General features: G+C 42.2%; 2 protein-coding genes across 4 annotated transcripts; both read right to left on the bottom strand.

The window, feature by feature from the left end:
* Positions 1–1,062: 1,062 nt before the first annotated feature.
* Positions 1,063–21,282, bottom strand: LOC137149601 (protein FAM98A-like). 3 transcript variants are annotated; one of them, XM_067543120.1, is made up of 9 exons: positions 21,175–21,282; positions 20,666–20,771; positions 17,792–17,940; positions 15,661–15,795; positions 14,712–14,896; positions 11,388–11,468; positions 10,017–10,133; positions 5,857–6,024; positions 1,063–2,999 (listed from the first exon to the last, which is right to left on the bottom strand). In XM_067543120.1, the coding sequence occupies exons 2-9, from the start codon at positions 20,716–20,718 to the stop codon at positions 2,238–2,240; spliced, it is 1,650 nt and encodes a 549-aa protein (XP_067399221.1). In that variant the 5' UTR covers positions 20,719–20,771; positions 21,175–21,282; the 3' UTR covers positions 1,063–2,237. The 3 variants fall into 3 exon arrangements, 2 of the variants coding, with proteins under 2 accessions (XP_067399221.1, XP_067399222.1); XM_067543121.1 differs by lacking the exon at positions 21,175–21,282 and adding an exon at positions 21,051–21,110; XR_010918813.1 differs by lacking the exon at positions 1,063–2,999 and adding an exon at positions 7,355–7,440 and having other exon boundaries at positions 5,929–6,024.
* A 13,613-nt stretch (positions 21,283–34,895) lies between these two features.
* On the bottom strand, positions 34,896–68,940 carry ZNF318 (zinc finger protein 318). Its single transcript, XM_067543119.1, has 10 exons — positions 68,524–68,940; positions 61,527–61,678; positions 51,466–52,093; positions 48,173–49,591; positions 45,785–45,884; positions 44,336–44,622; positions 41,700–41,903; positions 41,126–41,225; positions 39,859–39,977; positions 34,896–39,406 (listed from the first exon to the last, which is right to left on the bottom strand). Exons 1-10 carry the CDS (start codon positions 68,842–68,844, stop codon positions 35,879–35,881), a joined length of 6,858 nt encoding a protein of 2,285 aa, XP_067399220.1. The 5' UTR covers positions 68,845–68,940; the 3' UTR covers positions 34,896–35,878.
* Between the last annotated feature and the right edge of the window lie 795 nt (positions 68,941–69,735).

Below are 69,735 nucleotides of genomic sequence, written 5' to 3'. Positions count from 1 at the left end.
ACTCGACTCAAAATTGACTGTGTTGTGACCTCATATGACCCTTTGACTTCTCATTGACCCCGTGTGACTCTCATGACAACTCAAATTTGACTGTTTTGACCTTATATGATCCCTTGACTCTTCATTGACCCCATAACTTCATTTTGATGCCTTTTGTGACTTTGCATGACCCTTTGATGCCCCATTGACCCACCGTTGTGACCTCGTATGACCCCTTGACTCAAAAATTGTCAGTAGATAACAATATGATGTAAAATAAAATGAGCACATTTATTGATAGGTTAATCTAATGTGAGCTCCCATCTAACACAGGCTACAGAATTTCATGCAATTGCCCCTGAATTGAGTCCAATAACTTGTGTCTGACTAAAGCAGAGTGTCCTGAAAGGCATCCTATCAGTCTTGGTTTGAAAACTTCAAAAGATGCAGAATTCATCCCATCCCATGGTATGGCTAATTTACTTAAAATACATGGCCAGGAACCTCTACACATTTCCAGCTACTGCACAATTCTTTTAGACCAGGGGTGTCAAACTCATTTGCAATGGTGGGCCAGATTTGAATTAAAATGTACTTCAAGTGGGCCATACATACCATAAATCGAAATACTAGGCACAACCATTTTTATGTAGTAGATTTTATTTGCTCGATATCAGCAATATAAAAACTGCAGTAAATTCACTTCTACAACTACTATTATTTTACGATTAAAAGAATCGATCAATGATTAAGAATTATAGTACTGAGCGATGCCCCAAGACCACATGTCCCTCTCCAGCCTTTTGGAGCGCTGCGTCTCGTGCACACAGGGCTCCATGCGTTCCCGCCAGAGTATACAGATCTCGTGGCAGAGTGTTACACTGCAGTGTCGCACGGCGCTGCTGCGACATCTCACGGCGTTGCGCAATGCAGCCAGCGAGTACAATGCAGAGAGATGTTGCGGCAGCATGCACTGCCACCAGGGACTGGACCAAAAAGGTTGGCAGACCATATCTGGCCCACGGCCCAGATGTTTGACACCCGTTTTAGACCTTACCTTGAATTAAAGAAAACCAAACAAACTGAAGAACATACAGATACTTTTATTGCTCACCTTTTATACAACAGCACACCTTCAGCCATTTTCTTTCACAGCTTGACAATGTTTATGTACACACAATCCCAGCAAGAAGCATTATGTGGCTTTCAGTAAAGGAAAAAAAAATGTCAAAACATCAATCTCAGCCAGGCTTCATTTTCTGCAGCAATAGTAAAAGGGCTTCCTCCAGGCAGGAATTAGTCTTTCCAGGCCGTAGTGCATTTCTTCAAAAAAATAAAATAAAAAAAAGACAACCCCCAAAACAAATTGCCCTGGATTTGCTGAGCCAGTGGTATTAACTCGTGCATAAAATACATTTCAGTTTGCTGTTCCTTCTAACTGATTTCAAGTAAAAATTAGGTTTGTAAGAGGAGCAACTTGTTTTGGATGGATGCAGGTCAGTTTGAATTGCTATACTTAACTACAGGCCTACATACACTATTGGTTCACAACTTAGCTTGGTTTTAAAATGATCTTTGCAGATTCTGGCAGCAGTCGAGAACTCCGGAGTTGAGCAGGAGATACAATTTTCAATTAGTGGAAGATAAGGCTACTGAATGTGGCATCTGCAGTAGAGCTCATATAATAGACACAACAGACCTATGAGTTAAAAAGCAGTTCAGAAGCAGGTGTGAGTGAGAGACCTTTTCTTGACTAAGATGACAGGACGGCAAATCAAAAGTAATACTATAAACTGTGTTTGGAACATATGCACCTGAAGGATATTTAGAACGAGAAATGCAGAACATGTAAAAGATAATTTAACTAGTTTTCAGTGTTGTGTGTGTATTACAAGTCTGAACAGACAAACATTGCTAATATCAGTATATATAACGCCAGAATGGAAGGCAAACACAGCAGGCTAATAATTTCTGAACAAAATGATTTGATCAAAGGGATTCTGTCCAATGTCTAAAAAGCTACGCTACTGGTTTAAGGTTTGGTTAATCCCAGTGAAGAGTGACAATTTATTTCAGTCAAACAAAAATAAAATCAGAATTGTATGGAAACCTACAGCTTACCTGAAGCAAGATTTCTCACCCAGACAGGACCTTGCCTGCTACATATGGTCTTGTAGTAATTCAAGAAGCATTAGATCAGGCCTCTGAAACTAAGTTTCTATTACTTGAGCTCTGCTGAAGTGTAAGCTTTAGTAGCCTCAGCTAGTAAAGTGTCTTCCTTGTCCAAATCCAGACTGATTATACTGATAGCCTCCATGCTGGAAGTGCTGCTCAAACTGCCCACCTTGATTAAAGTTCTGTCCGCCTCTGCCTCCCCAGCCTCCTCCTGGGCCTCCGCGGCCACCGCGGCCTCCACGGCCACCTCTCCCTCCTCCACGCCCACCACCTCGATCACCATGGTGCCCACCATCTTGGTATCTGTTGTCTTGCTGGTAACTGCTGCTGCCACCACCACCCTGGTATCCACTTCCTGTATATGAAGAAGATTGATATCCTCCATAGCCGCCTCCTTGGTAGCTGCTGCCGCCACCACCATGGTAGCTACCTGTTTGAAAACCTGCATCTCTGTAGTTGCTATCTCTGTAATTGCTGTCCTGATAACCGCCTCCTCCGCCATCTGTCCAGCTTCCTTGGTGCTTGTTTCCTCTTCCTCCCCCTCTGCTTCCATGGTCATAACCACCCCGTCCTCCTCCTCGACCTCCTCGTTCATGACCCCCTTGTTCATGACCTCCTCGTCCTCCATAGGATGAATCATAACCTCCTCGCCCTCCTCTGTCATGACCCCCTTGTTCATAACCACCTCTTCCTCCATATGATGATTCATAGCCACCTCTTCCTCCTCTGCCTCCACTTTGCTGTGGAGGACCATCTTGTCTTTTCTGCCATGGAGGCATCTCAGGAGGGGGAGGCTCGATTTCATTGGGTCTGCCCCCTCTGTCAGGCACTCTGCCCATTAATACCTGTAACGGTAAGGAAAAAGACTGCTTAACAAGGTCCAATATCATATAATCATACTTAATTGTATGACAATATGGGCTCCAGTTTAAGAGTTCTATACAGTCTGGAGTTTGAGTCAAGGCAGAGAAGTCTGTATGTTAAGGGCCTTCACACTGGTTTTATGCTGATGTAATTCCATTAACTTCAAATAGGAGTTCCTCTTAAGTTTACATCAGTGCAAGATCAGAATCAGGTCCTAAGTAGTCTGATATAGTATTTTATAACTGCCTCAAAGAATGGAAAAATTGTACTGGCTGTCAGTTTGTGAAGTATGTAAAAGGATCACTATTTGGTTTCATGTGTGTGTCTAATATACTTTTTTTTAAATTTAAAAAATACCATTTCCAAAGAAATTTAGTACTCATAAGGAGGAGTTGGTTTGACAGCCCGCAAGACGTAAGTTCTGCATCCAAATATCAGGCACAACACAAAATATCAAGCAGCAGAAGTGCAAGCTTTCATTCAGCATGCACCAACAATCTCAAAGAAGCACCTGGAGTGCAGAGACGATGTCCCCATGCCAATCAATCCTTGTAGAATTTGTCAACTAAGACACAAGTGAGATGGTGTTTCTGGTAATGTGGACATATTTTTGCTAGAACGGAACCAAAAACCCCTTCTAACTACTGGGATGAGACCTTCTTGGAGGGTAGATTATCCCACATCTGCCTACCAGGGAGGTTTTCTTGTACTTTCCTCTGAAGCCACTAGTATTGGCAATTGTTGGAAAAACAGGGTTGGCTGGTGCATCTCTGTCCTCGACCCTGCCCATACCCACGGCGCAGGGGAGTGTCAGCGCTCCATGCGCTGTCCTCGCCATCCCGGGACCCCGGCCCCTTCTCCCTCGGTGGAGGAGGGGGGGGTGCGGAGGAGGTGCATAGGCCGGCCAACAAGGCTCTTGCCGCCAGACCTCTGCATTGGCAGGGGCACTCTCTCACTCCGAGGAGTCGGGGGTGGACCCCTGCTCAGAGATGCAGACCCGGAGTGGACTTGGCGGGTCGTGGCTGGTGCATCTCTGTCCTCGACCCTGCCCGTACCCTCGGCGCAGGGGAGTGTCAGCGCTCCATGCGCTCTCCTCGTCGTCGGCACCGGGGATGCTGCTCCGTGCCGAGTGGAATCCAGTACCGACGGTGCCGACGATGCGCTCCGCACCGAGGGGGAGCAGACGACCCGGACAGAGCGGAGCGCTGCGATAGGAGCAAGGCTTTAAACCTGATCTCTGCCTCTGGCTCACTGTTTAAAGCCATGCATATCTTACTCTTGCCTGCTGTCCCCCCAGGCACTTAAGGTACCAAGTGGGGGGGGGAAGGGGGTTTTAAACCTAGGCGGCCGGGACATAGCCCGGCCACCTTAAGTCCGTCGGGGACTTCTTCCTAAACTACAGCACTTAACTACTTAAATTAACTAGGTACTTTGATTAACAAAGAGTTCAAAGAAGGGGAATGGCTCTTGCAAAGACTAGTTCCATCCGACCGTCATGGGCAGAAAGAAGAGATTGAGGGCCCGCGGGGTCGGCGGATCCCTATGTACCATGGCATGAGCGCGGTACTCCAGGGGGTGCCTGAGCCGACCCTACAGGGCTTGCTAAGGGGAAAAATGTTCCGGGAACCAGTGCACGGGGCGCGCACTCACCTATATTGGAATGGATATGAGCAATCACTCGAAGTAGAACAAGATATTGGAACTAGATGGATCACCAGTCTGATCCAGTATGGCCAATCTTATGTTCCTAGCGAATAGTATATGCAACCTTGTGCTCCTATTACGGTTATTCTTCTCTGCCCATTTCCTTCCTTTTGTTTCTATACCTCCTTGCTTGACGTCTAAATAGACACAAGATGCAAGTTCTTTGGCATAGGCACTCTTTTCATGTTTGTACAGAGTTCAGAGTACAATTAAGCCCAATCCTGAGTGCAGCCATAGAGTGCTACTGAAATACAGCAGCTTTCTTTAGTTCTTTGTGGGTGACATTTCATGTTACTTTTTGAAGAACAGCTCTACTATAATGTAATGTTAATGAGATTCAAGTTCAGAGTACAAGTCAGTCATCTTAGCCTGAATTCTCAGGAAAAAAGATTTTGGAGGAGCATGTAGGTAATTCCCTAATTTAGGCAATATTCTTTCCACAGCAACACTTGCTCTTAAAAATATGCCCCTTGACTATATAAATTTAATCTAATCAGAATTCATAAGAGAATCTAAATAGCAAAACACTGATTTTGCAAACAGACTTCTACCCCATCTAATTCAAATCCATGCAATGAAATGATTGCATGCACTTTATTCTAGATATGACGACAGTATTTGTTAATGACATGAAAGCAATATCAGCATCTGCAACCCTGATAGTGAAACAACAGTACAAGTATACTGTTTTACAGAGCAATAAATCTAGCACCCTCATGGCTTTCTCACTCCATAGTCAATGCCCATAGGAAGTGCAACTGTAACATTGAGCTTAAGGGAGATACTAGTCCCACTGAAAGCAATGTTTGTGGAGTAATATATTATTCAGTGCAAGTGAGGGTATCAGAATTTGATCCTAAATATTAGAAGTTACAGTTCCCAAAATTACACACTAGTTCAAATTACATTAAGCACTTGGCTTTGGTGTGAAAGGATTAGCAGCAAGAAGTTAAAGGTAAGTTTCTCATCACTTATTTTCCAGTTTACATTTACTGTGATGAAAAATACAGAATGCTATTGTGTTTAAAACGCTCCTCTCATTGGGACGAAAATCTTTTTAAAAGAGATTACATAACATTAACTGCCTGTTAGGAAGTTACATTTTCCATCTCATAATAGTCACTGAAGACATACCTTATTAATTGCACATACAGTCTTTTCTCTGATAGACCCACTGCTTGTCCTCATAATCTTTGACAAATCTTGACGAGCTGCTAAGAGGTGAGCAATGGAAATAGTGCACTTAGTAGATAAGAGGGCACGTTTGGGTTGGTAGACTTTAGCCAGTTTCTCTGTTTGACTCTGTTGGAGGAACAAAAAATAAATGACTCAATTGGCTAAAGGAATTAGTATGTGACACTGTCAAAGCAAAAGATCCAGATCAATAAATGAACTAGATAAAAATATATTTGCATTATTAAAATACAAGAGGAAAATCAAAATGGCTAAGAATCCCTTTATTTGAATTTAAGGATTACTGTAACAAGCACTGTATGACCAAGTTATTTTTTCACCATAGTCACAAGGATATTAATTCTAACTTGATTGCCAAAATGTTATTTTGCACAAATTTTCTTGTTACATCTGAAAATGGTTACAAGTAAAAGATATTCTAACTCTTATTTTGTATTTCTCTTGAGTAGGCAGTCACAAATAAATAGTATTATAAGTTATCTATGTAAGAAAAAGAATTCCAGCCAATCAATGTCCCCATTATGCCAATGAAAGTTATGGATATGGACTGAATCCAGTCTCACTTTTCCTTTTGCACACACACAATTCCTAACCAATCAATGTTTAAAAAAATCCTCCCTCAAGTCAGTTTTATGCTAGCCATTTCTCTTGGCATGTCTTTCCTATACTGTAAGATCTCTGATGCAGACATTATGTCTAATTGGTCTGTAAAGCACCTAATTATAAAATACCAACATGTACCTGGTCATAAACGGGGAAAAGAAATCATTTATTTTAGGGATGGTCTGTTATGGTTTGATGAACCATAATCAGATATCCACTATACTGGAGTAACATGTGGCTATTGTGTTTAAAATCTCAATTTTAAACTACTATTTAATTAACCAAAGCTATTTACTGCTCTGCAGATACCAACTTCTTAAACCTACCACCTGTCATACTAAATAATAGGAGCCGACTTAACTCTTCCCAACTGCTACTATAATTCTACTTCCTGTTCTCTGCTAGATATGATTCCAATGAGGGAGGGAACGAAAGAGCCCATAGATTAATGAGTTGATATGTCCTTTAAATGGTCAAAAAACCTGTTCTGGGCACCTGCCTCAAGTCATCTACTGAAATTCATAACTGTCCAGTTTCCTTATAACATTCTAATTAAACAGTTTATCAGTGTGCCACTTGAATGGGTGGGTGGTTACTACATCATTTCTCCTGGCCTGGTGTGAGTAAGTTATTTATTTGATTGGTAAAAACATGAATATTTTACTAGCCTGTTATGAAGGTGCACAGGTGTGTGGGGGCTGGTAAGTTTACACGGACATTTTGCAGAATTGCATGAATCTGTTTGAAAAATGCTTTCCCTGTAACTTGCAATGCCAATTTTCAAGGCTGCAACTTTCTTTTTTTTAAATGTTTAGTTAAAAGAGGAATATTTTACCTCATTTTTTCCCCTAAGAAGCCACTCTGGTTCACATGCTGCTTCCGCTGCCATCAGCGGTTCCTGTTTCCTGTGTTTGAGGGGAGCTACAATTGACCAAGGTAATGAAAGTTAAAAAACTACCCAAGGAAGAGAGATTACAGGCAAATAAAAGTAAGTCACTCTGAAGATGAGCAGACAAAAATTCAGCTGGGCACAAATAACAGTTTACTACTTTCCCATTTGCATCCTCAACCTCCTTTATTGCCTTCTGTCATTAATTGCTTGCTCTCTTGACCTCCTCCCCCAAATGTATCTATGGTAAGTTCCCCCCACCAGGTAACACACACAGTGCAACAGAGACTTTAATGCTATGCACCACAAGTTAGTCAAAGCTAGATGCAGCTAGCATAACATCATCAGGAGTGAGCCCAAACTGGATAGGGTCAGAGATACAACTGGGGATAAAGGAGAGTGAGGCCATAAAAATGGTGAGAAGCAAAAGAATGAAATTGATGCAACTGAATAGTGATTTGACTGGGGAGGACAAAACCCTGTGAGGGCAAGTGGATGGGAGAATCTGGTCTCCCAGCTGAACTCCTGATATTTTAGCATTTTCAAAGTGACTTTACAAATTTTATTTTTCCCATCTATAGCTCCCCTTCAAGGCAGGAAACAGGAATGATAAAAGCTGTAGTGGGTAGATCAAAGTGGTTACTCAGGGACAAACAAAAGCACTGTAAAATACTCTTTTTTTAGACCCAAACAACATTACAATTTTTCATTAGAAACTAAAGGGAAAATGTTTACCACAAAGATTGTAAAATTGAATGACACCCTTACTTTACTACCTGACACTAAGCAAAGGCAGAAAGAACAGAATAGCTTGGAAAAAAGAAGAATACAATGTTTTTCCATTTTTGACCTACTATCTAAACACTTGTGAGCTTATGTGAAGTCAACCTGAGGGTGAATACACATACAATATACAGAGAAGCCATAATATTTTAGTACTCTTGCACCAATTAATTATTTCTTTAACCTTCAAAATCTCCAATACATAATGTAAGTCAGCTAAGAAAACATTTATTATCAAGTATGAAATCTTATTACAGTTTTTACTAACTGTATAATTAAGCAATTAGTTACCACTACTGGATTCTTTGCTTCTTAATGAAATTATAAAATGGAGTCTTTAAAAGTTCAAATTTTAAAATGAATACCACATCTTTGAAAGTTGCTAGGAAAATAAATTTTAAACACAACATATTGCCAGTGCTTAAACATTGTGCACACGTAGTTTTCCACACAAAGTTTAATTCCAATCTCACACACAGCTCAAGCTATTTCCTCAGACCAGATATTGTCCTTAGTCTTCCCTTGTTATGTTCATAACAGCTCTTTGCTGTATTTTAGCAGAAATTTATCTGAAGAACACTGTGCTTTTCCTGAACTGAATTTGAACAGCTGATCAAACTTTGGAGCCCCTGCGAGACATTCTTTTTTTAAAAAAGGCAGGTTTTGCATGCCAAAGCCATGACACAGCCACAAGTCCCCAGGTGTTTCTAATATAGTCCAAAACTCACTGCTCGCTTTCAGTTTCTGTTGAAACAGTCGAAGTATTAAAGAGCTCTTCCAAGTTTTTCAATGAAACCTGATGTATCCCTTCTCCCTTCCGCCACTTGTGTAACACCTGTAGCCCTGTCTGTGTGATGGTAGAGGATCCCAAGCCAAAGAGAAGATAAATACAGAACAATTTATTTTTTAAGCCGTATTTAAGTAACTCATTTATTCAAAAGACATTGGACATGTGACTCTATACCATCTGACTGAAATTCACCTACCTTGAAGGCCACCATATTTATGTGGTAGTGCTAATTAACTGCACTGTTACGCACCTTGTTTAGCCAATAGAGATAATTTTAGAAGCCAGCTTTATAATGCTTGTCATGCTATGTTTAAAATGATCGTTCCCAATTTTTGCTATCAATATATTTGGAATTTTGAAATTGGGAAGATCACATAGTTAGTTTGGAAACCAGAATGATCATACCCAATTAATTTCAGAAGGGGCTGAGGTCACGTCACAGTCCATGGTACAGTTCAAAAACAAAAATATATACCAAAATATTACCTAACAGCCAGAATGACAGAGCAAATTACAGTGCATGGAAACTTTCAGGACAGCTTTACATAACAATGTATTTGAGGAACTGGGCTTGCATATGCATTTTGATTTTGGGGAAAAGTTGGAGCTCCAGCAGACAGCACAGACTTTGGTACTAAGTAAAGAGGTGGTCAGAAAGAGAATTAACTGACACTATTCTTCAGAAACAATGCAAAGCAAAGATTCCCATCATGGTGTCCTTAGTTCTAATGGCAGATTGCCAGATTTTCACTCTCTGTCATATTAGTAATCTCCTCTTACCCCTGGTATTTTCTCTTCTATTTGTCCATTTAACTTTATTTTTTGCTCTCTATACATAGTTATATGCACACGTGTAGTTACTAAATCATAACAATCATCAGTTTTAAACAACATTTTGTAGTCAATTTACTCTGTAGTAAATGGTTATGAATTTCAGAAAAAGTTAAGTACAAGGAAAATCAGTTTTCAAAAGATATTTTATATAAAGCATAAGTGATCTGCCTGTTCAGCATGTTTATAGAAAGCAGTTTGTACCTTAGCTTTATCTGACCAGCCAAACGACTGCACAGTTACATCCAAACGTTTCACTAACAGTTTTCTCCGAACTTCATACTCATTCTCTATGGCTTGATTAATTGCTTCGATTTTTTCCTGAAATGAAGATTCATGAGTGTGACACACACTTTAGATTACTTTCTAATTGCAACAACAAACAACAGACAAGGGTATAAACAGATTCAGATATTAAACATAGATTTGACTTTAGCACACAATTATCTACCGACTAAACATTCTCAAGGCCAAGTTTTGCGGTCATTCTCCAGTCATGGAATTGGGCCCCAAATGCAAGCCCTAGCCACCCACTGTTTCCCTCAAGACCATGAAAGCTCTGCCTTCTTCATGGCAGCTCAAATACAGCCTCCCATCAGCACAGTGTCCAATGTTGTTCGTAAGGTACGAAACACACTTCTATACTCCACACTTTTTTCAACCTGCTGGTTTACTTCCTCCAGTATTTCCCAGAGCAAACAAGGAAGGAGGAGGAAAAATATGAACAAGGTATAAGCTCAAAAAAATGCAAGGATTTAGACTCTAAAGTCCTAGGGAGTCTTAAGTTCCCAGCTCCTCAAATCCAAAACAACAGTGTCTTTAAGACAGCAAGAGTTGTGGCACTAAGAATAAAAGCCCATATTGGATGATTGTTTGAAAATACTGTATGAGGACAAGGCCCCCACATGCGGGGGAAAAAGGGTACACTTTACCGGCGTCTGGAGGCCCTGGAGGGCCCGGCCCAGGCTGCAACCCCATTACCATGAGGAAAAATTTTTTCATGGCTCATGAGATTGTATGTATGGGATGAGGGATTGTGGTATGTGTGCGGGAGGGGGCCTGTGTTACAAGTTTGTACTGGGCCCCAAAAAATTATGCTTGGGCCCTGTATGAGGACCTTGATTAGAGCCTATGATGCAGCACAGACAAGGCAGCCTTGTGCAGCAACAAGATATTCCTTTATGATTCATAATCAGGGGAAAAAAAAAAAAAAAAAAGACAAGATACCACTGGAAGCCCTAAGGGACACTATGGCTTCTCAGGGTGGCAAGCAATGGTCCCTGCTAGGAGTTATTCTCTCTTTTCCCAAGAGTCTGTATTCACATATGGATTTATTGTAGTGTGCTTCCTTGGATAAGAGAAGTTACCTAAAACTCATTAAAATTCTTATTTAAACAAGAAGTTTCACCAAATTAATCGATATAAATGAACCCTAAACATGTTAGTGAGAAACTGTCCTTATCTGTACTCAATATATACAAGATAACTGATTTAAAAAGTCTGAAACACAGAAAGTGTTTGGTAATACTACCACACAAAGAAGACAAAAAGTCTCTTACACACTTGGTTCCTTACCCAGTGAGCTGGTCCCAATGGTTTCTTCAGTAAAGGTTTTCCAACATGTCCAGGTGGAACCTTTGCTAAGGTTTCCTTTAGCTGTAATAAAATATATTGTGAACATGCTACAGTGGCCATAAACACTGTTTTTCAAAGATTAGATTTAGGTAAGGACAGACTGGGTGTTAGATAGGAAATACAAGAGGGCCTTTTATTTTGACACAAGGCTGTCCAAACTACCATATAAAGAGACAATCACCACTCAATCACGTTTGTGTCTGAAAATGTGTAACACTTATTGTTACAAATAATATAATAATCTTATCTAAAAGGTAGAAAAAATACATACAAAGATCAACAGACTCCATTATGACCTCAGAGATGGGAAAGATCTGTGATTAGGAAAACCATACATTTGATGAGATCCATCGCTCTTTAAACACAGAGTCTATCCTACATATAATTAGTTTCATAGCTTTTATTTATTTAAAGTTTTCTATTCCAGAATATGTTTCATATGAAGTCTTCATAGGAGGAGGATCTATAAAGGGCCTCTTGTAATAAGGAGTTCTTCAATGAAATTCAGTGAAAGAAATTCTTCAATATGATCATTTAAATTATATGCTGATCAATTAATTTGTGTGCAGCTATTATACCATCTTTCCCATCTGAAAACTACGAAGGACTGCAGGTATAGAAATGGGACAAAAAACACTTGGATGGGAGGAAAAGTGGATCGATGAGTCACAAAGCTGCCTCTTTCCATTATTGCAAGTCATGTTTCTGAATTTATGCAGCTACTCTCTTCAGTGGCCTACAAAATGTAATGTCCTGGTTTCCCAGTGGGGTTGACTACCTGCAGCTCCCTCTGAAATCAATGGGAACTGCAGATGAACAGCACCTCTGCAAGTAAGGCCCCAAATAATGCCACTGTCATCACAGAAGTGATGCTTTTTCCAAACTAGCACTTTGTTTTTTTTGCTGGTAAGTGCATCCCTGATCCTCTCTCAAACTTTGGAAAAACATTTCTGCCCATCTCTGTCCTTTCCAAATATGCCATTTACAATTGCCAGAATTGCATGTAAATGTCTTTCTGATTTACAAAATGTTATTTGTTGTTCCAAAGAAATTTCTGGAAAATTGGATTGTCACCTGAAAGATTTTTAAGTTTATAATTCTAGGTATCTGTCTGTTACAGTCAAAAGAGAATGATTATGAAAGTGCTACTTATTACTACACACATCTCCAACTCATATCTGCTTTGCTTAGTGGTTCAAAAAACCCAATACATCCTGAACTGCAGAACAAACAGTTGATTTAAACAAGCTGCATATTTGTCATATGCATCATTAACAAAATTGCCATTTACAGTAAACTTCAATTTCCAAAAGTAAAGACTTTGGATTGCACGTGGCAGAAAATACAACTTGATATCAGATGCTACATTGTCAGATTAAATTTCATATATTAAAAACAAGAAAACCCCTAGGTTCCTTTTCTGTGTGTTTCTATCATCACTGTACATTCAAGTTTGAACTTTTCACTACTTATGCTATTTTACTTTTTTGCCTTTCATTCAGCTTTTGTCAATGAAAACTGACCACTACACTACACTGTTGTTTATAGTCAAGTGTTTAATCAGCTTCACTTTTTGGTTTCTAACTACTACCAAGATGTTGCAATGTTTGGAGTGCAAACACTGCAAATTCACTGAAAAATAAGTTTACACTTAACATTTTTTAAAAATTCACTTCAAGATCTTTTGTTAGGCTTTCAGTCTGTTTTTACTAGAAGATAACTTTGGGGCCTAAAGTGACTTAACAGCATCCCTTTAAGCTTAATAGACTTAGGGCTTGTCTTCACTTACCTTGGAGATTCGGCGGCAGTTGACCGGAGTTACGCAAACTACGCAAAAAACTTGCGTAACTCCTGTCAACTTCTGTGCTTCTGTTCTGCGCACTGTCTTCACTGCACTGCGCCAACGGGAACCGCGTTCCCGTCGATGCAGTGCTATGCCACTTGAGAAGGTGGTCTTAATACATCGATTTCTGAATCGACTGAGTGGGTCTTCATTGACCACTCAGTCGATCCAGATAAGTCGATCTGACGGAGGCGAATTCGCCACCATCAGTGAAGATATAGCCTTAGCGTTGTCCATTATCAAAAAACTTTGTGTCGTAAACTAAGCAAAGAAATTAATTATGAAATTTAAAAAAAAGTATGAATTCTAGCATGTCATTTTTACATAATATCTAATCATACAGCTATAAATACAAAGAATTTTCTATAGATCACCTTCTTTCAGAGAAGCTTTGCCAATGTTAATGAGTTGATCCTTGTGAGATAAAGCATTTTCTCCATTTTACAGATGGGAAAATGGAGGTACAAGAGATCTTAAATTGACTTGCCTGAAGTCGCAAATCCATGACAAAGCCAGGAATAGAACCATGATCTCCTGAGTCCTCACCATCTTTCCCCTCCTAAATGAGGGTAATTGCCAGAAAACAACTTTGGAAAGCCAAATTCTCTTTAAAGACTTCCAAATGAGTCATTTCTAGCCACTTTGACTCAGTAGTGGAAATAGAAACTCTTAAAAGATTAACAAAAGGCTTCTGAAAAGAGGTTTTTGCAACCTTAGTAATTAGTTACATTTTTGCTAAAATATAATGAGACCTACAGTTACTATAACAAAAAAGTATTTTCCTTTATTTTTTCCTAGTTTAATTAGTGCGTTGGACCACACATTCAGTTTCACTGTTTCCCCTGGATAGTCAGCTTCCCCTTTGCATTTGGGTCTTTAAAAGAACAATAGGGAGAGAACACACTTAAGAAAAAGAAAAAAAGAAAAAAAAAAGGAAAATGTAATTTAAGTCACAAGAACTGACTCTGGGGTAAGTGTTCACTTGACACTAATTTTAATTGACTAGATTCCAAGATGACAGGACCCTTTAAAAAGTTGTTTATATATCTAAATAGCAGTTAGAAACAAGTTTCTCCTTAATTTACCTGCCAAGACCTAAGTTCAGTGGTTCTGAGTGTCCCTAGCAGCAGGTAATGACACGAAGACCTAGAGCAGCATAAGGAACACAGAACTTTTCACAGTAATGAGAGGCAATGATAGCTACAGCTTTTGCATAAGATACACAGAACCCTGACCTCGGTTCTTGGCAAGGAAGAAGCCCTTCAGTACACCTTTAATATCTGCAATTTCTTTGTGACTCAGTGCATTCTGTAAGCAATATTAAACCCCAATGCTAGAAAAGTTTCACAAGAGACAATGGAGCTAATTAAAATGAAAGCAATAATATTCTAATATTGTACTTTTGTTCCTTTGGATCTTACCTTTTTTTCGATTCCACTGAAGAACTGGAACATAGTTATGTTGGCTGGAGGCTTGGACATGCCTAAAGCAATACATATGCCTTTTAGCTCCTGAAAGACCTCGCTACCCGCTCCTTCTTTTGCCTTTTTTGGAGGGGCATTCACACACAGCATTCTGGCAGCTTCTAGTTCCGAGATGAGGTATGCTGGGGCAAGAAAATTAGATTTCAGAGCAAGATACATCCAATTTTAAAATTACTCAGAATTAAAGTACTTAAAAATGACATGCACAAACTGAGCATTTTAGAAAGATTTATTAGTGAAATTTTTGAATCCAATGAAATTTCATAAGAATCACTGGATAAATGCATGGGGTCCCAAGGGGACCATCGAGAAGGAGAAGCTCTAAGGTGCAGACCTGCTGAAGTCTGGAGAGTAGCCCCACTCCAGCAAACTTTATTATACAATCTAACAGAGCATGGCTCTTCCCCTGCAAGGCCTTTGCAGAGTGAGAAGCAAGAAGAGGCTAGTAAATGGATTTAGAGCCAGGATGATAGGTCTCTCTAAGGTCTCAGTCAAAAAGTGGGGAGGTTGGAGGCTAAAAGTATAAATGAAAGGCCGGCACCAAGTTATATTGGTTAAACTATTAATCTTTTGTAATCGATATTTACATTCCTATGTCCCACGCCCAAATCTTTTCTACTGAATACTAGCAAGTGGCTGGTAAATTTTTTTGAAGTGTAATGTGACTCATTCAATTTCTTTACTTGGATTGTGGCCTCCCTTTGAAATATAACAGAAAACATGTAGGTGAAATTCTTAAGAATTACTGAAAAAAAAACTTATTCACTCCTTGTGGAAACAAACACCACAATATCACCACTATTATATATCCCAGAAGCATAAAAAGGAATAGGAGCGGGAATCCTTGAATTAGCAGGCTTTCATGAAAATGTTTCCTTTAACTTACTGAGCAGCAAGAGGCAGTTCTTCTGGTTGAGAAGGCGTTTTGTCACCTCTCCTGATGTTAGTGATGCATACGGACAGTTCATTTCCCCCAGCAGCCCACTCACTTCAAGTTGGAACTCTTCTGCTTCATTTGGACCTTAAAAAAGCAACTTATTTAATCAGTTCAAATATTTAGCTTCCTGATTTTGTGATAATAAAGTAGGAACTATAGGAATTTGGAGACAGGGTGGTTTGGTTAAAAAATTGTGGCTTCATGCTCAGAGAGTATCAAAATGAAAATATTGCCATGGGTTCAAGCCACAGAAGTCCTCAGGGTTTTTAAAGCTTGGGACTCAGCATGACTGATTTGAGGACAGGTAATTCCTCAGTGATTTCACAATTATGCTTCCACTTGCTTTCTCTCCCAGTCTAGGGATTTTTCACTTAGTGTCCATATAAAGTACAGAAGTTGAAACTAACGATATCACAGATACCAATCTGGAATATGTGTGGAATTTTAGTATCACTTAAATATAAGAGCGATAGGCATTTTAGATTTAGATGATTTTGACTGAAGTACTTGTAGTCAATAATAAAGAATTGCTGGATAGGAAAGGTCAAGAGTACCACAAGCTTACCCCTTTAAGTTTACATTTATGGACCTCATCTACTTGCTTTATCTTAGTAGGAGGAACATTCAAGCAGCTTAGGCTCAACATTTAGATTGCCAAGAATGTTTCCTTGTGCTAGAGCCCAAGAACTACAGTGAAATTAAGATAGCTTTTCATCATCCAACCTGAGTGAAGTACAAAATGTGAACAGAAACAAAAGTTAAAACTTAGAGCATTTTAAAAAGGACATCAACTTGAAAATATTATTTGTAAGCTCAAACCAGACAAAATTTGGATATCACTCACTAGCACTACAAATATATAAATCCTTAATATATGTCTATTGCCCAAGTTCCACAGAATTTAGGAATGGGCATGAAAATCCAGGTTAGTTCTATTTTTACTCAGCCCCTAAAGTGGGAACCCTATAACATGGAGCATCTCACTGCCTCTACTAGTAATGTAGTCTCATTAAAATGAATAAAATATAAGGAGAAGAGAATTATTGGGAAGAACATGCTAAAGAAAGGAAGTAGTGATGGAAAATGTTGAGAAAAGGAACAATGGGAAAAAACAGAAAGAGACAGGACATTGAGAAAAAGAGAGATGTAGGGACACTGAGTACATTACAAGTTAAAACTCTCTTTTTACATTAAGAGTCCACTTTCCCTTTTAAAAAAGTCTCTTGTGTTGAAGTGTCAAATGCTCCATTAACAAAAGGGGAAACTAATTATACCAGGGAAAATTACAGCTCAGGTAAACAAATGGAAAATACAGAAAAGTCTATAACTGAAAAACTAAAGAAAAATATTAGGTTAGGAGTTACTTGTAACAACAGTAGGTACAAAAGTGTATACAAATTCCAAAAATACTCAGAGTTCTGTTGGATACCTGTTCAAGATACATTTTACCAGAATCCATATTTTAAGTCAAAAGAATGCCAGAACTAGAGTTCACTGAAAACTCAACAAAATTGTTTTAAATGTATTCCTGAAAGTTTTATTTAGCTTTTTCCCCATCAAAGTTAAAAAAACAATGAAAAATTTTAGATTTCCATGTCCTCCTCCATAGAGCATTTCATAATTCACTGTTTGTCTTCCCTTTAAGATAATCAAGAGTAAACAGGAAAGTGAGGAAAATCTCTAGTTATTAGAGCATTCCCTCTGGAATTTTAAATATCATCTAATACATCAGATCCTCAAAGAGTTGTAAAAAAGTTATTTTGAAATTTTTATCAATAAAACTTTGTTTCCTCCAAAAATAAGAAGCTATTCAACAACTGAACAATAACTGATCTTTCACACAGATGAAAGGAAAAACTAACTTCAGTAAAATGTTTCATCCACACAATGAATTCAGCTTCTGTTGGATGCACACTGGGTCAGTTTGAAAAATGAGGTGGAAAACATCCAAAAACCGATAGGATGCGGACAGTACTCTGTGGTACAATTGATTTAGGAAGGTCAGATCAAATCTATAGAACACCCATCTATAAAAATGTATTAACTGCACAATGTTGTTCTCAGGGCTGCGGTTACTTACTGTTAGTTGCTTGCACGTTTTCTTCTAGTTTACAGAACAGCCTTAACTCAGATACTAGCCAAGCACAGAGTTTGGTAAATTCAGGGGAACTGGCTCCACCAGAGGCTGCTTGAGTCAGCGCCCCATCTTCTAATAATGGACCTTTGTAACTGGCAAGCAAAATTAATAGCACAACTTATTAAGCATGTACATTATGAATGAACTCTGCTATAGATTTTTTTTAACCTCTATGTGCACGTGTAAGGAGTATCACCACTATATCTGACATGTTGAAGAAACAGGGAAATGTCGCACAAATTCATAAGTTTAACTATGGGGAAACAGCACATTAAAAATGTTTGAGTAAAACAAGCGTGACAGGAGTCAAAATGTTTTCATCCTGAGCAATGCTACCAAAATATGAAGTGCAACTTCTATCATAGATACTAGTTTATTGATCTATTCCTCCTGCTATTCTAAAGTACCTCTCTGGAATTATTGCTTCATAATACCTTGAGTAACTAACTGTTATATTGCCCTTTTTGTTTTGTTTTTTAATATTGCTCACATCTCATTTGCTTTCAGACAATGCAAAACCGAAACACTGGACACAGATGTTATATAAGTAGAGAAGCAGAAATAATTTTATGTTGAAAAATGACTTTAAAATGGAAATGAAAGAGGTGAGTAAAAGTTTGTTTCCGTGTGGAGAACTATGGGCCAAATTCAGTCCTGGCATAAATAGGCACAATTCTACAAGGGGAGGTGCACACACTATGTCAAAGCTGAATCTTACTCAACTTTAAATGCAACACTTTCTAGTTATTTACTGGTTTTAGAAAATATGGAAAATTGTTGGGGGTTTTTGTGTGTGTCCAGAAAACCTAACCATATAAAGGCACAGATTGCAGCTTCTACTCTGGTAAATATAAAATGCACTAGGCTGTTTTGATGTAATATACCCAACCTGAAAAGGGCTCAAAGAAACCTCAAAAGCAATTGAAGTTACCCTGAAACCTTGAAGAAGTAAAACCTCAACTAACTGAGTCCACTTTGACATAACTGGTGCAGGTAATTCTTGATAGCTGTCAAAGATGACAGATGTCTCAACCAGCATAGTAAAGCTCTGATCCTGCAAAGATTTGGGTTGTTACTCTGAGTGTGTAAAATTACAGACATGAGTAAGTCTTTGCAGGATCAGGGCCTAAGTAGTTTGTCAAGTGAAAGGCCACTCTGGCAATTCTCTCTTTCCTAGAAATGTGGTCCCAGCTATCATATCTCTGATAACTTGGCTCCACTTTTGCAACTCTTTAGCTACCAATCCAACCTGTGGATTACTGACTGAGACTTCAGTTTCTGCCTCCCCATGCACCACAACACACATACTTCTGCTCCTCTTCCCTCCAGTAATGTCCCTGCTCTGGTTGCTGTACTTCTACTGCAGCTTCTTATAATCCAGTTTCACAGCGTTTCTATTCCGTCCAAATGGATAGACAACGCCACACTGGGCCCAATTCTGCCCTCCATTACGTCTGTGTAACCTATTGACACTGAAAGTTGAACCAATGTACTCCCTGACTAAAGAATTTGGGGCAGAGTGCTATAAAGACCTGAAAAAGAAAAATACATTGGCTTGTGTCCTTTTATTCTTCTTCATAATGTATAAAGCCTACACATTTTCCTCCCTTTCCTGAAGGGAAGTTTTCTCTCCTGCTTACCTACTCCCCCCACCCCCCCACTCACTCACACACACACGCTCCTGCCTCTGTTAGCCTGAAAGCCTTTGTTGATCAAAGACATCACAAGAATCAAGGGAATGAAAGCCAAGTAACTTAAAGCAGAAGGGAATTTTAATCAGAGACTTAACATTAAAGACGTTAAAGATGTTTGGTTTATTTAACATCTGTTTGACTTCAGTGCCTAATGAACACTTTGTAGTAAGGCATCCTCTGTTAAAGAGTCAATTAGAAAGGAAGGACTGTCTATTGGTCAGGGTGCTAGCCTGGGACTTGGGAAACCAATGTTTAATTCTGTGCTCTGCCACAGACTACTCGTGTGACCATAGGCCTCAGTCTCTCTATGCCTCAGTTCCCCATCTGTAAAATGGGTGTAACAGTACTCCCTTACTCAGGGATGTTGTAAAGATAAGCATAAAAGGATTGTGAGGCCCTGAGTGTATGTCCACACTCAAAACACAGCAGCTGCACCCCCGTAGTGTTTCAGCATAGACTCTACTATGCCGACAGGAGGGTTTCTACCATCAGCATAGGCAATCGACCTGGCCAAGAGATGATAGCTAGATCAATGGAAGAAGTTTACACTGGGGATTAGGTTGGTATAGCTCTCTCTCTCAGGAGTGTGGATTTTTCACACTCCTGAGAAACACAGCTATGAAAGAAAGTGTAAGTTCCCACTATAGACCATCCCTTAGATGCTACACTAATGGAGTCCAAATAAATACCATCAATCAACAGAACACCATAGCCCTGACAACTAAGAGAACACAACAGACATGCTGTACTACAGCAGAAAAACCTTCACGCAGAAAGAAAGGCAGGCAGATAGAAAGGTCTTTTGGCCTGCTTCTCGGGCATTTCAAATCCTGTAGAGTCAGGTTTCTTCTAGAACAAAGATTTTCAATTGAAAAAAACTGAATCCTTAAATCCCACCTCTCCCTTTGCCACTAGAGGAGCCCCTCACCTGCGGGAGGAGGAAACAATAGAAGAGTGTGACGCATGGGCCGCCACCAGCACGTGGAAACACGAGCACAAGGAGTTTTCAAGCTCGATCCCCCTCATGAAAACTGTCAAGTCACCTAGCAGAGGCAGATCCCCTTCCCTGCCGTGCAGAGAGGATGCAGCCAGCCCCACGTGTAGCCAGAGGAAGGGCACCTACCCGAGATCCTCCAAGGACTCCAGGATGTCGCTCTCCATCAGCTCGAACTCCATCCTCTGCCCTGGCACCCTCCGGCCTGTTTCCTGGCGAGGGACAAAGCTGGAACCTGCACAACAAAGCAGAGTCGGTCACCAGCGCAACCGCCCCTCCCCCCCCCCCCCCCGCACCGCCAACCCGGCGACGGGCCCGGGCCCTCCCACCCCGCTCAGCTTTAGCCCCGGCTCAGGGGCTCCGTTCTCAGCCCCGCCCCCCCCCCCGCTATGCTCCCTGCCCAGACCGGGGTCGTCCCCCCCCGCTCAGCTCCCCGCTCCATCACCCGCGGCTATCCCCTCCTCTGGGCCCGGCCCGGCCCATCCCCACCCGAGGGGGGGGTCCCCCGACGCACTCTGCGCAAGCAGCTACCACCAAGCCGACTGCCGGGTTGGCATGAGGGGGAGGGGAGGGGAGCAGGCCCCCGGCCCGACCTCTCACCCGGCCCCGGCAGCTGCCCTGCGCGTTGCCTAACTCACATCACCGTGTTCTCTTCACGGCTCCGCTGCTTTTTTTCTCTTGCAGGCGGCCTGGTAATAGCTTTTTTAAACCTCCGATTTTTTTTTTAAATAGCAGAAACAGCCCCTTGAAGCAAAATATTTTGTCAGGCAGCGTCTGGGCAGCCCTGAGAGGAAGGACCCCGTTGGAACGCGGAAATTCCCAAACTTGCGTTTAATACGCAAAATTGGGGGGAGGGGGTTCGGAATCCTCCTCCTCCTCCTCCTCCCCCCTTTGCATGTTACTTGGTGGGGGTGGGGAGTGTTGGACTCGCCGGGAGTCCGCTTGTCTCAGTAAAACGCCGTTGCTTCCTACTTCCTGGTCGGCTCCAACCGGAACCGGAAGTGCAAACTCAGCCATGTTTGTTCAGGGTGTGCTCTTAGCTTCCAGCTTCCTCAAAGAGTTCGAGTCGCGCGTGCGCAGCTTACCGTACCGTGCCCGCAGTCCGGCGAACTTCCGGCCCTGGTTCCCCAGTGACGCGAGAACCACGCGGCAACGGAGGGGATGCTTCGGAATCCTGAGCTTGCCCCTTCCCGCCTCGCTGTTTCAGTGTGTTCGGGCGGGGCCTCGCCGCCTCCCTTCCACGTGGGCTCCAACCAGAACCGGATGTTCGAAAGTAACCATGTTAATTGCTGGCTGCCAGCCCCGGGGCGGGGGGGAAGGTGTCACGTGCATCACGTGACTCAATTGGGGGGGCACTGACTGCTGCTGCGGTCCGCTGCCGGGCTGCTCTCAGCGTGTTGAACCTGATTCGATGATGACGTGGTGGCTGTTGCCCCGCTTGCATCCGACAGTCCTGTGCCACTGATACACTCCCTCCCTCTCCAGTAGTAGTAGTAGTAGTAGCAGCCACTAGGCTACTGGCGTTTTCTGAATTTCCCACCGAGGGATTCTGGATCGGCAGGTTAGCGGGGGGCAGATGGGACCCAACCACTGCTTAGATCGGTGCAGGGGAGCCTTTATAGGCTCATTTTGAAAGTTGTTCTGCCTTTCGGTTTCGGGGAATCGGAATCCGCTCGGTGTCAAACCGGACTGAGAGAGGAGAGAGGACACCCCCAGCCAGCCCACCAGCACTCCCCCAGCCACACGGTCGGACTGGAGTGGGGGGAGACTGAGGAGGAGACAGCGAGTCGGTCGGACGGAGTCAGGCTTGCCGCAGGGAGTGTGGACGTGGTGTGTGTCATCTTACAGTTCCTTTAGTTCCCCTTGCCTATGCCTCTGCCTGCCTTGTGCCTTTTACTTTCGGTTTTGTTTCCTTGGGGTTTAGTTTCATTCTTACTCACTGACACCTCATTCAGAGAGAGGACTCTCTGTCTCACTCACTCACTTGTATTTAGGTCTCTTTAATCTTCTGACTCTCTGAATCTAAAGGTCTGGGTTCTTTCTGTCTCTCCATTGCTGGTACAACTTGTGGCTTGCTTGCAGGCTGCAGCCAGTGTACTTGCGCGCACACACACACACACACACACACACGCTGTCTGCTTTAAGTTTCAGGTTCAGAGAGACTCCCGCACAGCAGCTAGAGCAGAGGAGGGGGCGGGCACCACTGGGCAGCCACCAGGGGCCACAACAGCTTTCCCTGATCCCCAGTGCCCGAGCATTTATGGAGACACCGAGCAAGACAGCGTGAGTGGCCAAGTCTAGGGGAGCTGTCTGGAGGAGGGATTGGGACTGATGGCTGTAGCGTCATGATCGGGAAGAAAAATTCTGTCTACACACACTTCCTCCAAAGAAATCAGCAGTTCATTCTGATAAAGTGTGTATGTCATTCAATCCAGTTGTGTGCCAGCAAAGCTGTAGAAAAGCTGCCATTCAATCTAGAGTTTTTAGTCTCGCATTCCTACAGCTGGTTTTATCACAGCTCCCTGAGACAGCGTGAATATGCAAAGATCTACTAAATGATCAATCACTGTAACACACCACTGAAGCTCGTTCAGCTGTCTGCCAGGAGATGGCTCTCCATTCACGCTTGCTGTGTGTGCATACTGGATCAGTGGGATGAGAAAGTTGCATTTCCAATTGAGCAAAGATAAACAACAATGCTATGATGCAGAGGTCCTGTATCAGATGTATTGTGACCCTGTGAATAAACTGTATTTACAGTTTCTAATACCGATTCTGCAGGAATTTGCAAGAATCAATAAACTGTTCCAACTGAAAGCTGATGGTAATGCCTTCAAAATGCTGGACTGCCTCCAGTCTCTCTTCCATACTCCTGTGTTAAGAATAAACAATGAGAGTCCTGTAACACTTTACAGCCCACGAAAGCTTATGCCTGCAGAAATTAAATTTGTTAGTCTTTAAAGTGCTACAGGACTCTCATTTTTGCTGTATACAGACTAACACAGCTACCCCCCTGGAACTGTGTCAAGAATGTTGCTTTCAGAAAGGATTCCTGTACCTGATGCTAAACTCCTGGACTGCAAGCCAATTGCCACTGTCTGCTGTTAATTTTGGCACAGTGTTTATTATGGCTGTAGGAAATGCAAAGCTTGATAAAGCCACTGAAGATGGTATAAAGAATAGATGCTGAGACTTCCTTCTTGAAGCTGCAAAACAAGTACAGTTGAGACTTCCTGCAAATATTAATCTGTGGAACTCTATGCCAGCATTCAATCCATCAGTTACTCTTTCTGGGTCAGGGAAAACCTCAACTAGATAGCCTCTCCTTGCTGAAAATTTTCAAAGGTGACCTGGGGAGCTTGGATGCACAGTATCAAGCCATCAGCTTCTAAAAATGGAAGATGACAGATGACAAAAAGGCAGAGCAGTTCTGGGTGGAGGTATACAATTTTGAAGACAGCAGTGGTGAATGGTGCTTTAAAGAGCTAGCCCTGTTTGCCCTCTTTCTACTTGCCATGCCTCTGTGCAGTGCGGATGTGGAACGAGTGTTCTTTCACATGAACAATGTGAAGTCCAAGCATTGGAACAGGATAGGTCAACATACTCTGAGCAGTATACTGTATATCCACTTTGGGTTAAAACAACTGAGGATTTGTTGTAAAGACGTTGTCCCAACCTGGGACATGCTTCAATGGTTTAACTTGGGAATGTACCACACTGAGGCAGCAAAGACCACGGAGGATGGAGAGACTGAGAATGACCTTTTTTATTTGTAGTTCCAGTTCTAGTATTGCTACATAAATCATTTTGTTTCTGCAAGATGTGTGATGGATGGGATGCATGGCGGGGTGTGTGGTGGATGGTGTGGTGGACAGCAGGGCAGACTGGCACGTAACTGTCCCAGGTTACATGGGACATGGGTTGGGCTTGTCTTTGGCTGGGGGCTTTGAGGGGGCAGGCCTAGGATCGGCTCTGCAGCTGGGTGGCGGGACAAGCCTGGGATTGGCTCTGCAGCTGGGTTGGGCGGAGTGCACAGCTAGCCAGCCCTGCTCATTTGCAGGCTCTGCACTACAGGTTACACGACATGGGTTGGACTTGTTTTGAAAGGCAGTGCTTCTTTTGTCTCTTGTGACACTTAGGATACGTCTTCACTGACCGCAGCAAATTCAGTGATTCTATGGCAGGAAACCAGATCCCCAGGCCATCCTCTGCAGTACTGCCAGGCAGACTCTAGGCTCAGAGTCTATGTCTATAAGCACTGGCACCTTTAGGGGGTGACTTCCATTGCTTTTACCTTTTTCTATCGTATCTTATTGCTGAACTAATGGTTTCTTTCTCTTGCATCTCTCTCTGGGATCCAGAGATGGCAGTGATCTAAGCAGATAGAGGGAAGGCATCCCCTCCAGCCTCCTCCATGCAACTCACTTCTTCCCTGTTTTCCCCACATACATCCCACACACCCTGTGAGGATCAGTGATCTTCTGGAGGGGAAAGGTAGGATGGGTGGAAGTATGGCACCACCAGGTGCTTGATTTCCAGAGTAGATGGCTAGGATTTCCATTATGAAGGGAAGGGGATAGCCTTGCTATGTCTTTCTGTATGTTGTCACTAATGTTCCCTGGTTTTCATGTCAGATCTCAAGTGTCTGGGAGATGCAGATGTCTGACTGCCATGCAACTCCTTGCCCCTCAGTAAGAGAAGTGCCTCCAGGTACTGCTGTACCAGGTACATGTATGATTGTGTACGAACCTTTTCGCTCTATTGTGTTGGTGGTTTTTCAGGAGTTGCAGACTGATTGGTCCAAAGAAAGAAAATGTTATTCCTATTTCTTGTAATAGAAATTATCAGTGTTTATTATTTTGTGATGGAAAAAACCTAGTTGTACATTAGCTGCATGGAGGTTCGTGTGTCTGGAACAGGGATGAGGTTGGGAGAGTATTGCATAGAGCCAAGTTCCACTGTCTGCTCTGCAGCTGAAAGCACTGAGATGAGATGAGCCCTACTAAAACAGGTGCTCTTGGACATGCACAGAAATGAGTGATCTCTAATCTTGAGCTCATCCAGTCCCATTCAGAAGCAGAGCTAACAAGGGAAGTTGGCAAGAGAGCTTCTTGTGGCTTCATCTAACTAGATGAGGATTCACCTGAAGCTTAGGTTACTGAAGAGTCAAATATCCCTGAAGTGAGGTGTAGCCAGCTACTTGGGGATGTGGATGTGTTGAGACTGGGTGGATGTTGTGCCTCCATATCTCAAGAGCGGAGTGGCTGGTTATGGGAATGATCATTTTCAGGGTATTGTTTTAGTTGGTTGGGTATATTTATTGTTTTAATGATAATCTGTCCAATGTAAATGTGCAAGTCCAAGTTTACCTGTTGCTATTTTTCTATGCCTAGAGGACATATCACATCCTGGTTGTAACTACTCAATATACAAAATATACTTGAAAAGGACAGAGATTTAGAAACACACATGAGGGGTACATGTGGAGTGATCTAACTCTGGGACAGGGCACTTGGCCAGGCTCATTATAGAAACAGACCTGGGAAGCATAGAGTTGGTTAATAGTGTTCTTGCAGTATATTCTCTAAGGCTAGATCCACAAAGGTATTTGAGCTTCTAAATTCCATTAAAATCATTCTGTAGTGCAACCAATGGAAGTTAGGAGCCTAAATAACTTTGTGGAGCTGGGCCTAAGTGCTTTGCTTCTTTCGTGGTGGGCTCAGTACCCATAGTCCACCTCTTAGATTTAAGGCTTAGTAACATGAAGATTTAGTGTGCCACAACTCAGTGTAAATCTACAGCACAGTAGGCTGATGAGCACTAACTGACCACGTGGACTCAGCTACCATGCACTAAATGTTCTGTAATGCACTTTGACATGCTGCTGCTTGTAGGGAAAAGCACACTTCAGGACGTTTAGTGCACAGTAGCTGGGTCCACATGGCCAGTTAGTGTATGTCAGACTAGGCTGCAGTAGATTGATACAGTGGTTTGCAATGCACTAAGTCTTCATTTCAACATGCCCTTAGACTTCAGAGAATTTTGTACAACTGTAGTCCATGGTGGTTTGCAAGGCCTAAGAATGATAATCATTTTGTAATAAGTGTTTTACCTTCTATCTAATTTTCATGGACCAAAGCCTGGTCCCACTTGAGTCAATGGAAGTTTTTCCACTGACTTCAGTAGGGCCAGAATTTGGTCCTGTAACAGTAAGGAGCAGAAACTTAGGACTTGTCTCCACGCAGCTGCATTCCTAGGGAAATAAGTGAGGCCTGCATTTCTCAGCCTTTTTAGGTTGATGGTCCCTTATTTAAAATAAAAAATTTTTTGTAATACCCGTACATGTACTGTAATAGTAACAAAAGAATGGAAGGAGTGAGACATCTGAACATGATAGGACAGCCCTTGAAACACAGGGATCTGGAAATAACCTTTAACTTTGAGCCCTGTACCAGTGAGAGAGGGTGCTTGCTGTCAGTATGTTACATTTCCCTTTAACTGTAAAACATCAAATTCCCTTACTCTGGCTGGAGTTGGAATACTTGATATGTCAGAGGATTCAGGTTCAGCCCTATATGGTATGAGAATAAAGGCAAAGGGGATGTAACATATACAGCTGAAAACTGGGGTAACTCATGCTGAGGAGACAGGAGAAAAAGCAATTAACGGTAAGTATGATAAAGTAGGGGAGACTCTGCTCTTACAGTGGGACGTTAATTTCCCTTCTACACCACCCTCTCCACTTACAAAGGGGACAGTAGCTCATCATGGACCTGGAGGAGTCCACCAAGTGATGTTGGAAGAAAATGAATCAAAAGCAGAGTTGTCAAACTCCTGGTGTGAAGACAGGCAAATTCCATTTTTAATTATGGTCTGCTACATCACACATTTTGTAGTTTAGGTAGAGTGAGTGAGTTCTTTGTACACAGCAGGGGTTCCTTGCATTCCTTCCCCAACCCCCATCTCCTCTACAAACTCTCCTTGTAAGGTTCTCATTGCTGTTAAGACTACAGTATAGACAATCTCCCCCTGCAGCAAGTTAGGCTGTTGCCTTTGATACATGTAGGCAACAGCAAGGGGCAGCAGAGATTCCTTTACTTGGGGCCCAGCTTTTTCTGTAAATTACACTTTTCCAGTGTGCTGATTTGTGCAAAAATCAGTCAGGTTGTGCTTATTAATACCCAGATCATTCCCTGAAGTTTTGGAATTAATTTGATGTAGCATTCCAAAATTATCCTGTTACAAAAAGAAATGCCATGAGATTGTATACTACTCCCCACATCAGAACTCCCTCTGCTGTCAGTGGGAAGTTTACATCAAGCTACAGGGTAAAATATGGCCTTTAGTTAGCAATTACATTTTTCATTATCCATATTATACCTTTTTACCAAATGCAACATCACTTAGATTCAAAACTACTGCTATTTCTGCCTCTTGCTTCTCTTCCTTCACTAGCCTTGTGGATTTCTTCTGTTCTTCCTTATGCACTTACCTTCACTGCAGCAGTTCTCAATTCCCAGCCCCTAGGGCCTCACTCCTGTCCCATTCCATCTGGTAAAGTGATCAGCAAGTAAATAATGCTTAAATTATCCTCAGTTGGCTTTACAGCCAGCATCCTGCTAATTTATGAAATAGGACAGTTTAAGTCTCTCTCAGCAATTGTCTGACTGTCTGCAGACTCAGGAATACGTCTCTGCATTAGTCCATGCTCCGTTCACATTAGGAAGCTTATTTTTGCAACCATGAAAGCGGGAAACTTACTGTTCTCTTTAAATAAATGAAAACAGACATTCTGCAGAATCTGAATAGTCTTGGGGTCCACAAATACATTAGGCAGACCAAATATTGGACATCTCTGATAAAAGGGACATTAGATCTTCATCACATGAATTACAATCACATGCAGCAAAGCCAGCAGAGTCCACTTCCTACAGATGGGAGAGCACCTGTTGCTGTTTGAGCCCATCCCTGGATTACTCCAATATTAAGCAGCTAGAAAGGACTTCAGTGCTTTTGTGGCCACATTTAGCCAGTCCTCAACATCTGAGGTGACAAATTCACCATCTGTGGAGCAGCAGCAGGCACAGCCTTGGCAATTCAATATGTAAACTATATAGACGGTCAAAAGGGGAGTGAAAGTATGGCTGGTGCCTAGGAAGCTCAAGGAGAGAGGAGAAATGTTACTTTAGAGGACATTTGTTTTCCATAGTGAGAATCATAGGCAAGTGAGATGAGCTATTTCTTCTCACAGCAGAACTAGCCCATCCTGCATTATATATACACGATATAACGCAAGCTCCTATGCAATATTTTGTGGGATAATTAACACCTATGATAAATCCATTTTAAAAAAGTCATCTCCCTGGGTTTGTTTCTGTTCTCTTATGAGCTTGCCAGCCACAGCTTAAGATGCTTTCATTACAAGACATTCTTCTTAGTGGAAAGCAGCAGCATCCCCCTCAGAAACAGGTGAAATAACCTTGTGAAGGTGTTGTGTGCACATAAAAGAGGCAACTTACAAAGAAATTTAAGAGTAGGTGCCAGGCTTCATGGAAAATACCCAAGAAGTGCGGAAAGGTAAGAGTTTTAAATCCCTCCCCCTGCCACCACCAGTCCTTCCACAGAATATATACACACCGTTATCAAATCCTGTTCAGCACATAAGCAAAGGTGCTTGGAGGCAACAGGAGTGAGTCAGCTTTTGCATCCCACAGTTCCTAAAATTTTAATATTCTTTTAAAATGACCTGCATGAAATAAAGGTTATTTTTAAAAATCCTTCACTGAAAATGGGTTTTAATAAACAGCACACAAGGTCGAGTAATTTCACATTAACTGTTTAATATTTAATATTAATAGCGGAAAGAGTAGCATCCACATATATACACCCTTCTCGGATGCCATCAAAAGAACAAACATACAAACAGGTAGGTCATGGATAGCACATCTGAAGACTATGGGGAAAAAAGTCTCAGTGCTGATTAATAGGCTCCATTTTTACAGCAATGCTTTAAGCCAGCCTGAGACCTTGCTCCCCACTATGCCCTCTCATCAGAAAGGGGGAAAAAAAAGAAAAGAAACTGTATAAAGCATGCAGTTCTATACCCACCTTCTCTGAGCAGAAGTCCAGCAGTCAATCAGCTCCAGATAACATTATCACTCCTGTAGAAATTAACCAAAAGCTAAGAAGGGGATAGGGCCTGCCACAGAGAAGTGCAAACCGAGTGGTCGCCCCAGGCATATTTGCTGAGTACTTTACAGTCTTTGTACCAGTCACAACTCTGTGGCCCCCTTTACTTTTCTTCCCAGCTGCATCAAAACCTTCTGGCTGATGTCATCTGCAAAAAGGCAGGCAGGCTCAGGGCAGAATGAAAACAGCTAAATAAATTGGTCTAGACACAGTCATGGATTGTGCTAATGTTGGTAAACAGGTGACTGGATGACAGCTGGGATAAGTGTCACTAGGAAGAATAAGAAACTCTGGACTTGTCCCTTATGCTACTTAATCTGGGATGCTAATGGTCACCTTACAAACCTGAGACAGGATATAGTCCCTTGTGTCCTTCCGGGGATCTGGAATGGGGATCAGCAGTGACAGGAGTTGTAAGGATCATTTTGTACCTAGGAACACAATAATATCTAGCTCTTATATAAGAATTATTATATTGGAATAGACCAGTTGTCTAGTCCTGTATCCTATTTCCAAGTGGCCCACGTGGGATGCTTCAGAGGAAGCTGTAATCCCCATATAATGCACCAAACTATGACATACTATAGCAGATGGGGTGTGGGATTCCTTCTTGATCTCAGTGGACCAGTTTGTCACAAACCATACAGACTGACCTTTGTAATTTTCTCCTAGATGATGTGACTACAACTGCAATCAAGAACACTTGTTTTGAGCTTGCAAAGACATTTGATTAAATATACAGTATGGCAGCAAGCTCCACAGATTAATCATATAATGTATAAATACTCAAATCCATTAAAAATGTTGCTTTTTAATTACTTAAGGGCAACATAGTTTTTGCATAGTGGAAAATGGCAATATAAGAACACCTATTAAATATAAATGAATTGGCTGGAGAGTACCTATCTCCTTACGCATTTCTCCAAACTAAACAGGCCTAGTCATCTATCCCTCCGCTCTCCTCCCAGGGAATCCCCTCCAATCATTTTGCATTTCAATTTCTGCTCTTCCCCATTTGAGTTTAAATAACCAGAACCAACATAGTTATCAGAGATGACACCTCCACCATCTATTTATGTAACAGCTGTACTATGGATTTGCCATAATCTTTAGCCTCATAATAGAGCCTAACATCTTATTCTGTTACTGCATGATGGTATATTTTGTTCTGTTCCGGTTCTTATACCACACTCATCATCATGGTATCTGAGTGACTTCCAGTGCAGTGTGTCTATTCCATGGCTCTCAAAAGGAATTGCTTTCAGGAAAAAATTTGCATTTAGAAGAATTTAAAAGGTTTCTCTGAGCTATGGTAAGTGACTTGAATCAGCCCATCACTAAGGGGAGTGGGTTAGGGTGACTACTTCCCACCACTTCCCCTGAAGCATCTCTGAAGTATCTCTTCCATGCTACTGCTACTCACCAGCTTCCCACTAGCCACCTGCTGCATCACATAGGAGGAAGAAAATTCTGACTGCTCCATTCTGTTTGCATGATGACTATAGGACCTCCAAGGAGAGCAGTAGAGGAGCTCGACTAGCTGAGTTCAGGGGAGTGCCTAGCACAGGATAGCACCTATCCCTCACAAAAGCATCAGGGCAGCTGAGGAGAGGGGTAGGGGCTGGGGATGGAACCAACCATCAAATATGGCTTCTGGGTTCTCTACTGCAGCTCTAGCACAGGTTACAGTGGCTTGGGGGCTGCTCTAACTTGTGCCAGCTATGAGCCACAATGGATCAGTTAGCTGGAATGCAACATGCCACCCAATACCAGGGTGCAGGGATGAAGGCCCAGAAGGGAGCTATGTCATTTCTATGGCTGCTAAGGACTCATGAGTGGTTTCCACTCCCTTTGTGCTGAGCAGTGCAAAGAGGGTGGAACAGGACAAAGATTCTGTCTCAGAGAGTACTGGTTTTAGCTTTTCCCTTTTTGAAATGTTTGGCCCTCTAGATGAAAAGATTGGACACCACTGCAACAGTGCATTAAGTGCTGGATTAGTACCTGTTCCATGCCTCTTTCTTTTGCCTTTCCACGTCCCAAGAGGAGACACTAAATTCTTTATGATGTGCTAAATGTACAGACATCTTTGCTAAAATACAATACCTAGTTTTTGTGAGGTTACTATTAATTCAGAACTCAGTGTATATGAGAAGTTTAAATGGTTTTTTAACTTGCCTTATGTTGCATTGGTCTACATAGAATTTCAAAAGTTGCCTGATTGCCTGGCTTTGATAGGTTCTTCTGAAGTTCCTCTGTCCTCCTTAGGCTTGAGGAACCTAAATAGTATCTCATTGACATATTCTGCCACTTCTCTATTTACCCTTAACTTCCAAATAATTCATATATTACATACCAGTCCTAGAACTTATCTGTGGGACTTCCATTAATCCTTTTCCATGCTGAAAACTGAACCATTATTCCTACTTTTTGTCAAAACCTTAACTACTTTTTAATCTATACCAAAAATCTTACATCTCAGCTCACTGCTACCTGCCTTTATCCCTTAAACACAAATGTGGTCAGGAAGAATTCACAACTGAAAATGGCTGACAGGAATTTTTTCAAACGCTTTTAAAAAGTCTAAATAAAAGTGTCATTATTTAGTTAACTCTTTCAAAGAATCAACAGGTTAGAGACAAGATTTACCCATAGAAGAGCTGTACTGGTTTGTCCTCTTGTACTATGTTATATCAATAAAGTCAAATTTAACAAAATAATCCAAAGCATGGCATTTCAGATTATTTAAAAAGGGTTACCTCTTTCCACACGTATTGCCAGATGTTATACATGTCCAATACTAGGCTTGTTGGTAAGCGCTAAGGATAAGGCTAGCAGCTTTCACATGGAATTCCCTCATTACATTGCAGCTTACGCCCCTTCTATCTTGCAGTAAACTTGATCTAAATTCACTATGGCAAGGGCTCTTCATTTCTGCTGCCCTCTAGTATGGCACAATGAAACATGCAGCTTCAGGTCCATATGTGTCATTCAAACATTTCTCTTTGAATTTACAAGAAGATTATGCCTGAAAAGGGTTTTTTGTGTATTCAATATTATTCACTCTCCAGAGCTTTAGCTATTCCACCTTATCATCAGATGAATAGAACCAACAACTCTCTAAGATGAAATGAAAGGCAACTTCCTACCTCATATAAAATTTTCAGACATCTCAGGGAGGAGAGGAGTTTGGCACCATGCAGTCACACACAAAGAAAACCTCTCTCAAGTTCACCCCTCCTCCTAAGAGTCTGGAGTCAAGAATCCAAGGTCAACTTAGGGTTTCCAGGTCAGAACACTAGAGCTCTACAAGCAGAGGGGATCAGGATAGTAGATAACCAATTATATGCATTTTTCTGTAAACCACAGCAAAGAACAAAACAAAAACTTCTGCCATTTCATGGAAGTGAAAGGACCCATCCAAGCTACCCCCCCAGATTTGCCAGCATACCTTCCTACCTATCCCAATGGCTCTGTCAGTACACTTTAAGCCTAACATCCTGCTGTTCCAATCCAGGCACTCTGAACAAAGATGGTCAGTTGTACCATGCTCTGGGATGAACATTTGCTAGGGAGTAGAGTAAGAGAAAATTCATTTCACATGTAATTTAAATCAGGTTTCCACCTCTGGAGATCTAGAGAAAAATATTGTGGCAGCAGTTATCAAATTATAGCTTACAGAGGATTCTTGCTTTCAGCTTGTGCTAGCTGCTCATTTACAGCATCTTCTACAGGTACACAGGCTCCTCACTACAGAACACTGATGCTTGTAGAAGCAGATAGGGAAGAGAGGAAATGAAAAGAAAAAGGAAGACAATATTCAAATGATTTCTTCCCAAAAATGTGGTTTGGAGTTTACTAATTCACCAAGTACACTACTTCCCACAGGGATATTATGCTATGGAATAGGGATGTGTGGAGTGGGAAACTGTTCATTAGATTCTCATACTTTAGTGATCCATATGACAACATCCTGAAAGCCTCTGGACTAGGGCAGTAACCAAAAAGTGCCACTGAACTTGAATGCAGAGTGTGTTTGACCCAGAAGGGTGAAGACTAAGCACCCAAAAGAGCGGGGAGTAAGTTTCACCCTCATTATGTTCAAAGTTGTCATTAATATTCTGAAGCCAATCCTCCCCCCACCACCATAGACAAACTCTGAACTCCACACAAGGCTGGCAAGAAAATGGATTTTTCTCCTTCCCACTGGAGATTTCAACAGAGATATCAGGGAGTGGAATACTTCTCTGAAGAAACTGGTACAAAGAAAGGAGGAAAAAATAATGTATACTGACATTTGCAATCAGTTAAATTCAGAGGATGTATCACTGGAGGAACAGAAGCTAACAGAAGGGAGACTGAATCCCAAGGCAATAGCACAGATGACAAACAAGACAAAACTCTGAAAAGGTAGCTCTATGATGTATAAAGACAACTTGAACAGTTTCTCTCCCCTCTACCCCTGCTTGTGTTTTAATAATAGTAGGAATGTATAGTACTGTCTTCTTTGGTTTGTGTTGGGAGGCATTGTGGGAAATGCAAGATAAAATGTTATATCTGTTGTGATTGCTTAATTGAAGAGGAGGGCGAGGACTCTAACAAAGGCTTCCTGTATTCAAAATGGTAAATGATGAAGTGCTAATAAAAAACAGTTTTAGACAGTGACTAAAAATTCTTCCTCCTCTTAACTGCTTAATTTTCACTACCTTTGCTGCTTTTTGTGATGTCACCATTTACACTAGCTCTCCAGTTTTTCAGCCTAGATGGGACCTAAATTTCTCTCAAAAAATAAAGCAAAAGCTTCTGAAAAAAAATCACGCTTTTAACATGCCCTTTTAAGCTTTTTAAAAAATGCACCAGGCCACTTTTTCCCTTTGTAGGTCCACCATTAAGCATAAAGAGTTACAGGTTTGTGTGGGGTAAAACGAGAAATATAAAATGGCAAGCAGCTGCTCCTTTCTGCTAACCTTACAGAATTCAGAACTTGATCAATTTCCCACTGAAGTCAATTGGAGTCTCTGTTGATTTCAATGGGAATTAGATCAAGTATTTACTGGTGGTGATCTTAATTCTCTACTGCTGTCATATTAGTCTCTCTCATCACCTGCTGCAGAATTTGAAAAATGAAATATTTGTTTGAAATAAAACCATGAAAATTTAGAAAAAATTATTTTGATCACTATAGGTTTATTTTAAATGATTTAACAAATAAAAAATGTTAGATTTATGCAAGCAAACATTTTAACGCTTTCGTCTTTGACAAACTCTACAAATGAAAGCCATCACACTACAGGTTTAATGGCTCAGGGACCATTCAGGGTGGGCATGTATGCGTCTGTGGCACACCGAGCGAGTCCAATTCCTGAGACCAGGGTTCAGATCTTCTGGTTCTTCAGAGCTGGGCAGCTGCTAAATGATTTAACACAAATAGTTACTGGATCACAATACAATGAAAGAAAGGCCATTTCAAATCATGTAAGTGACCTCAAAATGTCTGGTCCAGGTGTCAGGCCACAGAGCCTTACCGATTAGTCTTCTTCTTCAAAAGTGAGTTGACAGATTTTCTCCCTTGCTCAGTGAGGTGGTATCCACATGTGTTTATACAATACAGTATGAGATCATTTAAATACATGTGTAATACAACAATAATTACAAACCACAGGACATGAAACAAAGTCAACTCTATTCACACTTTCTGCATTTCAAAACAATGGAAGCAATCAAAATCATGCATTACAATTTGAAATACATTTTTAGTTTTAATTCTTCTGCAAGAGTCTCCGTTTCCGTTAGTTCTGAATGGGTTTTCTTGAGCTTGTCTCACAGGCTAGTCATGGAATGTTACTGACGGAAAAATGTGAACTGGAAACCATCCAAAAATGGTAAAGAATAAAAGACAAAAAATAAACAAAACCACCAAATCACACATTATGAGATTCCATTTTAATGGCAGAATACAGAAAAGAAATTGGTGAAATTACACAAGAAAAACATTTTACACAATCCAATATGTACAGAATAAAGTGTTCGGTTTTTGGTAAAACAAGTTTTAGTCAATATCTACTGCAGGATGCAAAATACTCCCATATTAAATGGAATATACATAACAGAATTCCAGCACTGACTCCTCAAATATTGGGACTAGCTGGGTCCATTTCAACCTTCTGGGCTCTCTGCTGAGCTTTCAGCAGATACTGAAGCCAGCTTGTTAGTTTCCAAACTACTGTCAGCAGTTTTCATTTTCTCAATTTTTGTCTTGCTCTGGACAACACACAATCCATTGTCACCTGAGCCGCCCTCCTTTGCAGGAGTTTCCTTGAGTTCTGGGAGGACAGTTTCAATGCATCCAGCAGCCTGGTTTTCCACATTGTCTCCATCACAGCTCAATGATGGCATTTCAGCAATGTCTGCTGTGCTATCTTTGTTCTCCACTTGCAGAAGGATCTCAGAGATTGGAGGAATGCCCTGTATTTCTAGAACTGGCATGCCCACTTCTGTAGTGTCACAATTTGATAAGCGTGACTCAAGGTGTGGGACAGCTGTTTCAGACATCAGGGTGCAAAATTTATCTTCCTGATCACCAGAAGTTAATGCAACAAAATCAATCATTTCTGATTCATCCACAGGCTGTTCAATGCTCAGTTCACTGGTTTTGCTGGGCTCTAGCCCAATGGATGCAATGGTTTCTAATTTCGGGAGTTCTTCAGTATCCTCATTTAGAATTCCTGCTGTCAGGATACTAAGGGGTTCGCGTTCCACTTCAATGTCCCCTAAACTGAAATCAATGCTTTCTAACTCCAACTCTGCTTTCAGGATGGGAGTGTCATTAGGTTTCACATCTTCTGGCTTTAAGGAATCCTTCTCATTTTCCATATTAAAATTTAGTGTGAGAGGTTCTGATTGTTCAAAGCTAAATCCTGAGTAAGTGGTGTTCAGGTCAAAGTCACTGGTTGCTGAAGTACTTAAGACCTCTTGGTTTATTTCTGTGTGGGTAAGGGTCCCCCCTCCAAGATGACCCACACTGAAGTCTGCTGGTAGAGCATCTATTGGCTCTTGAACCATATCAGACTGAGCATTAGAAAAGTCAACACCTCCTATTTCTAATGAATCTTTCTCAGCAATAAAGTTCCCTAACTTTATATCCGATTCAGGGCCTCCCAATGTATTATTTTCAACATCATACATTAATTCTAGTCTGGAACTGGGTTCAACAGTGTTTGCAGCGCAGGTGCTAACTAGCTCTGTGACTCTCTGCTCCTGATGGCGGCTGTCTAACGTTGCACAACTTGAACGTTCATCCCTGAGTTCTTCTTGTACAACTAATATGCTATTTTTCACTTCTACATTGATGAGACACGTGACAGGGACATTGACTTCATTAGAACCATTGTTTATTTCTGGATTATCTACTGTTGGGGTATATGATAGTTCCTGACTACTTTGTGGCTGGGAACGGACAACAATGATCTGTTCTTTTTTGTTACTAGTTTGGGAAGAGTCCAGTTCACCTGGGCATTTTGCTGTCAGTTTTGAAACCCTGTTTTGGATCTCTGAAGTCTGGGGGACTTCATCAATGACTGCTGACTGAGACCTTTCCAAATCTACATTTTCCAGTTTTACACCTCTTAAGGATGCGACATGAGAACTCTGTTCTAACGTTATTGCTCCTGAAAGATTTTCCTCACTGACTTTATCTGATGTGCCTAGTGGTTCAGGAATCAATTCACTCTGAATATATGGCAACTCTGGACTATCAATTTTTGTATTCATTTTACAGATGTCATCACTTAATTTTTCCTCCGTTAAACTGGGATCTCCCACTTTGTGGATTTCATTGTGTCTTTCATATAACTGAGCTCCCGGGTGTCTGAGACTAATTTCAAACTGAACTCCTGTTAACTCTGAGTCCTCCATCTCTACATCTTTCTCAGAGGTACTAAATACATCTACTTTGGTATCCACAGTACTGTTTCTCTTCTCCTCTCTGGTTTTCCTTTGGACCTCAATTATTTTTGAATCTTGGGGACCCTGGCAGACCTCTTGTTCTCCACTTGTTTCACCCATGTCTCTCATTTCTATAGATTTCTGGATATTGGTGACAGTTTTAATTTGTGTGACTGACACTTCTGGTATCTGAAGCTCTTGTAGTTTCTTGGTAACATCTGCCTGATCAAAAGTTTCCATTTCTACCTCATTCTCCCAGAGAACTGAAGCACCTGCTACTTGATGTTTAGACTGTGGGATTTCCTCCTCCTTAGATTTAGCCTGAAAGTCTGATGCAAGAACAGTTTGGGATTCATAGCTCACCTCCCCCTGAAACCTCTTCAGGATTTCAGTGCTCTTTTCTGCATAGGGTGTTGAAGTCTCCTGGACTTCTATATTCTCAGGTTCTGAAGCCCCCTCATCTGAGTGGACCTGACTAATCTCTGAGTAAGTAGCTATATTTTGGAAAGTTTCTGTCATGGAGGAAGGACTGCTACTTCGTTTAGAATCAGCTGGCATATCTGGGCTTCTCTCTATTTTTGCTAGATTAAAGTTTTCTCCATTTGGAACTGGGGAACTTCCATGTTTGCTATCCGATGAATTCTTTCCACCACTACTGTAAAAGATATCATAGAGATCTTTAGCATTTGCTGTGGCCAGGCAAGAGTTCCGTTTCTCTATTTTTTTAGCCTGGTCACTAAAAGCAGTAGAAGGTGGTGGTGGAGGGGGGCGCACTGGCATTGCCAGCATGGCTTGATCACACTCAGACACACCTGGTGCCACTTCATCTGCTGGGATGACTGCTGCCTGTTTAACTGGGGGTGGAAGTGAGGGTGGAGGGGGAGGTGGCTTCTCAGATGACTCATTCTTTTCTGGCACTTTCACATCCTCCTGTGCCCCTTTCAAAATTACCTCCTCTCCCCCAAATGCTTTTGAGATTATATCTGGAGGCAGCAGAACATCTGCACTGGATTCTTTCACCACAGGTAGTGGTTTGGTGGTGGCACCAGAAGATTTTATAGACAAAAAAGTGTTCAAAGGTGCTGGCTTGCTTACTGTTGCAGTTGCAGACTTCCTAAAAATCATGGTAGGGACTGGCAGATTGGGTCGAATTTTTGCTTGTGATGAAGTGGAAGCGACCGGTGTCCAGGGGCTAGTGTGTGGTATAACAGTCTTCCCAGAGAGTTTAATTTCAATAGGCTTGGCATGGGGTTTCCCAGACTGAGACTTGGCCTCCTCCTTATCTTTGCTTCCTTCAACACTCTCCTCCTTTGGGGCAGCTGCAGCTGCTCCTGGATTTTTATCCTCTCTCTCATTCTTTTTCCAGCTGAACTTTCCAAAGGAAGATTGAGTTGGTGATTCCTTTTTTGAATCTTCTTTCTTCTCTTCCTTCTTCTCTTCTTTTTTCTCTTCCTTTTTCTCTTCCTTTTTCAGTTTAAGCTTAATACCCAGTTTCCGCCCAGCAGTATCCATTTTGCCCTGAGTACTACTGGTTTCAGTAACCCCTTCTCCCAGCTCAGGAGTGCTCTTTGTTTCCTCTTTTTTTGCAACTTTTGCCTTCTTGTCTTCTTTCTGCTTCTCTCCCAATTTCCGTTTCATCTCATTCTGCCGCCTGCGTTCTGTTTCCAGGACCACAGCCAACCCAGCCTGACGGTCCAGGTTTCTCCTCTCTTCATAGAGTGGATTCTCATCCACATATTTCTGTGAAAAGAAATGGCACAATCTCAGCAGCTGTTACTAAAGAAAGAAAACTTTGCTCTGGAACAGTTCTGACTTGTTAGATTTGCCAGTTCAACACTATTAGCATAAAGGTCTTCTTCCTGCCAGGAAGAGGAAATAGGGGCTTCACACCCAGAATCCTGCAACTCAATGCTAAGGAAACATTCAAATTAAATCCGATATACTACTGAAATGTTTTGAAGTCAGCACTGGGATTAAAGCCTGACTTCAATATCATGCAGATGAATGATGAGCCTCTATATAAGCAGATAAATTCTATTCTTGCTCTTAGTGTGTTTAATTTGTTCAGTAGTAAACAGTAACACTACTCAGTATTATTTCAAGTATTCAAGTATTATTTCAAAGGGAAGGAAAAGAGAAAGAAGCAGAGGCTAACAAAGGAATGGCTCACTTCTAGCACACCAGGTACCAACCTTGTATTTCTCATTGTGGGGATGACTTTTCACATGCTGCTCTCCTGAAATTTGATCTCCGAAAAATTCATGACAGAGCTGACAATAATATCCAGTGATGGGAATCAGAAACTCAGAGCCTGAAAAGGCAAAAGAAAACAGAGAAATAAAACAGAAAACAACGCCTAAGCTTAAATAAAAGCCAAAAAAATTCCATGACAGGTATACCAGTGATGCAAAACCTCCAGCAACGTTCCTATTCATGCTCTTGGATTTGGGTATACTGCTCTTTACACTTCCAATATGGAAACCTACACTACCAGGAACACTCCTGAGATTTAACACATCTTATCTTCAGCATCATGTCTGACAGAATTATTTTCAATTTTTTCCCTCACCCACTACTATTTCTTAAAATATTAAACTGCTAATGCTTGTGCTTTTTATCTTCTTTCTCATCTCCAACACAAAGTCCGTTCAAATACTAATCACAATCTAGGACTGCAAAGTCTTCTAAAAGAAAACACTCAAAATCCACCATGCATGTTGGAAAAAGAAAACTTTCTCAATAAAGCTTAATTCATTGGGTCTTTGTGCTCACAGGAAACAACTTACTGCAACCTAACATACAACAGATCCTCCCTCCAGTGCCATTATCCAAAACACCAAGTTGAGAAGATTAAATACAAGATAGTAAATCAATTCCAAGTAGGACTTAAGTACATTACTTTTGTGCAGTAGGATTTTTTGATCCAAACATCATACATTCCTAATTCACCATAAATCCTTTCCTCTGAACTTTCTCAAATCCTCTCTATTCATAGAAACCCAACAAATTTACATCAATGGCCTCTTAGGGTCATTTCCCAGAATCAAAGCAAATATATAAAGGAAAGTCACCCGCTTTTAGTTGAAATACTAAAGTCCACCAAACGCTAAGTTTTGTGACCTTTTTCTTATTCCCATTGCTTTAGCAGCAGATCATCTCAGAACTGCTGGAGAGAAGGAAACAAATCATCTAACACTTAGAAGAAGCAACCACCACAAAAGTCAGATGTTAAAAACAGCTTATGTTTCCCTTCAATCTCACTCTTCCAAATATGAATAATCAGGAAGTGAAACATTCCCACCTAACTCGGACTGGTTACTATATTCCTACCATACACAGCAAAGATTTACACATTATCTAGAACCACAATGAAAACCTTTGGACTTCCTCTCCCAGAGCAACTGGAACCTGCTGGAGGGTAGATCAAGATCATATGTCGGAGAAAAGGAAGTAACGTACCTTTGGCAGGGACAGTTATCTTATCGATGCGTTTTACAAAGTCTTGTTTGGCCTCACTCTGGGTCTTCGAAGCCCAAGGTCTGTTGTAAGGATCCAGGGTCTATTTGCATAGTGACAGAGGCATACAGGCTCATTCATTACACTAAAAGTCAAGTACACTTTTCCTGTTTTTTTCTTTTTACATCACTTTAGTACAGTCAGAATCAAAATTAGAATACAATTATGTACAAGAACTATGTTCTCATCCCTTTCCCCTTACCCCTTTGTGATCTGTTACAAAGAAAATAACCTGTGAAAAGGTAACATATAAATCAGATCAACAAGTAGGTGGTATTTGAAATGCAAATTTTAAAAACTGGTGTCCTACTGAACTGAATACAAAAGCCCCATTTACACTAATAAAAAAGCTACACAAATTGCTGAAGATTTACAATAAGCAAATTACATTAGGTGATTGCTCTTGAGTTCAATATCACTTCAGGCTCTCTTGCAAAGTGTAATTTTGTGACTGATACTTCAGAGTGTAACTCCCTATAACATGAAATCTACTTAATGAAGGAGGCTTGACACATACCTGTCTGTGTTTCTTATTGTGCATGTGTGTGAAAAAGTCAAACATGGTCCCGCAGATGGTATTGCAGTCTTTGCACCAGTGGTTCCCTGCATCATAATATTCATAAATATTGGCCAACTGGAAAGGATGCTTGGATGACTGCGAAGAGGATTCTGCAGGCTTGGGACTTTTACCTCTGGACTTTTCATTTGTTGTTTTTGACTCCTGAATTGAACACAAGGAAACGTTTCTTTAAGACACAGCAGGACACACAGTGTGTTGGAACTCAAAACCTGCCTCCAGCAGAGACCATACACACAAAAAATATATATCACCTGCTAGTCAACGCTCAGGCTAAGTCCACCGTTTCAGTGAGCTGGCATTGCAGGCTCAGATGCTGTGTGGCCAATGAAGAGCTTCCAATAAGATTCCCAGATGTAATGGCTGGATGGTAGGTATGTAATCAAGGAACCAAATAAGCAAATACCCCAGGGCAAGCACCCTCCCCACTTTATGGGTTAAGTGTATGTATGAGTGGTGCCAGTCAGAGTACTAGCTAAACATCGCCAGGAATGTCTAAAAGCTCCCCATTGCCATACTGTGGTTATTGTAAAAATAACTTGGATGGAAACAGAATAAAAAAGGAATTGAATCAGTTAACTCAAAACTATTTAACAGGTAAAGAATAGTATCCTGCAAAGCTAAGCAAGTGCTTTGTATTTTTCAACAGGCTCCTGGCATCTAAGGAGCCAGAAAGAAGCCACTTTTACCCAAGTTTATATGGTACAATGTGTGTCTTGTGCTTAGATAAAACTTGGAATATAGGCTAGCGCTTTACGCACTTGAAGCCTACAACAATGGACACTGACCTGTAAAGGTGTAAGTCATATGTCAGAGGACCCCACCATTTTTAAAAGTAAACAAAATTAGTATCTTAAATTAGGAATCTGAAGTACAAATGAAAATCTGAGTGTGACAAATCAAACAATACTCACGAGGGACATAGGACTGAGTTGGCCCTGTTGGCTTAGATAATGATGTCTAGATATTGTCATTTGGTAAATATAGAGTTTGTGCTTTACCTTCTGATTGGGTGAAACAGCATCATATGACCATTTCTAATCTGTGCAACTGCCTCAAAAATTAACATTTTAAGGTAACTGAGCTGATACAAAGCATGGATATGTTGCACCATCTCCAAGCCATTCAGTTCCAAGTGCCAAACAAATCCAACTATATGACTACTTCATATCTTATCCATGGTCCCTACTTGAAGTTCTCTTTGACAATAGAGCCGGTGGAGATTTACAGACCCAGTAGCTACTTCCACAACTACTGACTCCTCCAGAACATAGTAAACATAACATTCTCTCATCTAGAGAATGTAGAGGGCAACACGTGATCTGTCAAAAGAGCAAAAAAGTGTATCCATGGTATCTGAGAAGTGGGATTGTTTTTGCTGTTCATTTTATACACACTCATATTTGTGGTCCTATGAGGCATTGTGTGTATGGAAGGGACAGGCCACAATAAGTCACATCTCTTTGGAATGACCATATTGACCCAATGACAGATGGCAGTCACTTCTCACCTCCTTTTATGCTTCTCTGATTTAGCAGAAAGTGAGCAGCATGCAGATCACAGTATCTCTCTTCAATACCAACAGAAACGGTAAAGAAAAAAGCTCATGCAGGAGAGGAGCCTTATTAGGTCCTCTTGTTTAACAGGCAATACTGCAGGATTGGTGCTTCAGTTCTATTCCACTAGTTTTATGTTTTCACGCTCCATATTTGTAGAGGGTTTGTGCCACCACACACTGACTATCCAGTCTCAGCAGACAGGTAAATTGTAAAGTATTGCCACAGAGACAGATACCCTCATGCCAGGGAGAGTTTGTTTCAGACCTGCCCCAGGGCAAGAACAATGTTCAGAATCTTCATGTCAGATTAGAAAAGGCCACAACCATTTTTTCTCTTTTTATTAAGAAGTTACCAATCGGAACTCCTGGGTGAATCTCAAGAGATTAACCCCAGTATCCCATGTGCCTGTAAGAATATACCAGCTGTTCCTGGACAGGGAGTAGAATTTTCCAAGTTAAAATGAGCAACCATTAAAAGGAAACCAGTTGACTATGAATATACAGAGTACAAACATCATAAGACAAAGTAAGAAGAGTGGAAAGCTCTATAAGCTGAACTCATGCATCCCCACCAACCCCTTTGCAAAATGCAGAATATGGTAATGCATAAAGAACGAAAACAAAACAAAACAAAAACTCTTGTGGCGAATACTATCTTCCCTCCAAATACATAAGTTACCCATTCAGAAAGTAGGTTCATACATCTCTCAAACATATACATCACCTTTCAGAGGCTATTGTACATGTGACCTATATACAAGTTTTAGGACTGTCCCCTGGAATATTGTTAATCTATTCTTGTGTTATTTTCACCCCTTTTAGTGTAGAAAATGTAGAAGAGAGGTAGCCTTCCCCGAAAGTGAACAAGCATGTATGTGTGCACCCGTAATGTTATACACAAATGTTAGCTTAATACATCTTGCCCTGATCTCCTAATGAGTGGCTGGGAACAGACACCTCCCCAATTTCCTCTTCGCAAAGTGAGGAAATCATTTATCACCCAAGTCTAAGATTTTACCTTATTGGAGAAGGGTGTTTTCTCCAGACCTTTTGCATTCTCTGACTTGCTGGTTTTTTCGGTGGAATCTTTAGTTTCCATGGATGGTTTCCGGGGTTTTTCAAAAATGTTTATCCCCAAGATCTGGGCTACCTTGTCAAGCTCAGATTGCTTCTTCTCTGCTGCATCAGACTCCTTGTGCAGCTCAGAAATCTCCTTCATAATGTTTTCTTGCAGCCGGTTCACTTCTGCTAATAAGGGGTCTTTGTGCCCATCCTTCTCCCGCCTTTTCTTCCGCAGCATCTCCCCTGAGCCAAATTAGGAGGTAGAGGAGTAGGAAGCGCAAGAGAGAAATCATGTTAAAACATGTACAATTATTCCAGTCACATAATACACTGTTAAATTAATAAAATATTTAGGTTGGAGTTTTTGACCAGAAAGGAAGAAACTGTGCTCTTGAGGAACAGGCACAATGGAGCCAGCTCACACTCTAAGAGAGAAACTTAAATTTCCCTCTTACTGTGTGACCAAACAAGCAGTCCTTTGCTCTTCTTGCATTGCTCTACAAATAGATTTCAAACTCCACCCTGAAGAACCCTGTTTCCTGGGATGAAGGAAGAATTCTATCTTTAGTTGGCTTAACAAAAGTTTGAAGTTACCCAAAAATATGTTCGACTCTGTTCAAAGACTGCTTGCACTCTTGTATCCATGTTGGTTCCAAGATATGGGAGAGAGAAGGTAGTGAGGTAATATCTTTTACTGGACCAACTTCTGTTGGTGGAGGGTAGAAGGTTTCAAGGTACACACAGCTCTTCAGGTCTGGGGAAGGAAATCAGAGTGTCTGAGCTAAATACAATTACAATCTGTCCCAACCTATATTTAGTGCAGACACTCTGATGTCCTTCCCCAGACATGAAGAAGAGCTCTGTGTAGCTCGAAAGCTTGTACTTTCCACCAACAGAAACTGGCCCAATAAAATATATAACATCAACTACCTTATCTCCCCAAAGAGGAATTTGCCTTCCCTCTCCAGATTAGATGTACTAAAAACAAGTAAATGAAGGGTAGACTGACAGGCTCCATTTCTGCTAAATTATCACACTGCAATGTACAGAGTGAAGTAAATTTAATTTGTCAAGTTGCTCAGTGGCACATTTCAGAAAGCTGGACACAAGGCTGGCCTACACGCTCTGGGTCAGTACAAAGAGGTTCCAATTCCAAAGGCTGTGTAAACAACTGCTGGTTGCAGAATAGTTGCTACATTTGCCTACATGCAGTGATGATAATGCAGTGACGGTCATTGCTTTGAAAAAAAAATTCTGGGGTGCCTCAAGTGGGAAAATATTAAAATCTCATATTCTAGACTATTAGTTGGATCTGTAGTCTTCCTAGCAGGTACTGTACTATGACATAGGGCCTTTAGAGCACATCCTGGGGGAAAAAGGAAAGAAAAGGAGGATCAGTACAAACCTTGTTGTTTACGTAGCCTATCTAATTCAGTCTTGAGATAATAGAGCTTCTTCTGCCTTGCTTCTCTGTCATTCTTCAGTTTCTCTCTCTCTTCTATGACCTACAAAGATTGGGAAGAGAAGGGCATGAAACTCCCATCTCCTTCCAGCAGAGATAAAGCAATACTGCAAAAGTGACGGCTCGGACCCCTCTGCAGTTCATTGGATGTCAGTCTATATATTCTAATCACTGTTCTCAAATTAATCTTTTGTTGCTAACTTTTAAATGTAATAAACAAATCCACTCCTTTTTTAGCATCTTTAGGTTACTTTTGGTATATACTTTTATATATCTGTGTTAATTTTTCAATCCAATGAAAATCCAAGAAAAAAGTCACCATTGTATCTAGACTTGAAGAGCATTAACTCTTGTTGCTACTACTGCACTGGTAAGTGTAGTTACCCTCAGAAAATCTAGTTTAATTTTTTAAATAATTCAATCACCAGTAAATTATGGGAGAGAGTGCAAGGCTCACGCTAATCTACTGAAAGCCTATGACATCCATTTGTAGAATATGCCTTTTGGCAAAGTAAAAACCAAATCCATTAGCGTAGAAACTCTTTTTACATTATGGCTAGGATTTTCAAAAGCACTCAAATGTCGGGTCTACTGATTTCACTGAGTGCAAAGTTAGTCCAACGCAGAGTACTTTTGAAAATCCCACACTACATCTTCACAGCATGCACACTTCAGTGAAAAATGGACTCTCTAGCTCTATATCTAGCTTTCACCTTCTACACTCTCCTTGGTTTTAACAGTTTAGTTTGTGTTTCAATCCTACCAAACAGTTTGTAATGCTGTGTGTTCTGAAGTACAACCCACACCTGTTGAGCTCCAGAATACTGTCAGCTTCTTGTATAACACAGCTAGAGACGTGGACTGAGGAGTTTGCACTGTCTATTTTCAGTGTAAATGGGCTTCCATATAGAAAACAACGTTCCTGTCCTAAGGAAAACATTTACAATGAAATATGAAGAATTGTTCAGCGTCCCCTCATCCCCTCCAGCTTTTAGAACAGACACAGCACGTTTTGTTACCTAGGAGAATCTGACAGCATCCAAGGACCCTCCAAGAATTTATCACTCGCTCCTCCCATATAAAACCAAAATGGGATACAAGTTAACATTAAGAAGTCTTAATCTTGTTGTAACCACAAAGAACTGAAGGGACATCACCAGTTTGAGAACCAGTCAAATTTGAAGAGTCAGAAGTATTTTCAGATCCCCCTAACAATCAAAGTTTTATGCTATATTTATTCTAGGAGTGCTTTATTGGCATAAGAATACCAGTATTCTACGCCGACAAAGAACTCCTAATGTGGATGCAGCTATACCAGCAAAGCTGTGCTTTATTTCAGTACACTAAGACCACTGCCCCAACAAGCTAGTATTGGTAAAAGCACAGTTTTGCCCCTATAACTGCACCAATACTAGAGACTTCTGCCTCTATAGTTATGTCAGCCAGTGATCACACCTCTTCACATTATATAGCTATGCCAGCAGAAGTCTGTAGTGTAGACATATGATTGTAAGGATATTTTAAAAACATTTTTCAATCCCTGATCCCATGTGAAAGGCCTACACAAATAGGCAATCTGACTATACAAAAGATATAGTGAAACTAACTATACAAATACTGCTGTGAAATGCACTAAGTAAATTTAAAAAGCAAAGGACAATTATTTCCTATAATCTCTTCCACTTCTTAGAACCTTTGGTGTCACTTGAAACAAATGTAGCAAAAAAAAAAATTTTTTTTTTGAAAAATGTTATGTTTAATCTGACCAGGTCCTTTAATACCTATTTAAGAATTTCTAAAGCATCCACCACTCTGGTCTCACTGCATCGTATTTAAAAAAAAAAAAAAATCATCAGAAAAAGCATGTTTACTTCCAAAAGCTCAACTGTTCCCCATCTCACCAGAAAACAACTATTTTTCCTGCTGATACATACAAAACTCACCTCTTAAAAATACTACTATCAATACTCCAAGCTCCTGTAATGTTTTAAGCATTACATAGCGGTCTTTATGTATTTCTGAGCCATTTCATAGCTGGTTGCACAAGATCAGCATTGCACCTCCCTCCCAAATTGTTCAGCAACAGCTCAGGAGCATATGACTTGTTGCAGCTTAAGTGAATTCAGTGTAAATATTGTTAAACTGCAAACACACAGAAAAACCTGCCCCTGAAAACGAAAAGCCAATTATCAAAGCATCAGCAGCAACTGACAATCTAACTAAGACACTTAGCTGTGTCAAAAGGGATTGAAAAACAAACACAGATACAAGTTAAGATACTAAATTTGAGTGGTTTAGCTAAATATTTATAATTCCAAATAATACACTCACCTTCTGTTTTTGAGCTGCCCGATTTTTTTCATCAGAGATCTTTTCCGTGGTACTTTTGAGTGGGCGTGTAGAAAGCCGAAGGGGAGTTTTGGAGTACGTGGTAGTGGTGATGGGGATTTGCATGAGCACAGAGTCACCTCTCTTGATATTAGGGGGATCTTTGCCCATGGAGACTGTCTCAATCACCCGGAGGTTTGGGCGTGTGGGGTTTGCTGGCATTGCCATTGTGAGAAGCCCATGAGCCTCTGGCAATGTAGGGTTAGGCTGCTGGGGAGGAGCGTACATTGGCCAGCCAGAGGCTGCATAAGCCATATAATGCCCATATGCATCATAGCCATGAGCGGCCATTGTAGGAGGTGGATAGTTTTGCGGCATCTGAGCTGCAGTGAATTGTGGATAGTTTGGAATTTGGTATTGGGAAACAGAGGTGGGGGTAGGGGGCAAACTGGCAGGAGCAGGCGGCGCTGAGGGGATTAGAGATACAGAAGCAACAGACTGTTCTGGTGGGCAAGCAGATAGCTCCTGACCCACAGCTTTGCTTTGAGAGTACTCTGATTTCTGGAGAGAGGACGTCTCTTTGGATGGCTGGAAAGAGCCAGGAGGTGATGCAGAGCGCTGCTGGCTTGACTCTGGAGAACGAGTGTCACTCCGGCTGCGGCGCATCTCCCAGGTTTCCAGTCTGCGGGAATCTGAAGAGCGATGATCAGGAGAACAAGATGCCAGCTTTTTGCCATGGAGGCGTTCCTGTGTGCGGACAGCCAGTTTGCCAATTTCAGCCACCCCAATGTCAAGCCCAATGGTTTTGAGCAAGTCATGAATCTTTGCATATTCAGTGTTGGAGTCTTCCAAAGCATCTAGCTTTACAGCTGGAGAAGGAGGGGGACTCACTTTCTGGCTTGTAACTTCACTTCCACAACTTACTGGGGGCTTTTGAACAGAGGGTGATTCAGTTTTGGAGTCTTCATCCTCATCACCATAAAGAAATTTTTCTTCATCCTCAATGTCAGGAAAGCTGCGTCTTCTCTTCTCCTGAGCACTGGCAGAATCAGCCATCATGCCCAGAATGCGGGAGAAGCCACTGCCATCCTGACTTGCCCTCTCATGAGGAAGCAGGAAGTCAGTATGACGGTCTGCAGGCTCTGATTTTGGTTCCATCTTCTCCTTGTGACTTAAGAAGTTTCCAAACTTCTCTTCAAATGTAAAGTTGTCACTGGGAAGCCCAGAAAGTGAACTCCATTCATATACACCATCATGCAACTCCTTGTTTGTAGACTCCACAGAGTCTGTATTAAACCGTTTGAGGAAATTCTCCACTTCAGAGGCAAAAGGAGTGATGCTGCTGCTTTGGGACAAAGAAGAATGACTTGAAAGGAGAGGGAGATCTTTGCTGGATGCAGAGCTGCTCGGAAAGCCCTCAAGCTGAAAAAGAAAAGAATATTTATTACAGCTCCCCAAAAGGGGGATAATCACTTCACCTGAAGAGTTCAGTCAAAAGTTTAGAAAAAAGACAATACATGAGAGCAACAAACTGTGGAAAGGGAACAAAGGAAAAGAAGGCAAGCATTACAGAAAAGGTCATGTACTTGGGTACGTCATGAAGATGTTTTCCTGGGTGCTTAAGAGAATACATCCACATGACCACTTAGCATTTTATTATAATTTCTCAGCAACCTCACAAATTGAAGCTTTCTGCTGTGAACTTCTATGAGACAGAGAGCTTTGTCACAAGTTTTAATCATCTACAGACACAGCAACTGAACCATCCCATCTCAAATACAGGTAAGAATGCATAGATTAGGGATATTTTCACTCACTTATATACAGTGCGTGCATGCAACTCATTCTCCCTTGAATAGGGCTTCTTCTAATATATCTAGCAAAGACCCTATACTTTCAGAGTATCCTCTATTACAAACACCACCATTACAAAACCAAAGCAGATCAGTACAAGATTTTGGTTGAAGTAATGTACTGAAACCTGAGGCAATGCCAAGCGTCCCATTTATCACAATAATCCTAAATTCATACCAATGATCTTTAACTGCTAGCCTTAATTGGTGACTGAACTATGTAATCTTATTTCTCATAACAAACAAGATTGATTCAAGCCTGATCAGTATTTGAATGGCAGACCAATGAAAAACGCAAGATTTGTAAAAAAAAATAGTACTGAACTCAGTAGGTGGCTCTCTTCACTGAGTCATTTCTAATCTAACACTCCATTGTAGATCTAGAGGATACTGTAGCTGGAAGTGCCATGCAAGTAATCTACTGACTGCTTGTGTTATTAAAGTTACTATAGCACTTTCTGTAAAAGTTAGCACTGATCCAAGTGCCCTGGCATTTCATTCTGCCTCCCTAAATTCTACTTGCATATGAAAGTCTTCATTAACTTCCCTAAACTATCATGTAGAGAGCTACCATGAACTGCGGAATAGCTGTAAAGTTCCACCATCCAACCCAGATGCAGATGCACCATTTATTGCTAGTTGTATACCCATTCACTCAAACCCAGCTATCATAGCTTTAACGTAACACTTCAAAATTCAACACACAAAAAAACAGGTAATGCAAAGATTCAGGTTCCTACGTAACATTAACCTGGTCATATTAAACACATGTAACATCTTTTATTCCTTCTTCTCCTCTCTAAATATACAGGTTTAGTATATTTAAGTTATTATATGTATACTGTACAATAAAATATACAGGATGTGCATCTTGGCTGAGTTAATGTTGCTGGTACCCGGCTTTTCACATCTCCTGACTTAACACTTATTTAACTGTGGGGTCCTTCTTTAGAATCTCACCTCAAATGTGGGTGTTTAAGGAATGGGGAAGGAAGTATATCTTAATTTTGTACCTATGCAGGAAATGCAAGAAGCCTCTTGTTATGACAAGGACCCCACTAGATGTCACTAAAGCACACGATTTCCCCCCACAGCTATCACTTCTCTGGAAAATCCTTGGCAGAGTCCCACCCTGCATATAAATGAAGATGTTTAAAAGGAGGGCATAGAGCTCTGCTATCCTGAGACTTAAGAAACTAGGGGAAGTGTCCACAAGTAGTCCTAAGGTACAGAGAGCAATTGTGGCTTCTGTAATGAATTGTACTGGTTCAAACTCCAGGACAGCGAGGGCAACCTGTAAGAGACTCACCACCAGTAGGACAGACTGAATTAAGGATGCTTGTTCTATCAGAGAAAAGAAAAAGCAGGAGACTGAAGATCAAATTAATGCAGTGGAGCACAAAGTGACAGTTCTGAGAAGTAGAGAATACTTGTGGGTCAAACCTGCATTGGGGACTCCATTTCCACTTCCACTCGTTTCTTCAGGATAGATTTTTTGGGCATGGATGGCACTTCATCAGGTCTGTACAAGTACCGAGTCTCAGAAGATTGCAATGTGCTAGTCAAGCCAGGGATCATGTAGCCACTGCCAGACAGATCATGGTTCAAGTTTCTGCTCCGTTCTTCCTCTTCTCTTTTCCTCCTGGCACGGTCAAGTTCTCGGAACTCCTCACCCAGATATGATGGGCTTTGACTTCGGCTGCGGCTCCGTCTGCGGTAATTTCGTGTTCCCAATGTGAAACTGTGATGATCCCCACTCATGCCATGCATCTTCTCATCCTTGTCATACCGAGGGCGCTTCGCTTCTCGCCCTCTCTCCTCTGGCCTAGGTGGGTAGGAGGATTTCCTGAGTTTATCACTGTCCCTGTCAGGTCCCCTTGGCAGTTCTTCACGATGACCATAGTGTGGACTGTAGTCTGACCGGTGGAGGAATACATCCCTGTTGCGGTAGTCCTCATCATGCCTCATTATGTAGGGACTGGAAGACTGATCTTCATGAGAGGGATATCGCTCAAGGCCTCGAGGGCATGGGAGGCCTCTGGTAAATATTGGACCATCAGCCATGTCATCCCTGGTAAGAGAGACACATGGAGTTAAACCTAAGTCAGTGATCAGAATAAGTTTTTCAGTCTCTCTTACTCTACAGTAGCAAGACTTCATATTGTTTTCAGAAGACAATGTTCAACTCATGGCATAATTGAAAAGCAGCACCTCTGAAGCCCCAGAAGAGGACCACCAGTATCAAACACATGACACTCCACCTCCCCCATATGGGACCATCCTAAAAATACAGAAGTCCAAACACAAACCCATACTGCAGAAGGACAGCCAAGATTTAATACAGGGACTGAATAATAGGATTGCTTTAGTTTTGTGAAGGAAAAAGGCTACACACATGGTTTCTAAATTGTATTACTACTAAGTTTCTGGCCACAAAAGACTCCTATATACTCTGGTTGTGTTACATAGGAATTATTCAGGATAATTTAGCTGTGCATTGGACAAATGTGGCCAGATCTTCAGCTGGTTTAAAATCAGCTATGCAGATTAACACCAGCTGAGGATCTGGGCCATGAATTCTACCCAGGTTTTGTGCATGAGTTATCAGTGAACACATTTATAGCATTCCAAAAAAAGTTTTGTAACTAGGGATGTAAAAGCCTAAATATTTACCGTTTAAACTGGGGGGGAAACGGGAGCAGCAGCTGGGCTCGGTTCCCCGCGAGCAACAGCAGCTGGGCAGCTCTTGCTCGCGGAGAGGCTCGGAGCCCAGCACGCGCACGGGGGGGCGCGCAACTGTGCTTGGCTCAGCTCCCCATGAATGACAGCTGCCCACTACAGCTCTGCACGCATAGCGAGGGGATGGGGGAGAGGCCAGTGCTAGGCAGCTCTCACTTGGCAGTGAGGAGCTGAGCCCAGCACGGCCTCCCCCCCGCACATGTATTTAACCATTCTATTTTTAGAACATTTAAATGGATTCTTAATTAAACAAATTTTTACATCCCTATTTGGAACCTCTTCAAACTTCAAGAGGACACCAAAGCAGTGAAGTCTGTGCATATAAGAAATTCACTCCTTTGTGCTAGCCTCAGCCTAGATGGAAAGAGTATAAACTATGTATGATATGAAATCAGCCCCTGCCCCAGAAGCACCTTCTTTGGTGACTTGTCCCTATTAACACTCCCCAGGGCAGAGTTGCCCTGTTTAAGAATGTTTTTCCCCCAGTAAGCCTTTCTGGGACTGGCCTTTAACAGAGCCAAGCAGCTGCAGCCCTGAAGTGGCCATTTTGCAACTGGCAGCTGCTTGATGTATCTCTTCCATCTGGTAAGTACCTGTTACGCTTTCCCTGATTTTCCCATATTCCTCTTACTGGGAAGATGGCACATTTCACAGTATGTAAAATTGATGCCTGTACTGGACTTCTTGTAAGACACAGCTAGTCACAGCTTACTTTATAGATCAATATTTGACACACTGAAATTATAATATTTTGGCAAGAATGCTGAAAGCAAAATGCATTGGGTTATAAGGGACAGCCTGAATAGGACCTGGGGAATCCACAACTTTCTCCCAAGAGCTGCATGTGAGAGTAGTCTTCTAGATTATGGAGGTGTAAATAGCAACTAATCCTTCAGTAGCATTAAGGCTGTGTTCAAGTTTCAATTAAGTGTGATTTTAAGCATGAAAACAAATACTGAAGTTAGCCTAAGTTTTAGGATAATTTTTTTTAAATGCAAGTCTGACGTGTGACCCCTTACAAAAATGTAGGGCTGGTGTCTAACTGCTTTAGATCCTTCTCCTATTCAAGACTTAACAGTTCAAACTTTCAGGAGAGGTAGTTCTAAAAGTCTCATGTACTGGGTACTTTTTAAATAAAAATATTAAAAGGCAACTAACTTATTTGGGAATTTACTTAAGTGCACTGGAGTCATGGGAAATTCCCCTGTGTCGCAATACTTTTGACCTTCTGGAGCACATTGGGTAGCTTGAGGAGTCTGTTATATGGAGCATGGTCCAACCTCAAGTATCCAAACATTCTAGCTAGTTCCTTTCAAGAGCAGGAAACAAAAGTGCTCCTTTAGCTTCTAATGAAACAAAAAGAATAGGGAAAAGCCTGCCTAATCAACATGCCACATAAGGGATGGACAATGGATATAAGACTGTCTACAGGATGAAATCCCAAGCATATCACCTCCTATTCAAAAAACTCCATAAATCTGAGAAGGGATGGGTGAATGGCATGTGATTCTTGCAAAATGACATCTGCAAAGTATCAGAATTACAGTAAATATATTCCCATCTCTAAAGATATCTAACGAATAATTACCATTAAAAATCCTAAGCATTAAAATGGCTGGAAATGACGAGATAAGGTAGTCTGCCTAAGTATTCTATTCCCCTTATAGTTTATATATTAAATTAATTACAATACTGATATGCAAAAAAATTCACCTTCTCCATTCCAGTAATAACTTCAACTCTGAGCAGAAAGACAATTCTCAACACACTTCATATGTCACTAATAGAACACAGTCATTACAAACATTAGTGATGGAGATATACTGAAAAAGTTCTTTAGTACTGTCTTGTGGATCAGAGTTAAAGTGGAAGTACGAATTAACAAGGTTACATGATCAGATGTTTCTAGCTTTGACTTCTGGCAACATATACAAAATAAGCACCAAAATATTTATACCACAGTAACTGAAAATAACTTGCACACATATAAAAGCTGATTACAGGGCACAGATGACTAACTTATTCTTCACTTTCAGGAAACACCTTTTCAGTACCATCCCCTCCTGTTCCTGAGATCTCACTACACCCATAAAAGATGCATGAAAATGTCAGGGGAGTAACGGAAGTGCTTTACCAAATCCCTTCGGCTGATTTTTTTCTGCAACTATCACACTCTCACTTGCCGGATGGCAATCAACAATCCTTATGAACTCTGATTATAGCAGCCAAATTAAGGGGATCATTTAATGATATCTCAGAGGGAAAGGAGTTGCAATTGTTTCATGGCTGTAATCAGAAAGGGCTCCAAAAATACACTCTGGACAGCAAAGAAACATGGATTTAGTCACACTGGAAAGCAAAGGATAAGCATACCTGTGTACAGGGGCAACCATATATGAAACAATTGGTTACCCTACAGTAACTGTGGTTCTTCAAAATGTGTTTTCCCTACATATTCCATTGTGGGTGTGCCTGCTCAAGCTCAGATAGTTCAGCCAGCATCATTGGGGTTGCACCTGTGCCCTGAGTGTCCTCAAGCTTCCCACCCTGAAGATATAAAGGGTGAGGCAACCCCAACTGTACCTCAGTTCCTTCACCAATAGAGAATCCAGGGGTTACAGAATAGGAAACAAACGGCAGAAATGGTCAGTTTTCACAGTGGAGACAGGTAAATAGTGGTGCCCCCTAGGGACCTGTACTAGGATCTGTGTTGTTCAACATAGTCATAAATGATCTGGAAAAAGGGGGACACAGTGATGTGGCAAAGTTTGCCAACCATACAAAATTACTCAAGGTAGTTAAGTTCAAAGCCAACTGTGAAGAGTTACAAAGGGATCTCACAAAATGGAGTGACTCAGCAACCAAAATGGCAGATGAAATTCAATGTTGATAAATGCAAAGTAATGCACATTGGAAAACAATCTCAATTATACATACAAAGCAATGGGGTCTAAATTAGCTGTTACCATTCATGAAAGATCTTGGAGGCATCATGGACAGTTCTCCGAGAACATCTGCTCAATGTGCAGTGGGAATCAAAAAAGCTAACAGAATGTTAGGAACCATTAGGAAAGGAATAGATAATAAGCCAGAAAATAGCATAATGCCACAATATAAATCCATGGTATGCCCACCCCATGAGTACTGTATGGAAGTCTGGTTGCCCAATCTCAAAAAAGATATATTAGAATTGGAAAAAGTTCAGAGAAGGGCAACAACAATGATTAGGGGTATGGAAAGCTTCTATATGAGAAGTGATTAAAAAGACTGGTATGTTCAGCTTAGAAAAGAGACAACAAGGGGGATATGATACAGGTCTATAAAATCATGAATGGTGTGACAAAAATGAGCAAGGAAGTGTTATTTACCCCTTCACATACCACAAGAACCAGGGGTCACCCAATGAAATTAAAGGGCAACAGGTATAAACAAACATACAGAAGTACTTCTTCATATAATGTACAATCAACCTGTGGAACTCGTTGATAATTGCCCTGTTTTATTCACTCCTCTGAAGAATCTGGCACCCACCATTGTCAAAAGGTAGGATATTGGGCTAGATGGAACATTGGTTAGACCCAATATGGCCATTCTTATGTTCACGTGTTCGTCCACATATATTCCACTGTTGATGACTCACAACCAGTGACCTACATTGTAGTAGGTGGGTGCTAGGAGCCTACCTAAACAATGATTATAAGACAGCACTACCAAAATGGGGATCCTGATGCTTCTACCACAGAGTAATGGTGAACCCCAGATATCTCCCCTATGTATCTCTTGTACTGAAAATTTCTCAAAGAAGCTACTTGAGCTCTAGTGAAGTGGGACGTAACACTCAATGGTGAAGCTGGTTGGCTTAAACAATGGTTGGCTACTTCATAATACAACTTAATGAATGCAGAAATCCAGCTAGAAAGTGTGTGTGTTGATATGGTCTGACGTTTCACTCTACCTCCATAAATTACATATAATCGAGGAGGGGGGAATTCCCTAAATGATTTAGTTCTGTTCCAATAGGAAAGCGCCCTACAAACATCTAGGGTGCAAAATTTAGCCTTCACCTTCTGGGAATGTGGTTTTGAAAAGAAAACAGGCAGATGTATTACATAGTTGACATGGAAGTTAGAGACTACCTTTGGCAAGAATTTTGGGTATGTCTTTATAAAAAAACACGTATATAGGTTCTACCATAAAAGCTTGTATTTCCTCTACACTCCTGGCAGATATTACTACCATACTACCAAAAAGGCTGTTTTGATGGATAAATGGAACAGGGAACATGCAGGTAGAAGGCATAAAAGGTGAGGTGGACTTATTACACCTATCAGTACAAGGTTGAGATCCCAAGAAGGGGGAAGATTTTCTGACTAGGAGATATACTTGCATAAGGCATTTCAGGAACCTTGCTACTGTAGGGTGTAAAAACATAGAATATCCCTGAATTGGATGCTGGAAAGCTGGGATGGCTGTCAGGCGGCCCCTCAGAAAACTGAGATAGTCCAGAGTTCTTTAAACACAGAAGGTATTTCAGTACATCTGGTGGCAGGTGCTAAATGGAGTCTATTGATGCTGCTGGGTGCAGATAGTAAATATTTTCCATTTGGCTGTGTAGGTAAGTGTCAGAATCCTTTCTACTATGGATAAGGATGTTTTGTACCTATGAGATACATGTCCTTTCCACTGATGTTAATCAGCCAACATCCAGGCTATGAGGTGCCAGAAATGTGGATCTGGATGAAGAATTATCCTCATCTTTGGAATTTCACATCTGGCCCAGCCAGACTGGAGGCTGAAAGGAGATTCATCACGTCTGATAACAAGAGCTCCCTCAGCCATGCTGGTGCGATCATGATCAATGTATGAGTCCTGCCTGAGTTTCTCTGAGAACTCTTGGGACCAATGAAATATCAGGGTAAACATAAATTAAGCCTGGGGGGCCAAGGTATTGGAATGCATCAGACAGAGATCCCTGACTCAACCCATCTCTGGAGCAGATCTTGTGGCACTTCTTGTTCTCATTAGTGGCAAAGAGGTCTATGGATGACCCCATTTCATGAATAGGTTTTGGATACTGGTATCCTTTACTGACAACTCCTGGATAGTAACGATGATCCACCAGCACGTTTTACAACCCTTTTAAGTTTATGACTATCAGGGTAATCTCATGATGGATACAGTGGAGATAAGGCTTCTTGAGAGACTTGCACTATCATATCCAGCTAATGTCTGTCAGGCTGATACATAGATTTCAACCACTCCTGCATGCAACAAAAGGTGAAATCTGGTATGCTGAGTTTTGTACATGCAGGAGGCCATGTGCGCCCTACAAGTTAGAAACAAGTTCTTACTAATGTCGTTAGATGAACTTAGGTAGTCGGTCAAATCTACTATGGCTTCGAATCTTTCTTAGGGCAAATAGGCCACTGCTGTTTTAGAGTCCAGAACCACCCCTATAAATTCTATCCTTTGAGTAGGAACTACTACAGACTTCTCTTCATTTACTTTTAGTCCTAGGAAGTCAAAAAGTTGCACGGTCTGTTGTATGGAACTGGTGACCTGTTGTAGAGACAAATGAGTCACTTAGTACGGATAAACTGGAAATCTGTGTCTCTTGTGATAAGCTGTCACCACTGCTAAGCATTTGGTGAATTCTCTCATCACTATCAATAGACTGAATAGTAGGACCCTGACTTAACAGTGGCAATTGCCCACCTGAAACCTTATATATTTTCTGTGGGCAGGATGAATTGTTAAATGAAAATAAGTATCCTGGAGGCCAAGAGCTGCATACTAGTCATGTGGATCAAGAGTTGGAATTATCAAGGTCAGAGTCACCATCTTGAATTTGAGCTTGCAAATGAAGGTGTTCAATTGTTTCAGGTCAGAATAAGACACCAGCCCCCCTTCTTTGAATTAGAAAGTAATGGGAATAAAACTCTGTCCCTCTCTGTTCTTGAGCTACTGCTTCCATTGCTCTGAAATTCAGAAGTGATTCCATCTCCTTGAAGAATCCCTGAAAAGAAACTTGGAAGGTAAGTGGAAGCAGGGGAGGATCTGGAATTGGATAGAACAGTCCACATCTACAATTTTCTGGACCTAGCTGTCCACAGTGATGGAGTTCCAGACCAGGATGATACTTCTTGGGATTTGAGCTAATCTTTTCTGAAACAATTTGGGGAGATTTCTCGCTGCTCAAGGAAGGATCCAGGGAACAAGACAGACCTCTTCCCTTTTCTCCTCATCCCCTGAGGTTTTACCAGGGGATTAATCTTTAGAAACAGCTGCCTTACATCCATGAACAGAGAAGCCAGGAGGGGCACTCTGAGGATGAGTACTTAGGAATTTCAGGTCCAGCCACTCTAGGATCTGAAGAGGGATGCATTGACTTATACAGAGGGAACATCTTCACGAGATTCCATAGCTCTTTGGGTTCTCTTTGAGAAATAGTTACAAATAGCACATCTATCCATTATGAGCCCCTCACCCAGAACCTATAAGCAATTGGGGTGCCAGAGCATTCAGAAGCATTACTGCATCACATGGAGGGCAATTTTTAAAGCCTAGAGATTTACATTAAGGACAAGTCCGAGAACCACAGTCTCATGGGCAAAAAAGGAAAACAAATTTTCTATCAAAAACTCTAAAGCTAACTCAAGTAACTAACTGCTAAGTACTTCGCTATTTACAATACAATGCATAGGCTACACAGTAAGCAAGAAATTCGGACACTGAAAGTTCTGACTCATAAAGGAGGCGGGTGAGGGATGGGGACAGGCACCTGAGATACAGTTGGGGTCACCATGCCCTTTATGCCCTCAGGTAGGAGGTATAAGGACACTCAGGATGCAGATGCAGCTCCAAGAGAAACTGCTAACTAAAAGAATCTGAACTGAAGTACATGGGGCGCATGAACACCAACAGTGGATAGATATGGGCAAACATTCAAATAAGAATATAAGTTTATATTATGTCCCTTTCTCCTACTCTTCTCAGTCTGGTTTAGCTGTTGCTTTTCATACCTTTTTAGCCCCATGTTCCTCACTACTTCTTTTACCATTTCAAATTAATAACAAAGCTTTATCAGGGAGTCAAAGTGAAAGTTATTAATTTCTCTGAGGGAGGAAATATCCCTCACAGCAGGACATTTTCACTTTTACATTAAAATAAACTGAGTGGCATACTATGCCACTTTTAACCATATAGCATGACCACAAAACATGATATATATAATATATATATATATACACCTATTAGAGAAAAGGAATCGGCGGGGAAGCCCCAACTGGCAAATGAAGACAAGCCTTAAAGTTGTGGCTATGCTCACAATTCTCTTTTGTATCACTTCCCCTGCCTCCAATACACGCTGCTATCCCCCGTGTACATGCACCAATTCTGGCCAGAAGACCACTTCCTGCAAAGGGGATTTACAGAGGAAACAATGATTACAAGGGAATTGAGGTAGAAAGCTTAAAAGTGATAGTACTATCAACTACACCGTAATTTGATTTACTGCATCTCCTGGAACTTAAAAACCTTAAAGAGTTGATACGCTTCTAGAGATAGGAAACATAATGAAATAATTCTGCTCACTTCCCCTCCTTCATACTACCACGGCTGGGGGTATTTGCATGAAACAGTTTCAGTGCCGCCTCTGCACCTGCTGCTTAACCCCTCACCTGAAGTCACAACTGGCTGCCATGATGATGATTATGAGGGATACACACTTTATATAAAGTCTTTCCATCTCTAACTACTGTGTTCCTATGTCAAAGAGGACAACAATTTCAATGGGGAAAAGAGGATTGAGGCTTTGAGTATTAGTACTTTATTTCCTCTGTCCCATTTCACCTGCTTTTCTGCAATAAACACTTTGAAATATTTTTATCTAGATTTATGTTTATCTAGATTTATATCATGCTCCTCACAGTTATATCTAACACACTAAGAAAATCTCTTAATTATGTGTACTTGTCTCCAAGTCCTATCAATGGGTCTTTTGGAATCCTAGAACTTTACCAAATTTTTGTCCTGTGAGAGACTGACTCCTTATCAATGCCCTAGCAACATCCGTGGCCCCACAAAGTCGTGGGACCTCCTCGTCAACCTCCTCCTAGCCCTGGCCATAGTGGCCATCTACAAGACCAGGGAGAGGAGGTTGGCTAGAGGGGCGCTCTGCAACTGTGAGGCCTACTTCCGTTCCTCCATCCATTCACGCATCCCGGGCAGAGTTCCTCTGGGCAGTTCCACTGGCTCCCTTGACACCTTCTGGGAGCAGAGGACACTGTCTGAGGTTTTCTGCTCGGTGTCCCATTCTGATTCCCTTCGTTTAAACCTGTGACCCCCATGCCTGCTCCTTTTTTCAATAGTTGTCCCACGCACTTAGTTGTGTCCTGGGTCCAGTGACTCCGCCCCTTCAGGGGGAGGGGCCTTTAGCAGTGGGCAGGCTCAGTTTTTTTTATTATTATTATTATTATTATTAAAAAAAACAAAGCTTGGCCTCTTGCCAAATCCCTACAGGCTGCTTTTACACCTTGATGCCCACTCCCACTCCACAGAGCCCCCAGCTACAACAGTTTTTCCGCAGCCAGAACACCCACTTTACTCTGGGGCTGTTATCTGAGCCCTTCAATGGCTTGAGCAAGTAGGGCATTCCACAAAAATCTCTCGAAGAATCTGAGGAGCTAAGCCTTAAAAGCGTTAGTTTATATCAGAGCCAAGCCATTGTCTCGCTCTATGTGATCCCAGTCTGCAGAGAACCATACCTGTCCATGTCATTCAGGTTATCAACTGGTGAGCCCAGTCGATCAGGCAGCCTCCTTCTCTCTGGTGTGTCAATGCAATACCGGTCATTACCAACAGTGATCCGCAAACTCTGCTCCAGTGAAGACTCAGAACGGAGGCTCGGAGAACGTCTCTGCAATTGAAGAAAGAATGAAAGCCCAGCACAGGACTGTCCCCTCAACCACAAGAAAGGCATGAGAGTCTGGCCACCTCATCATATTAGACTTGGGGGTGAGGATCATAAGAAATAAATTAATCATACAACTGCTCCATTTATACAAATTGCCATGCAATGCAACTGAAAAAAAGGAAGGGAGTGTAGTTACTTCTCACCCCACATGCAACTAACAGTGGCTCTGTATTTACACTAGATCCACAGGAACTTTTAAACTTGACTATACCTTTGAAGAATTGCACTTCTGGAGGTAGAACAATAGAAAGGAAGAAAAGGAGAAAGAAGCTGTTCAAGAAATCCCAAATTTGCTCCACTTTTTGTGGGTAACAGCCAACTAACTATGTGAACTGTGTACCCTGCAGTGCTAAGGAATTTTTGTGTATGTATAGCAGATACACTGACTGGGCAGGTCCTCTTGGCATAACGAGATCCTGGGTCAATGACAGCGACAAAGCCCATAACCAAAACTGGAAAGTGTTCCAAAAGAGGCTCTGTTAATTGACTCAGTAGTAAATGAACACCTACTGTAAATGATTGACTCAGTAGTAAATTAAAATCTACATCAGTGGTTTCTCAACCTTTCCTGATTTGTCTTGCGTACCCCCAAGTTCCACCTCACTTAAAAACTCAGGCTTTGGCTTCAGCCTTGCTCAGCAGGGCTCAGGCTTCAGCTTTCTACCCTAGGCCCCAGGGTGTCTAACACTGGCCCTGGCAACCCCATTAAAACTAACTCGCCCACAGTTTGAGAACCACTAATATAGTATATAGAACAGTATAAACAAGTCATTGTCAGTATGAAATTTTAGTTTGTACTGACTTCGCTCATGCTTTTTATGTAGCCTGTTATAAAACTAGGCAAATATTTAGATGAGTTGTTGTACCCCCAGAAGCCCTCTGCGAAACCCCAGGAGTACACATACTTCTGGTTGAGAATCACTGCTCTACATGAAGGAGCTCTGCTATTACTTAAGATGGTTAATCTACACAAGCTGGTCAGTTCAAGATATTGAACGCTGGTGATAGATTTTATAGAGATGGGAAGTTGTAATGTCTCCCCCAACATATTACTTTTGTAAGGGAAGGAAGATGCACTAGTTTTGGAGTGAGAAATACAGCACACGTTTCTTTTTCTTCTCAGACACACTTGTACCCATTATGTATAGTTTTGTAAGAAACAATACTATTTCCATCTCCTCAACAAGCCACCTATTATTCTGATGGAGCCTTGAAGACCACGTTCCCAACAAACCCTGCATTGCAATCACTATCCTGTCTGAAGGTGGGTAAGTCACCTTTCAAAGCCTATCAACAAATTGAATGGCTGAAGGATTGCTGTTGAAGGGCACAAAGTCACCTTCCTATCTTCATGGCTGAACAGCACCTACACTAAGGTTTCTCAGCAGAAATTTCCAAATGTTGCTAGTGCTGGTGCTGCTCTATCAGAAGCAGTGCCAATGTGAACCTTAGTGAAAACAAAGCTTCTGCATCCACTGGCATTTTCAACACCATCCTTGTTGTCTAACCCAACTTAGAGGAGGTATAAACACCATAATGTTAAAAATGCCAGTGGCCACAAGTGTTTTGTATATATTAGCACTCCCACCATTGTTACCAGTATGACAGTGGTGCTAGAGTTTAAAAAAAAAATCTCAGTATATCTAAGTACGCAAGGTCTGAGTGAGCTACCTTTGCAGACTTCTCTTTAGAATATTAAATACCCAAGAACTTCATTAACACAGAATTAAAGTTGCCCAGTGAGGCATTCCAGGACGGTGGCTAAACTTAAAATCAGGACATAAATATAGTTAAGATATATACCACCCCCACAACCCAATTTTAACTCTGCCCCTGAGAGCTGGCAATAGCCACTGGAAATGGTTCAGGAAGGGAGATGCCATAATAAGCAGCTATGAGGAAGTTCTCAGAGAATGTGCCACTGTTTACATTATGCACCACAGATTTGAACTCTAACATTTATCTGCATGCACTCCAAATGCCTTCACTGTGTTACGTGTAGTTGTACTGAATGATGGAATGATTTGTTGGAGCAGTGTGGCAGAGTTGTTACTGTGATATGACGAGAGGTGGCTGTACACTTTGAAAGATGAAGCATACCTCATTTCAGCAATGAGTTTTGTAGGTAATGTCAGTAAACGTGCATAAGGGCATCTTCTTGCCATGGGGATTCTCAATGGTCTGGTGGTATAGATGACAGCAGTCACCAGTGCTTAATGATGAGTAAGTGAAGGCAATGTCTCAGAAGGAATCCTCTGGGCAAGGGGGATGGGGAGATAACACTTAGAAGTTGGAGGGAGGGGTGTGTAATAGAGTTGTGTGGAACAGAGTGAGTGTTTCAGTGAAAGCCTGGTGACGATAGCTCCTGTTTGCTATACCTGACCTAAACCCAAGTTTTGCCTTAACAAAGAAGTATTGGACTTTATCCAACAGTCCTCATGTGCTCTGTTCCCAAAGTGTTCTGAAGGGTACAGTGCTAGTATGTGTTACTGCCATGCTGGGGCACTACTCAGAGAGGACAGAGGTAAAGTTGTCTTATGGGGATAGCATGTACCTTAACTTTGTTTTTTTTTGGTTTCCAGAGGTTTAAGCTTGAGTTAATCTTAATTCTTCATTTTCTGGTTTTCAGTTTAGTCACTCTCATTTTGGCAGGTCACAAGGCATCACTGGGCAACCTGAACTCTGCATTTAAATTTTTGGGCATTCAATTTCCTTGGTTTGTAAAAATAATAAATTCTCAGCACGCACCCCCATGCACCATAGCCCAGCTCCTCCCTTCCACTCCCCCCGGCTCATTGGCAATGAACAGAATGCACATTAATCCCTTCACTGTCCCTGCATCTTCTCTTTGTCTCCCCTCTCCCTGCCTGTTCACAACAGCTTGGTCCTCCCTCCTCAGCATTCCTCCCTGCAGAGGCAAGGGTCAGCATGGGACCTGCAGTTTGAGGAGCTGTGAAGAGGATGCAGGAAGAGTGCAGGGACCAGCATGGAGTCAGCTGGGAAAGACATGGATGTAGGGGGTTTTGTGGGGGATAGAGAAGTCCCCTAACATTCTCCATTGCACAGCTCTGAACCCCTCCTTTTCACACTATTTTCAATACATTGTTCCAACATCCCCCCATTCTCCTCACTTGTGCAACTATCTATATTTCATTCAACTGCTCAGAGACACCCAGATTGCTCCAACTCCTCCAACATTCTCTCCATTACACCCACAGCTCTGATTACCTACATATCCCCCACTGCTTCGAGACCCATCCACCCCCAACTACATCATGTAAAACCTTGTCACTCCACGCCCCAGTAAGCTTGGAGAGCTTGCAGGGAGGTGGTGGGGCTATCAGGAGTGTATGTACCAAGTGGACACAGAAAGGGCTGGAGACTGAAGATGTAGAGTCCCTACCCCAAATCTGGTTCTAAATATATGGGGAAGAAGCTCTATACAAAGCCATTTGCAGCATGAGTGTCTTAGGCCATGTCTATACCTACAACACTGCAGCAGCGCAGCTGTACCGATACAGCTGCACCACAGCAGAGTATCTGATGAAGACTCTATGCCGACAGGACAGAGCTCTCCAGCCAGCATAATAGAACCACCTTCGTGAGCGGCAGAAGCTATGTTGGCAGGAGAAGCTCACCTGCCAACATAGTGCTATCCACACCAGCACATGTCAATGTAACTTAATGTCTCTTAAGGGGTTTATTCATACCCCTGAACAACTTAAGTTATGCAGACAAGGCTGTGGTGTAGACATAGCCTTAGAGAGGTGTAAAGCAGCATATTCATTTGAGATGTTCTCAGCTGAATAAGTACACCCAATGGAGGTGAATACTGCCTGAAACAATAACTGAGATTTGTGAACTGCTCTGTTCAACTCAGTAGATGTTCTCATCACCTGTCTTTAGATTCAGAGGGGATAGGGGCTCAGACCACCCCGCCCCCAGAGGGAAAGGCCTCAAGATCCCCGCTCACATGGGGGCAGGAAGAGGAGTTTACCCTGTGAAAGGGAAAGGCCCTCAATCCTGGCTCACAGATTGGGGGGCTGGGGGGACAGGAAGAGTGGGTCAAACTGCTCCACCACCCTAATTCCCCAATTCTACTTGCCATTCATCCCAATGCTCCCTTTCCGCCCCCCACTCCTCCCAACCCCTCTGACATTTATTCTCCTCCCTCTAATCCACACTCTCCTCACTGCAGTGCCAAACCCTTCTCCCCATCCCAATAACCCTCCCCTCTCAAACCCCACATTCCCACACTCCTCCAACAACATCCCCACATTCCCATTCAAAGCTCTAACACCCCGCCCCCCCATTCCCTTGTTCTGCACCAACAAGTTATAAGAATCTGAAAACTTTATGAACAATTCACATTAGGGGGGTCTGTATTAGGAAAATGTCTGGACCAAATGACCCAGTGACTTGTTTTCCTTTGATCACCCTCAGTTCCATTGTTCAGAAAACATGATCATGTTATCCTGTCTTTCATCTTTCCTCTATTCTGATCAATGCTAATTTCGTTGACAACATTCCTAAAGTTAAATCAGAGTCTGCATGTGAATTTTAGAGCACTTTGAAAAAATATTACTTTTAAACCACAAGTTTTGGTCTCTGGGCAAAACTTCTAAAATGAGCCTCTGCAGAATGCAGTCAGAGAGTAAGGAATGTGCGCAAGACACATTCTGTGAAAACTGTCCAGTGTAGGACTCAAACTCAGTGCACAGGTACAGCTCTAGGTTAGTGACCACAGCATAGCGTTTTGAGCCACTCAGTTATTGTAGCAACAGCTTGCCTAGAAACCCTCTTATTTCAATAGAGCCCTAGTCTAGCTGCAAATACACATTTCTGTTTCTTTAGTTCTGCAGTTTTCCAATTTCTAGATCCAAAAATCTAAGGTCAATACCTTTTTTCAGTATTGCTTCTCCAAAGGGGCAGTGGGTGCTATGCACAAGCTGAGAAAAATGCTGAGTGACTGAGATCAGTTGGGCAGGGGAGGGCTATCCTTCATGAACACCTTTGTCAAATGACCCCAAAATTGGAGCATTAACACTACCCAGCACTCTCATCACACATAGCAAGTTTAAACACAATTTGAGTAAGCATGTGGATCTCAGAGTACTCAGACTAGTAAAAGCAAAACTCAACTTTAACTAGCAGAGCTGGTGCAAAGCCGCAATCACTTGGGATCTCTTCTGCAAGCATATTAAGTTAGAGGTTGTCTATATGTAAAAAGCTGGAATAAGGTAGGATATGAATTTAAAGTGGATTAAGTATTCCTGATTAACAACATGTGTGGATGGTCTTATTTTGGAGTAAAGTGCCTTTTCCCAAATTATCTTAATCCACTGGATTGTTGTCAAATCCAGTGGATAAAGCTAATTTGGAAAAAAGTGATCTTATTCCAGAATAAAAGCGTCCACACATGGAGTTAATCAGGAATAGCTATTCCAAAATAATTCCATGTGGAGATGGTCTTAGACAGTGCAAAACAAAACCTCTTTCGCCCTCCTAGGCCCCTTGCATACCTCTTTCGCATATTCACAGATAATCTATAACATACTCCTCATACAGTTAAGTACCAAACAGTAAAAATATTCACAGCTAAAATAGAATTAAAAAACCCAGGATTTCACATGCACAAATCTAAACAGTTTGCTTAGGCTGTGATGAGAAGTTTTAACAACATATTAAACAACTCTCAGAGAATGAATCTGACAAACCTGTAACTGGCTCTCTATATCTACAGGAAGAATTTCAATTTAATGTTTGTTATATACTTGATTTAGAAAGTTCTCTGCATTCCACATATAAATTATCCATTAGCACAAAATTATGTTAAATGGTATGCACTAATCCCACTGGCTAGATAGTCTATTTTATCCATAAGTGTCTTTGCTTAGCTAAAGGATAGCTTGATTTTTGATTCTTAGCTGAAATGGTTAAGGTTTCTGCCCAGCTAAAACTTTGAAAAGGAATAAAAGCCTGAAGGGAAAAATAATCAAAGGGGGATCACTTGGAATGGGGAAAAATGATGAAAGGAGCAATCATGAAACATTAGAAAATGGAAGACCCCTAATAAATAACATTAACTGCTTTTCATTTGTAGATCTCAAAAGTGGATAAGAATCATTATCCTTACTCTACATACAGATGGAGAAACTGAGGCTCAAGGAAATGATGTGATTTACCAATGGTCACACTGTGGGTCAGTGGTAGAATCTGAAACAGCCGGTTTGTTCTCTACACCAGTTCCAGTGCCCTACTCACAGACTAGACCACCCCATCCACTTCTCTAAAAAACACAGGATTGATCCCTATAGTCTATTTTCTTGCACTCTGTCAGACAGGTAAAATACTGTTCTGTGGAAAGAGGGATCAGATTCCGAATGGGTTATTTCATGGAAGAATCAGAAACACTTCAGGAGAGGCAGGACAACCAGTAGGACTGAAGGAAATCGCACGGGGTTATTCGGGAGAAATCAGGGGAAGGAGATGGGGCATTCAGGAACAAGTTTTCTGGCTGCCAGTGACCCTGCAGGGTGGGCTCGGTGAGGAACACACAGGACGCGGTGGCCTTACCCCAGTAGGAGAGGAGGGTCGGGTCGGGTCGGGTCGGGTCAGGTACAGGGGGTCTGACGGCCAGGGAATGGGGACAAGCCCGCAGCGCCAGGGCAGCCCAGACTGTCCGACCCGCAGGGCGATCGATCGCCCGCCCGCCCAGCCTCGGGAGGGGGCGGGGCGGGTAATTACCCGAGGCCCGGCCGGGGGTGTCCTGAGGGGCAGTTAGTTACCCGGCTACTGCTGCTGTCTCCATGCTCGCCGCCGCGGCGGCCCCGGCTCCTCCCGGGCCCCGCTCCCCCCGGCGGGGAGGGCAGCCTCTTGCTGCGGTGCGGGGACGGAGAGCGGCGGGAGGGTGCGCGGTGGCCGGAAGGGGAGCGGTGGCGGCGGGCCGGGGGAGGCGGCGAGGCTGAGGAGGGGGGCCGGCCGCGGCCTGGGCCCGGCCCGGACCCCGAGGTGCCCGACCGGGAGCTGCGGGACCCCGAGGAGCTGCTCTCCTTGGAGCGGTGGGAGGAGGGCGGCGGGCCGGGGCGGCCGCTGCTGGAGCGATACATGATGGCGACGGCAGCGCGGGGGGGGCCGCCGGGCGGGAGGCCTCAGAGATTCCCGGCGCCGTCCTCCTCCTCCTCCTCCTCCTCTGCCCGCCTAGGCCCCTGGCGTGCGCGTTCCCGACACCACCACCGTCACACGGCCACGGGGGGGGGAGGGGCAAGGGGGCAGCGCGCAGGCACCCGAACAAAATGGCGCCGGCAGAGCCCCGATCACGTGACGTGACCTCAGGCGGGCGGGAGGCGGAGCGCGTCGCCCGGCTCGATGGCTGGCCCCGCCCTGCCTCGTCGCGCCCGCCGGGCCCGGAACGCAGCCCTCCCCGGAGGCATGCTGCTCTGCAGCGCCCCCTGTTGGCCTGCGCGTGGGAGCCAGTCTGCCGCAGCTCGCTCGTGGACGGGCCCAGTCCGGGCCCGGAGCGAAGCGGGGACAGCGCGGGGGGAGGCCTGCTGCTGCTGCTGCACAAAAGCAGAGCTGCCCCTCCTCGGCCAGTGCCGGGTGCCCTCCCTCCCGTGGGTGGGGAGAGAGCTGCTTCAACGGGCGTGGGGGTCTGCTGGTGCAGAGGGAGCCCGCTGGCCTCCACAACAGCGACCCGCCGAGAGGAGGTGGCGCCCTCTCGTGCTACGAGAGCAGAGGCGCTTCCATGAACCCGAGAGGCACCAAATGTAGATATGCTGGGAGCAAATATTTTGATAAAGTGACAGGTGTAATTCACCCGTGGATCGCGGAGCCCAGAAATACCGCTGAGGCCAAGAGATTAACAGGCTTCAAACAAGCCTGGGGATTGGGAATACTCCCGGTTACGTTAGACAGGATTTTGTAAAAGTTTGGGAAGCATGTCAAGTCTCCAGTCCTGTCTCCAAGTGTGAGCCAATCACTATCGGATTGGGTCAGGAAGA

The sequence above is a fragment of the Emydura macquarii genome, unplaced genomic scaffold, assembly GCF_026122565.2.
Source record: "Emydura macquarii macquarii isolate MOO-44397 ecotype Brisbane River unplaced genomic scaffold, CSIRO-AGI_Emac_v2 contig_781, whole genome shotgun sequence".
In the NCBI taxonomy this organism is placed as follows: Eukaryota; Metazoa; Chordata; order Testudines; family Chelidae; genus Emydura; species Emydura macquarii.
This window is presented reverse-complemented; position numbering and strand designations above follow the sequence as displayed.

Coding starts and splice junctions, on each gene's coding strand:
- ZNF318 (XM_067543119.1), bottom strand. CDS start 68,844: ATGTATCGCTCCAGCAGCGGCCGCCCCGGCCCGCCGCCCTCCTCCCAC. Junction 61,679..68,523: donor GAGACAGCAGCAGTAGCCGG/GTAACTAACTGC, acceptor CTTCAATTGCAG/AGACGTTCTCCGAGCCTCCG. Junction 49,592..51,465: donor AAATGGAGTCCCCAATGCAG/GTTTGACCCACA, acceptor TTTCTTTTTCAG/CTTGAGGGCTTTCCGAGCAG.
- LOC137149601 (XM_067543120.1), bottom strand. CDS start 20,718: ATGGAGTTCGAGCTGATGGAGAGCGACATCCTGGAGTCCTTGGAGGAT. Junction 15,796..17,791: donor AAACGTGCAAGCAACTAACA/GTAAGTAACCGC, acceptor TGCTTTTTTAAG/GTCCAAATGAAGCAGAAGAG. Junction 10,134..11,387: donor CATTGGGACCAGCTCACTGG/GTAAGGAACCAA, acceptor TCTTCATTTCAG/GAAAAAATCGAAGCAATTAA.